Below are 70,418 nucleotides of genomic sequence, written 5' to 3'. Positions count from 1 at the left end.
GCGTTTGTTTTTGTACAGGAGTGGCAGAAACTGGCTTTCTGTTTCTCTCAGTCGCTTAAGCTGCAAGCATGAAGTGCGGGATGCGAAAGACGCACAACACGCGGGCCAGAACGTATCCATTCCTTTTGCATCGGTTTGAACGGAATCGTGGCTTTGGCTCCCAATAAAAGACATCAACCAGGCAACCGACTCGCCGCGCCGCTCAACTAATAAGCAAGCGCAATGGGTGCCTCGCTGGATGGCGCGCATCAAACGTAGCGCAAACCTTCAAGCGTGCCGTCAATAAATTACCAGTTTATTGCGCTCTTCAGAAAGCAGGGCGTTTCGATCCTCCAGTTTCCTGATGACTGCGCTGAGCTCAGCGATTTTCAGATGAAACCTTCGCGTGTCCCGATCCTCCTGAGACTGAAAACGCCCCGCAACACACACACACAACCACTCGTTCAAAGTTCAAAACTGTTTTTGTGCTACCTTCCTCCAGCAACGAACTAAGTCATGCGTACTGCAAGTGTGTGATGAGGTGGCTTACGCTATGAAGAGGATTGCTAGTAGCGCCGTTGACCCCACTTCCAGGGTAGTTTAGGCCCGCCCTTTGGGAATCCCTCAGGGCAGCGATCTGCTGCTCGGCAGCCTGAGTCTGCAGCTGAAGGCGGTGGACGTGGCCGGCCCCAGGGATTTATCCAAAACACTAACCGCTCTGTCTTTCAGCTTGATCTCATCCATCCGGATGTACAAACGGGGAGCGTTCAGGCAGGCGGGCAAACTCATTTGCCAGAATTGTGACAAAAACAAAGAGAGCAACCGGCCAATTTTTATCTTGAATCGACTAGAACACCATTGCTGTGACAAAAGCGAAGCGAGCAACCGGACATTTTCTTCTTGTGAAATAGAATAGAATAGAATGCCTTAGGTGTCATTGCACTGCAGGTATACAACGAAATTGGGAACATAGCCACGCACCGCGCATCTGATCAGTCCTACCAGTCGGCGGATCTCCCTCTCGCAGTCTCTCTTGGTTCGGCTCAGCTCCTCCCGATGCTGGTGATGAGCCGATCGGAGCTCGGCCGCTCGGGACTGCCAGGCCTGCTGGGCCACTGCCAGGGCTTCTTCCGCGCTCCTGGTGGAGGCGACACCGCTCGGTCTCCCGACACCGCCGCGTCTCCTCCACTTCCGCCAGCAAAGCGCCCCCGCTCCTCACCTGAGCAGACATTGCGCCACATCGGGCCGTTGAGACCGCAACGGAGCGCCGCGACGCTTACTGGGGACAAGCTACACAATACGGTAGCGGCCGCATCGGAGCCCGACGTGGCGTGCGGATAGTCAGACACGGATTGAGCGGATCACCTTGTCCATGGAGCCGTCCCTCAGGCTGAGGACCAAGGCATTCACTCGCTGGATCTCTCCATCTTTGATTTTGATCACTCTCATCAGCTCCATTTCATGCTGCCGCAGTAATGTCTCCCTGGTAACGGCTAACTCTTTCTGCTTCTCCTCATGGAGTTTGCTTTTGAGTTCCGTCATGGCGGTGGTGGCACGGTGGTGCTCCGCCCGCAGGTCCTGACTTCTCTCTCTCTCCAGACAGCTGACCTGACATGACTTAGACTTAGACAAACTTTATTGTCATCTTGTCTGCACATGGTGCATACAAAACGAAATTTCGTTGCACACGGCTTACAACAAAGTAGTGATATTGCAGTTGAATAGAAGTAACATATCCTATGAAAATATATATATACATATACTGTATATATATATTACAAATAAGTATAAAGTGCAGCAGTGCTAATTATGCAATAGTGCAAGTAGGCAAAACAGTATTCAAGAGTGTGCAGAGGAATGCTAAACCATGTATTAAACTTCTATTTAAAGGGTTTACACAAGTTCAGTAAAGTTGGTAGTGCGAGATAGTGCAAGATAGAGGTCCGTAGTGTTATAAAGTACAGTTCTGTGAATGTGTGATGCAGAGTTCAGTTTAGAGCTCAACAGTTCTAATGTTCAACAGTCTGATGACAGCAGGGAAAAAGCTGTTGCAGAACCTGGTGGACCTGCAGCGGATTGTGCGAAACCTCTTCCCAGAGGGCAGCAGGGAGAACAGTCCATGGTGGGGGTGTGATGGGTCATTGATGATGTTACGGGCACGGGACATGCAGCGCTGAGATGAAATGTCCTGAATGGAGGGAAGAGGAGCCCCTATGATCCTCTCTGCTGTCCTCACCACTCTCCTCACGTTCTTCCAATCGGAGGCGGTGCAGCCTCCACACCACACAGAGAGTCAGCTTGTCAGAATGCTCTCTATGGTGCTCCTGTAGAACGTCCTCATGATGGGTGGGGGCAGGTGGGCTCTCCTCATCCTCCGCAGGAAGTACAAGCGCTTCTGTGCCCTCTTGATCAGTGCCGTAGTGTTCATAGTCCAGGTGAGGTCTTCTGTGATGTGGACCCCCAGGAATTTGGTGCTGCTGACCACCTCCACAGCTGAGCTGTTGATGATCAGTGGAGCGTGGTGAGGCTGGTTTTTCCTGAAGTCGACGATGATCTCCTTCATCTTCTCCACATTCAGGATCAGGCTGTTGTCTCTGCACCAGCCCACCAGCTGCTCCACCTCCTCTCTGTAGTCCAGGTCGTTGTTGTCTCTGATGAGCCCCACCACCGTTGTGTCGTCTGCGAACTTCACGATGTGATTGGTGGTGAACCTGGGGACGCAGTCGTGTGTCATCAGGGTGAACAGCAGGGGGCTCAGGACGCAGCCCTGAGGGGAGCCTGTGCTGAGGGTGATGACATCAGAGGTGTTCTGTCCGACCCGGACTGACTGAGGTCTGTTGGTGAGGAAGTCTAGCAGCCAGTTGCGAAGGGGGGTGTTGAAGCCCAGGTGTTCCAATTTTCCTACTAGATGCTGTGGGATGATGGTGTTTAACGCTGAGCTGAAGTCCAGGAACAGCATCCGAACATGGGTGTTCTTCTCCTCCAGGTGAGCCAGGCTCAGGTGAAGAACGGAGGAGATGGCGTCCTGAGTGGAGCGGTTTTGCCGGTCGGCAAACTGGAACAGGTCAAATAATGGGGGGAGTCTGGAAACGATGTGATCTTTAAGCAGCCTTTCGAAGCACTTCATCATGACCGGAGTCAGTGCAACAGGCCGGTAATCATTCAATGAGGTGATTTGAGGTTTCTTCGGCACCGGAATGATGGAGGCAGTCTTAAAGCACGCTGGCACTGTGGCTTGGCCCAGCGAGGTGTTAAAAATGTCTGTGATGACCCCAGCCAGCTGACTTGCACATTCCCTGAACACACGCCCAGGAATGTTGTCGGGGCCAGGGGCCTTACGGGGGTTGACTCTCCTCAGGGTCTTCAACACATCGGCGGAGTCAAGGCAGAGTACCTCCTCTTCCTGATGGGGGACAGTTTTAACTGCTGGAGTGCCGTTTAGTGCCTCGAACCTCCCAAAGAAGTTATTTAGACCATTTAGAAAGTCAGCATCAACTTCACCCACCGGGGGGGAGGGTGAGTTGTAGTCTGTAATCGCCCGTATGCCTTGCCACATACTCCTGGTGTTGTTGGCGTCGTGGAAACGATCCTGAATTTTTCGACTGTGGTCTCGCTTCGCTACCCTGATGGCACGGTTCAAGTTGGCTCTCGCTGTCCTCAGTGTCTCCTTGTCGCCAGACTTGAAGGCAGAGTTCCGCGCTCGTAGCGTTTGACGCACCTCCTCAGTCATCCAGGGTCGTTGGTTGCCCCGGGTGATGATATTCTTAGTGGTGCTGATGTCCTCGGTGCATTTGTTGACGTAGGCTGACACAGTCATGGCACACGCATGTCAAATCTACATCGGGGAAACTGGGAGGGAGGGAGGGAGGGAGGGCGGGAGGGAGGGAGGGAGGGAGGGAGGGAGGCAAGCAGGGAGGCAGGCAGGCAGGGAGGCAGGCAGGGAGGCAGGCAGGGAAGCAGGCAGGGAGGAAGGCAGTGTCTGTCTGTTGAGGTTTTCACCTTGTTCTTCTCCTGCTGAAGTTCTAACTGGACGTCCATCAGTTTGGCTCTCAGCTCGTCATTGGCGGCCTGAAAGGCGTCCGTTCGCTCCGCCTTGACCCGCCCTGCCGGAGCTCGTTTGGACATCTCTTACTCGAGTCTCGCCCGGTCGTCAGTCAGAGATCACAACATTTGTACCTGGAGAGCACAAACGCAGCGCTGTTTTCCACTGGCTTCGGACTCAACTTCAATCGGTACCGTAACGTACAACATCATAAACATAGATCTAGCTTGACTTATTCATTGAATAAATGCATTTGGTTCTTCAAAACTGCATCACGCAACATAGCGTGACCGAGACGGCCGTTATCCACCTGCGTGAAGTTATTTGGTGAAATGAATGAGATGTTTAAGACACCATCGTTCTGTCTCTATGTAGATGAAGGGAAATAATCGATTGCTGAAGGTCCAAAGGTGTTGTGATAAACAAATAAACATATTAGTGATTAGTGACATATTTGTGATAAACATATTAGGTGGGATAATCACATATGTTAACTTGACTGCCCACACTGTATTTATTCATGGTTATTTGTTAAATCGAGTACTGTTAGACATGAAATAGGAAGTGTTTAACATAAATGGACGACGAAAGGGGTACTCACCATTGTAGCTCCTGCTGGTCAATGATACGAGCCTCTTCTTGCAGTGGAAAACATAGAGCCAACAAACACCGTGGAACCTAAAGGAAGGAAATTAAACATTAACATTTAGCCTCAACCAACATTCACAGATACAACGCAACGCAAACTACACAAACGTAAATCTTTTTAAACACAATGAGTTGTACTTACCGTGTACGCTCTAGACGGTCCACTTGCAAGCAGAAAATAAAGATATTTCTGTTGATAATCGTCGTGTTTGTATCCGTTGTCTCGCTCAAGGCCATTGCGCCCACAGATTTGAATTTTGGCGAGAGTTCAGCCGATTGACGTCATTTCCGCGGTGTAATACCCGCATATCTGAAACGGCAAAGTTAAGAGTAGAGTTAAATAAAGTTTTTAATCAACGCACTAATTTACAAACGTTGACCAGTCGAAATAATCGTCGAAATTTGGCGTCTGTGGCTGGAAGCAGACGCCGAGTTCGACGTTCCTCCCAAATGCCACACTCCCTCGCTTTTCAGGGCTACAAAAAAACATATTTTTCAAAACAATGAGTTGTAATTACCTTGTACGCTCTAGACGGTCAAGTTGCAAGCTGAAAACAAAAATATTTGTCTTGTTAGTCGTCGTGTTACTAACCGCTGTGTCTTGTTTGCCAGCATTGCCGCTTTCCTACTTTCTGTTGCAAGCCACGCCCACGGATTATAATTTTGCCGTGAGTTCCGCCTATTGACGTCATGTCCGCGTCGCATGACTGCGACGTAATATTATCTAAAACTGTTTGTGCGGCATGGTGTTGTTCTGTGCGGTATTGTGTTATTCTGTGCGGCATCGTGTTGTTCAGTGCGGCGTAGTGTTGTTCAGTGCGGCATGGTGTTGTTCAGTGCGGCATGTTGTTGTTCAGTGCGGCATGTTGTTGTTCAGTGCGGCATGTTGTTGTTCAGTGCGGCATGGTGTTGTTCAGTGCGGCATGGTGTTGTTCAGTGCGGCATAATGTTGTTCAGTGCGGCATGGTGTTGTTCAGTGCAGGATGGTGTTGTTCAGTGCGGCATGGTGTTGTTCAGTGCGGCATGGTGTTGTTCAGTGCGGCATGGTGTTGTTCAGTGCGACATTGTGTTGTTCAGTGCGGCATTGTGTTGTTCAGTGCGGCATGGTGTTGTTCAGTGCGGCATGGTGTTGTTCAGTGCGGCATGGTGTTGTTCAGTGCGGCATGGTGTTGTTCAGTGCGGCATAATGTTGTTCAGTGCGGCATAATGTTGTTCAGTGCGGCATGGTGTTGTTTAGTGCGGGATGGTGTTCAGTGCGGCATGGTGTTGTTCAGTGCGGCATGGTGTTGTTCAGTGCGGCATGGTGTTGTTCAGTGCGGCATGGTGTTGTTCAGTGCGGCATGGTGTTGTTCATTGCGGCATGGTGTTGTTCAGTGCGGCATGGTGTTGTTCAGTGCGGGATGGTGTTGTTCAGTGCGGCATAATGTTGTTCAGTGCGGTAAATTGTTGTTCAGTGGGGCATAATGTTGTTCAGTGCGGCATGGTGTTGTTCAGTGCAGGATGGTGTTGTTCAGTGCGACATGGTGTTGTTCAGTGCGGCATGGTGTTGTTCAGTGCGGCATGGTGTTGTTCAGTGCGGCATTGTGTTGTTCAGTGCGGCATTGTGTTGTTCAGTGCGGCATGGTGTTGTTCAGTGCGGCATGGTGTAGTTCAGTGCGGCATGGTGTAGTTAAGTGCGGCATGGTGTTGTTCAGTGCGGCATGGTGTTGTTCAGTGCGGGATGGTGTTGTTCAGTGCGGGATGGTGTTGTTCAGTGCGGGATGGTGTTGTTCAGTTTGGCATGGTGTTGTTCAGTGCGGCATGGTGTTGTTCAGTGCGGCATGGTGTTGTTCAGTGCGGGATGGTGTTCAGTGCGGGATGGTGTTCAGTGCGGGATGGTGTTGTTCAGTGCGGGATGGTGTTGTTCAGTGCGGCATGGTGTTGTTCAGTGCGGCATGGTGTTGTTCAGTGCGGCATAATGTTGTTCAGTGCGGCATAGTGTTGTTCAGTGCGGCATGGTGTTGTTCAGTGCGGTATATTGTTGTTCATCCATCCATCCATCCATCTTCTTCCGCTTATCCGGGGTCGGGTCGCGGGGGCAACAGCTTCAGGAGGGACTCCCAGACTTCCCTCTCCCCAGCCACTTCATCCAGCTCATCCCGGGGGATCCCAAGGCGTTCCCAGGCCAGCTGAGAGACATAGTCTCTCCAGCGCGTCCTGGGTCGTCCCCGGGGTCTCCTACCGGTGGGACATGCCCGGAACACCTCCCCAGGGAGGCGTCCAGGAGGCATCCTGATAAGATGCCCGAGCCACCTCATCTGGCTCCTCTCAACGTGGAGGAGTAGCGACTCTACTCCGAGTCTCTCCCGGATGACCGAGCTTCTCACCCTATCTCTAAGGGAGAGCCCGGACATCCTGCGGAGAAAACTCATTTCGGCCGCTTGTATCCGAGATCTCGTTCTTTCGGTCACGACCCATAGCTCGTGACCATAGGTGAGGGTAGGAGCGTAAATCGACCGGTAAATTGAGAGCTTTGCCTTTTGGCTCAGCTCTCTCTTCACCACAACGGACCGGTACAGGGTCCGCATTACTGCCGACGCTGCACCGATCCGCCTGTCGATCTCACGCTCCATCCTCCCCTCACTCGTGAACAAGACTCCAAGATACTTGAACTCCTCCACTTGGGGCAGGATCTCATCCCCGATCCGGAGAGGGCATTCCACCCTTTTCCGATCGAGGACCATGGACTCGGATTTGGAGGTGCTGACCCTCATCCCGACCGCTTCACACTCGGCTGCGAACCGTTCCAGCGAGAGCTGGAGATCACGGCCTGAAGAAGCCAACAGCACCACGTCATCTGCAAAAAGCAGAGACGCGATGCTGAGGTCCCCAAACCGGACCCCCTCAACGCCTCGGCTGCGCCTAGAAATTCTGTCCATAAAAATTATGAACAGAATCGGTGACAAAGGGCAGCCTTGGCGGAGTCCAACCCTCACTGGGAACGAATCCGACTTACTGCCGGAAATGCGGACCAGACTCTGGCATCGGTGATACAGGGACCGAACCGCCCTTATCAGTTGGCTCGGCACCCCGTACTCCCGAAGCACCCTCCACAGAACCTCCCGAGGGACACGGTCGAACGCCTTCTCCAAGTCCACAAAACACATGTGGACTGGTTGGGCAAACTCCCATGCACCCTCGAGGATCCTGCCGAGGGTGTAGAGCTGGTCCACTGTTCCACGGCCAGGACGAAAGCCAGACTGCTCCTCCTGAATCCGAGGTTCGACCTCCCGACGGACCCTCCTCTCCAGCACCCCTGAATAGACCTTACCAGGGAGGCTGAGGAGTGTGATTCCCCTGTAATTGGAACACACCCTCCGGTCCCCCTTCTTAAAGAGGGGAACCACCACCCCAGTCTGCCAATCCAGAGGCACTGTCCCCGATGTCCACGCAACGTTGTAGAGGCGTGTCAGCCATGACAGCCCCACAACATCCAGAGCCTTTAAGAACTCTGGGCGGATCTCATCCACCCCCGGGGCCTTGCCACCGAGGAGTTTTTTAACTACCTCAGTGACTTCGACCCCAGAGATTGGAGAATCCGCCTCAGAGTCTCTAGGCCCTGCTTCCTCAATGGAAGGCGTGTAGGTGGAATTGAGGAGGTCTTCGAAGTATTCTCCCCACCGACTCACGACGTCCCGAGTCGAGGTCAGCAGCACGCCATCCCCACTGTAAACAGTGTTGACGTTGCACTGCTTCCCCCTCCTGAGACGCCGGATGGTGGACCAGAATTTCCTCGAAGCCGTCCGAAAGTCATTCTCCATGGCCTCACCGAACTCCTCCCACGCCCGGGTTTTTGCCTCAGCAACCGCCGAAGCCGCGTTCCGCTTGGCCATCCGGTACCCGTCAGCTGCCTCCGGAGTCCCGCAGGCCAAAACGGCCCGATAGGACTCCTTCTTCAGCTTGACGGCATCCCTTACCGCCGGTGTCCACCAGCGGGTTCGGGGGTTGCCGCCACGACAGGCACCAACGACCTTACGGCCACAGCTCCGGTCGGCCGCCTCAACAATGGAGGCGCGGAACATGGTCTACTCAGACTCAATGTCCCCCGCCTCCCCCGGGACGTGGGAAAAGCTCTGCCGGAGGTGGGAGTTGAAGCTCTTCCTGACAGGAGATTCTGCCAGACGTTCCCAGCAGACCCTCACAGAGCGTTTGGGTCTGCCAGGTCGGACCGGCATCTTCCCCCACCATCGGAGCCAACCCACCACCAGGTGGTGATCAGTTGACAGCTCCGCCCCTCTCTTCACCCGAGTGTCCAAAACATGCGGCCGCAAATCCGATGACACGACTACAAAGTCGATCATCGAACTGCGGCCTAGGGTGTCCTGGTGCCAAGTGCACACATGGACACCCTTATGTTTGAACATGGTGTTCATTATTGAAAATCCGTGTCGAGCACAGAAGTCCAACAATAGAACACCGCTCGGGTTCAGATCAGGGGGGCCGTTCCTCCCAATCACGCCCTTCCAGGTCTCACTGTCATTGCCCACGTGAGCATTGAAGTCACCCAGTAGAACGATAGAGTCCCCAGAAGGAGCGCTCTCCAGCACTTCCTCCAGGGACCCCAAGAAGGGTGGGTACTCTGAGCTGCTGTTTGGTGCATAGACACAAACAACAGTCAGGACCCGTCCCCCCACCCGAAGGCGGAGGGAGGCTACCCTCTCGTTCACCGGGGTGAACCCCAATGTGCAGGCGCCCAGCCGGGGGGCAATAAGTATACCCACACCTGCTCGACGCCTCTCACCGTGGGCAACTCCAGAGTGGAAGAGAGTCCAGCCCCTCTCGAGAGGGCTTGTACCGGAACCCAAACTGTGTGTGGAGGCTAGTCCGACTATATCTAGTCGGAATCTTTCTGCCTCGCACACCAGCTCGGGCTCCTTTCCAGCCAGAGAGGTGACATTCCATGTCCCAAGAGCCAGCTTCTGCAGCCGGGGATCAGACCGCCAAGGTCCCCGCCTTTGGCTGCCGCCCAGCTCACATTGCACCCGACCCCTTCGGCCCCTCCCACAGGTGGTGAGCCCATGGGAAGGGGGACCCACGTTTCCATTTCGGGCTATGCCCGGCCGGGCCCCATATTGTTGTTCAGTGGGGCATAATGTTGTTCAGTGCGGCATGGTGTAGTTCAGTGCGGCATGGTGTAGTTCAGTGCGGCATGGTGTAGTTCAGTGCGGCATGGTGTTGTTCAGTGCGGAATGGTGTTGTTCAGTGCGGGATGGTGTTGTTCAGTGCGGGATGGTGTTGTTCAGTGCGGGATGGTGTTGTTCAGTGCGGGATGGTGTTGTTCAGTTTGGCATGGTGTTGTTCAGTGCGGCATGGTGTTGTTCAGTGCGGCATGGTGTTGTTCAGTGCGGGATGGTGTTGTTCAGTGCGGGATGGTGTTGTTCAGTGCGGGATGGTGTTATTCAGTGCGGGATGGTGTTGTTCAGTGCGGGATGGTGTTGTTCAGTGCGGCATGGTGTTGTTCAGTGCGGCATGGTGTTGTTCGGCATGGTGTTGTTCAGTGCGGCATGGTGTTGTTCAGTGCGGCATGGTGTTGTTCAGTGCGGGATGGTGTTCAGTGCGGGATGGTGTTGTTCAGTGCGGGATGGTGTTGTTCAGTGCGGCATGGTGTTGTTCAGTGCGGCATGGTGTTGTTCAGTGCGGCATAATGTTGTTCAGTGCGGCATAGTGTTGTTCAGTGCGGCATGGTGTTGTTCAGTGCGGCATGGTGTTGTTCAGTGCGGCATGGTGTTGTTCAGTGCGGCATGGTGTTGTTCAGTGCGGCATGGTGTTGTTCAGTGCGGCATGGTGTTGTTCAGTGCGGCATGGTGTTGTTCAGTGCGGCATGGTGTTGTTCAGTGCGGCATGGTGTTGTTCAGTGCGGCGTCGTGTTGTTCAGTGCAGCATGGTGTTGTTCAGTGCGGAATGGTGTTGTTCAGTGCGGCATGGTGTTGTTCAGTGCGGCATGGTGTTGTTCAGTGCGGCATGGTGTTGTTCAGTGCGGCGTAATGTTGTTCAGTGCGGCGTAATGTTGTTCAGTGCGGCATGGTGTTGTTCAGTGCGGCATGGTGTTGTTCAGTGCGGCATGGTGTTGTTCAGTGCGGCATGGTGGTGTTCAGTGCGGCATGGTGCTGTTCAGTGCGGCATGGTGCTGTTCAGTGCGGCATGGTGTTGTTCAGTGCGGCATGGTGTTGATCAGTGCGGCATGGTGTTGTTCAGTGCGGCATGGTGTTGTTCAGTGCGGCATGGTGTTGTTCAGTGCGGCATGGTGTTGTTCAGTGCGGCATGGTGTTGTTCAGTGCGGCATGGTGTTGTTCAGTGCGGCATGGTGTTGTTCAGTGCGGCATGGTGTTGTTCAGTGCGGCATGGTATTGTTCAGTGCGGCATGGTGTTTTTCAGTGCGGCATAATGTTGTTCAGTGCGGCATAATGTTGTTCAGTGCGGCATAATGTTGTTCAGTGCGGCATAATGTTGTTCAGTGCGGCATAATGTTGTTCAGTGCGGGATGGTGTTGTTCAGTGCGGCATGGTGTTGTTCAGTGCGGCATGGTGTTGTTCAGTGCGGCATGGTGTTGTTCAGTGCGGCATGGTGTTGTTCAGTGCGGCATGGTGTTGTTCAGTGCGGGATGGTGTTGTTCAGTGCGGGATGGTGTTGTTCAGTGCGGGATGGTGTTGTTCAGTGCGGGATGGTGTTGTTCAGTGCGGGATGGTGTTGTTCAGTGCGGCATAATGTTGTTCAGTGCGGCATGGTGTTGTTCAGTGCGGCATGGTGTTGTTCAGTGCGGCATAATGTTGTTCAGTGCGGCATAATGTTGTTCAGTGCGGCACCTAGCACCTAGAAGGTAAATAAATAGGAAGGAAGGACTCACCGGTGACGTCGTCGCCCACGTCCAAGCGTTGTACTTTGTATTTTCATCCTTCTGACAGTGGAAAACATATAGCCAACAAACACCGTGGAACCTAAACGAATGAAAGAAAACTATCATTTGGCCACAACCAACATTCACAGATACAACACAATGTGACGTGCGGTGTTGAGGTTAAAGGTTGAGTGAAGGGCCCTCGTTTTAAACTACTTTTTTGAAAAGGAGTGGGAACAAGTAAGACGTATTTAATTTATTTATTGGGAAGTAGTAAGACTTATTAAATTTATTTAATCTACTTTTCTTCCCAGGCAAAATTTGACGTGCTGCAATTCCAAATTTCCAAAGTCAATGAAGGAATGAAATCCTTTAAATTATGATTTTGTATAAATACTAGGCATAAACACAAAATCTACGGCACAAAATGGGCAGACTTTACTTGTTTGAAAAGGACTGGTTACAAGACAGACTTTTTTAATTTATTTAATGGAAAGAAGACTTATTTAGTTTAATTGATCTATTTTTGTTCCCTGGCAAAATTCGATTTGCTGCAATTCCAAATTTCCAAAATGAATGAAGGAATGAAGTCGTTTAAATTATGATTTTGTATAAATACTAGGCATAGACACAAAATCTACGGCACAAAACGGGCAGACTTTACTTGTTTGAAGAGGACTGGTTGCAAGACAGACTTTTCTGATTTATTTAATGGGAAGAAGACTTATTTAGTTTATTTAATCTCTTTTTGTTGCCTGGCAAAATTGGATTTGCTGAAATTGTATTTTGCCAAATCTTGACTTGAGACCTGATAGGAAGTATTAAACGCTCAGTTAAATCGATACAAGTTGGTAATAAGAGCGAGTAATGTTGGTTGAAGCGATGAATGAAGGTTAAAAGCAATTTAAATTATGACTTTGTATAAATACTAGATATTAACAGAACATCTACTGCGCAAAATGGGCAGAGTTTACTTGTTTGAGAAGGAGTGGCTTATTTAAGTCTAAGATTTATTTAATCTGTTTGTTCCCAGGCAAAATTGGATGTGATGCAATTCCAAATTTCACCACATGATGGTGCCAAATTTTGACTTCATAGGACATATTCAACACTTAACTATTATGTTCAAGGTAATCAGATTTGTTTATTATTCTAATGGCCTTTTCAAAACTATTCTGGATTACTACTTTGGATCTATTCTACATTACTTGGCAACAACATACTCTGTAACAGATTAGGCAGTATAATCACATATGTTAACTTGAGAGTGCCCACACTCAATCTACTTATCGTGATGTGTTAAATCAATTACTGTTAGACATTATTATTCTGATAATCTACCAAATCTTTGAATTGAAGAATTTGTGATTTAATTAATAGCTTGTTGTTATGTTCAGGGTAATCAGACTTGTATATAATTCTAATGGCCTTCTTTTGAAAACTATTCTGAATTACAACTTTGGATCTTATATTACTTTGCAACAATATACTCGGTGACAGATTAGGCAGTATAATCACATATGTTAACTTCAGTGCCCACACTGTATTTATTTATGGTTATTTGTTAAATCAAGTACTGTTAGACATGAAATAGGAAGTGTTTAACATAAATGTTATGGCTACTCACCGTTGTAGCTCGCTCCTGGTCAATGATACGAGCCTCTTCTTGCAGTGGAAAACTTGCAGCCAACAAACACCGTGGAACCTAAAGGAATGAAATTAAACATTAACATTTCGCCTGGACCAATATTCACACGTACAACGCAACGCGGCTACACTTCTGCTAGCGCCTCAGCTACACGTTGCTATTACAAACGTAAATCTCTTTAAACACAATGAGTGTTACTTACCGTGTACGCTGTAGACGGTCCAGTTGCAAGCAGAAAATAAAGATATTTCTGTTGATATTCGTCGTTGCTCAGTGGCTCACGGCCATCGCGCCAACAGATTTGAATTTTGGTGGAAGTTCAGCCAATTACGTCATATCCGCGGCACATGACTGCGACGTAATACCCGCTTATCTGAAACGGCAGTTAAAAGTAGAGTTACATCAAGTTTTCTTTTTTAATCAACGCAATCATTTACAACCGTTGACCAGAAAGAATCGTCGAAATTCGACGTTCCCCCCAAACGCCACACTCACTCGCTTTTCAGGGCAACAAAAGTACTTCTTTTTAAAAACGATGAGTTGTACTTACCGTGTACGCTCTGGACGGTCCAGTTGCAAGCAGAAAATAAAAATATTTCTCTCGTTAGTCGTATGTTACCATCCGCTGTGTCTTTGTCAACATCGCCATTTTCCTACTTCCTGTTGCGAGCCACGCCCACGAATTTAAATTCTGGCGGAAGAGCCCGCCCATTGGCGTCGTTTTCGCGTATAGCAAATCCGATTGGTTGGGAAGGGGGCGCGGTTATGCAGCCGAGGGGTCCTGTGATCGGTGGGATGTAAAGTAGGCGTCGACGTCACGTCCGCGTCACGTGACCACGACGTGGCAGACGTCATATAGCAACCGCTGTTTTGTTTAGTAGACTTACAGTTGTTATGCATTGACATAATGGCGCACACTCCAAATAGATTTAAATAAATTAAATAATTCTTCTGCCCACTCCCTTTTAAACAAGTTAACTCTCCCCGCGGATTTGAATTCCGGCGGAAGTTCTTACAGTTGTTATGCGTTGACATAATGGCGCACTGGTTAGCATGTCCACCTCTTAAGCATGATGTTGCGGGTTCGACGCCTGATCAATGTTAGCATGGAGTGAGCTGAAGTGCATGGCGCTGAAGATTTGAATCTTTGAAATGCGCTGAGGTCTGACGTATCAGGCAGAATGGTTTGCCATCACGTTCAACAAAAAATAGAAACTTTCCCACTCTGATAAAAACGTCCTGTGTTCATCTACATATTTTCGTTTTGCTGTGCATCTTTTCCCTGCCATTTCGAGAGCCCAATTGACACTAATAGTTTACTGGAATGTGTTTGCCCATCCTACTTTGTGGAATTTCACCACATGCGCTTTTGACGAAAATACTAAATTGAACTCAAGTGAAGCCAACACGCACAACCCCCCCCCCACACACACACACACACACACACACCTACACACACACACACAAATGTTGATATGAACATAAAAGAGCCGCATGCGGTTCGGGAGTTGCGGCTTGGCCAAACCTGTACTATACAACTTTATTTGTGTAAAATTTTCACAACAGCTGTCACACAAACAAAGCGGGAAAAACCGAAGACGTGCGTGTTCCGCCCACGCTGGATTTATTTGCACCTTTGAAAAGACACCGTATTGCCGCAGATGTGGCAAAGAGTACTTTTGGGCATCTGAGACGGAAGGATGTCCAAAGCATCACGTCACCTGCTCTGGTAGGAATGGTGGTGGGACGTTGAGGTCAACCGCTTTGGGGTTGGCTGAATCTTTGGTCGCAGGATGCCACACACTTGAAGACAGAAGCAGAAAAGCAGAGCTAAATGCAAAATGTACTCACCGGTGACTCCAATTTTTTCCCCCCCTGAAGAAATGGATGGACGGGTGGCCCCGGCTGGCCGGTGGGACTCTTGTTATTCTGACCCTTTTTAGTGCGCGTTTGGGGCAACAACCGTTTTTTGTGGCGCTCTCTTCTGGTTCAAGAGTGCCCTGCATGTGAATTTGCCTTTCCTGCCTTCTGATTGGATGAGCGCCGGTGTGACGCGGTGCCTCTGTCACCGTGGCGGGGGGTATACGTCGGCATCGGAGCGTCTGCCAACGTCTGAGACCGGCTGGCAGTGTATCGGAGGTGTCGAGTGCGGTGCCGCTGGAGCTCACTCACCAGCTGGTGTTAGGGCCACAGAATGAAGGCCAAGGAGAAGACTAGAAAGAGAAACAGAAACTTCTCCTCCAATTGTTTGATTTGTCTCTTGTGAGCTTTGATGAATTCTTTCAGCTCTTTGTTCCTCTAGGACGGACAAATGGAAAGTAGCCTTCAAAAGCCAGTAAGCGTGCAAGTAAGTGCCGGGCTGGCTTTGGGCCCTTACCTGTTGCGCGCTGTGCAGCAGATCCATTCTCTCTTGGAGGATGCAAGCGTCGCGCTCCCTCAACTCCCACATCAGGGCTCGCTTCCATTGGTCCACGGCGCTCCTAAGCTCTTGTCTCTGATCCGCCGTCAGCACGTCATTCACGCCAGCGTGGCTGGCTTTTTCGCCGTCCGTGGCGGGGCAGTCCCGCTGCGGTAGCGCCTCGTACAACATGGCCTCCAGCTCCATGATCCTCTGGGCCGCAATCCTCGTCCATCAGTAGTCCGGCGGGAGATTTGAGGGCGGCTTACCTTATGAGCCTGGTCCATGGAACGCTTCCTGAAGTCCAACTCTTCATCCAGGTAGCCCTTCTGGTTGCAGAACATATCCTAGCACAGCTCAAGGTCAGAATTGTTGGGGCACATTGCCCCGAGTTCCCCTTGGCTGATGTCGCGTGTCTGTCTACCTTCTCACTTTCAATGTCCAACATCTTCTGTTGAAGTGCTGACTTGGTCACTTTGATGTATTCTAACCACTGAGGAAAGGCTGCTGTCACATAAGCAGAATGCGAGAGCGTGCGTGGACGTGCGCGTTACCTTCTCGGCTAGGGTGGGAAGGGTCCTGGCGTGAATCACGACCACCTGCTCCTCGTTGGTGAGATTCTGCAAGAGCCCAAAGGCACAGCGTCAACAAGGTTCTTTCAGCGCAAAGCCTTCCAAAAGTCACATTTGAGCCGCCGAGTCTCGTGGAGTGCGAACATAAGGAGTTCGACATACACTTACGGCGTTATCGCCCAGGATGTCCAGCTTCTTCATCAGATCACTGATGACGATGTCCTGGGGAAAGGCGCAAGGAGCAATGTAAGGTGTTCTGGGACCTCAGGTTAAGGTTAGGGTTGCGAGGGACGCCTTACGTACGCTCACGCCGTCGGCCTCGCAGTAGATCTGCAAAGGGCTGAGGCCGTCTGGGAAACGGACTTGCAGAAACTTCAAGACGGGGGAGCGCCACTCCCTCTCCTGAAAGGCAGAGGCATGCATCCGTCCGTCCGTCCGTCCGTCCGTCACATCTCTGGCCTCAAAACGCTTGTGCGAGTCTTCCCACCTCCAGCTCCAGGATGCGGAACTCAAGCAGTTCGTTTTGGTCTCGGATATCCTGGATGTGCTCATGAAGTGCTTTGAGAGGCTGGTTCTTCAGCACATCAAGGATTATCTTCCCCCACACCTCGACCCCCACCAGTTTGCATACCGGACCAACAGATCCACAGAAGACGCCATCGCCGTAGCCCTCCATTGTGCGGTGAACCACCTGGAGCAGCAGCAGAGCTATGTCCGGATGCTCTTTGTGGATTACAGTTCGGCATTCAACACCATCCTCCCGGACAGACTCACCACAAAGCTGGACACTCTCGGACTCCCCTCTCTCACATGTGCCTGGATTAATGACTTTCTGACCAACCGACTCCAGGCTGTGAGAGTTGGCTCCCGCCTCTCCTCCACCCGTACGCTGAGCATCGGCTCCCCACAGGGCTGTGTGTTGAGCCCCCTCCTCTTCTGCCTCTACACTCATGATTGCAGACCGGCTCACAAACACAACCGGATTGTCAAGTTCGCCGACGATACCACTGTGGTCGGTCTCATCTCCAATGGCGATGAGGTAGCCTACAGAGAGGAGGTCCTGGAGCTGGTCGACTGGTGCTCTGAGAACAATCTCGCTCTGAACACCAAGAAGACCAACGAGCTCATCATAGACTTCAGAAGACACAGCCCTGAGCCAACTCCCCTCTTCATCAACGGCGAGCAGGTGGAGAGGGTCCACAGCACCAAGTACCTGGGCGTCCACATCTCTGACCGGATCTCCTGGTCAGAGAACATCACCACCATCGTCAAGAAGGCTCAGCAGCGGTTACACTTCCTGAGAGTCCTCAGGAGGTACAACCTCAACACCGACCTGTTGCTGACCTTCTACCGATCTTCCATCGAGAGTCTACTGACCTACTGCATCGTAGTATGGTTCGGCAGCTCCACCGCCGCTGACAGGGAGAAGCTGCAGAGAGTGGTGAAGACAGCCCAGAGGATCATCGGCCGCCCTCTCCCCTCCCTTACGGACATCTACACTACCCGCTGCCTCAGCAGGGCTAAGGCCATCTCAGCGGACAGCTCCCACCCTGGCTCCGCCCTGTTTGACCTGTTGCCCTCTGGAAGACGCTACAGGCAAATGAAGACCAGGACAAACAGACTCAGAAACAGTTTCTTTCCCCAAGCCATAGCCGCCCTCAACTCCAGCCGACACTGATGACACTTTCCTCCTGCACTATTACTGCACTTTGTCCGCACTACTGTTTCTGATTATTTCATCTACTTTTCTACTAGTCGATTACTTGACTGTTACTTGTGTCTACCTCATGCACTGGATGGAGGTCTCCAATTTCATTGTACTATGTAGAATGACAATAAAGGTTTTCTGATTCTGATTCTGATTCTGATTCTGATTCAGACGCGCTTCTTCCGCCTCCATCCGCCTGACCTGAAAAGACAGTCAGACCTCATCTGCGGGGCTTCCGGACGGGTGTGACGCCAAGCGACTCCGCCCAGCGCCTTTCTTTCCGTCACCTTTTCGGCCAACTGCTGATTGCTCTGACGCAGCAGCTGCTTCTCCTCCACCCACTTGACATTCTAGAAGAGACAAACGCGTGGACAGCTTTGGAATGTTGTGTCATTTTCATCCACAAATTCTTTGGTTGACTGGAAAATGACATTTGCTTTTCTCCACATTTTCCCAGCCACGTTCAGGGGGGGGGGGGGGGGGTTCTACTGTCTACTGTTTCTACTGTCATGTAACATGGGGGGAAGAGATGGTGCAAATGGTAAAATATGGATTATTCACAGGAATAAATTGGCAGAGCTGAAATTCCAAATTTGTCCAAAAGATGGCGCCAGACCAAAACATGAGACCAAAAAAGGGGCCAAAATAAGCTAAGCAAGTTAAAATAGAAATAAAACAGGAACACGGTGTCGGATTGTGAGTCACGCATGGACGCACAAATGTGATTTTTACTTTTTGATTTCTTTGCTTGGCTAAAAATGTATTCTGTAACAGCTTAAAGCAATATTGTTAGTCAATTCGATCAAGGGACCCGTCACTATGAGAATAGTGGCGTGACATAAATTGTTTGGAGAAGCACAAATGTGATTTTTACTTCTTGATTTCTTTGCTTGGCTAAAAATTGATTCCCTCTTTCATGAACTGTGTTTTGCAATCGAATTGTTCTGGGATTGAATGATTTTATTAACACGGGTATCAGTGGGTGAAATTGTTCGGTTTCTGGAGTGATTAAGATTTGTAATTCTATTTCATGTTTCTTCAATAAATGTGTTGTGTATATTCATCTACTTTGTTGTGCGCTGATTTGTACTGAATGTACAATCGATGGTTCGGGGTTGATTTGACAATTTGATTAATGTGCGGGGGGTTATTATGGTATAACATAGGACCGTAATAAATAAAAGTAACATCAGACAATTTTAGAGAATTGAATAACTTTCGTAGTTATTTGAGACACGAGTGAATTTCAATCCGTTTGAAAGTTTGCTTCGTCTGAATAAATTAACGGAAGTGTTTGAATCGGATTATCGGTTTGGTGTAGAACTGAAAGTAATTTAATTATTTGAAGGGCGCAGGCCCGTTTCCCCTTTTGACGGGCCGCGTAAAAAGTAACTCCGAACATGTTAGAGAATTAAATAACTTTCGTAGATATTTAAGGGAAGAGTGATTATTGAAAGAGGTGCGTTTGACACTACCATCAGCTTTTCTCTGGTCTGAAAGGAGGAGGAGGGAGGCTCCTCCTCCTCCTTTCAGACCAGAGAACACCCGAGGCTGGGTGAGAACGGGGAGGCTGCGACCCGGCCGGGGGTTGCGGGAAGGGGCGCCACCTTGATCTCCTTCTCGGCGTCGTAGTCCCCTCCGCTGGTCTGGGCTAACAGAGCGTAGGCTCGTTGCAGCGCTTGATATTCTTGCGTCAGCTGGCGGTAGCGAAGCTCCGCCTCCTCATGCACACACCAATGCAACACAGCACTAGTACCAGAATCAGTCAGACCGGCGACAAAGCACCCGCGACGCAAAGACGAGTCCGATTCCAGGCTGAAGAGGAATGTTTGGCGCCAATACGCTGGCAGAAATGGCGGGCTACCTCTTCGGGTTCCGTGTCGGGGGTTCTGTCGGTGTGAAAAGACAAGGACGATCCGTCCGAGTCCACCAACACGTCTTCGTCGTAGCCGTAAAATGTTTCGATGACCTGCGGGCGCGGAAGCAAACATCTCTCTGAACAAACTGAAGCGACACCTCACGATGAATCGACGAGAGGAACGATAGCGAGAAAAAGGCCATTTCATCTTGCGCAACACCAAGCAGCCGCAAACAAACAGACTCACCTTGCAGGACCTCACGCTTTGTTCCTCCTCAGAGATTCTCGACGTCGGTATCGTAGCAGCAAATCTCTCTCCTGTCGACACAAATAATCCGCCTTTGAGATTCTTTGGATGCAAAGGGAACGAACGGCTCCGGCGCAGAAACAAACGCGACTCACGATGACATTTCTGACATGAGCTCCTGTCTCCAGAGCCTGAAAAACCCGTCACCGGCGATGATTGGAGGGACGCTCGTCTTTTCCAAAAGTGACAACTACAGGGTGTGTCAGGGTTTTCCAGATTATCTTTATCGTATGATTATGTTGCTTTGACTTTGACTGCAACCTGTAATAAATAATATTATTTATCCCTTATTTATCCCTATCGCTTATCCCTTCCTACACAAAGTCGTAAAACATCCCTTGCTATGTTTTGACTAGAGGTCAAGGGCTTTCTCTATTCAATCCACTCTTACACCCACCCTGTTTCTCTTAATAAAAATGCTCGTGCGGGAGCCGAGAGTCAGACTTCATTCGTACAACGGATGGACTCTCCACCTGCAGGTGTCCAAAAGAACTTACTTGTCTCCCGTGTGGTTCTTGCAAAATAAGTTGGAGCGAGCGCAACTCTAACAGGGTGCATTTTGCCACTAGCTGCCTACGGACAATGACGTCGCGCTCGCGGCTCATGGTTGAGGGGCTGAGCAGCCGGGCGAGTCCGTCGTTTTCAGCGCACAGCGAGTGGCAAAGGCGCTGACAAAACGGGAGCTTTGAGCTGCTGAAAACGGCAAAACAAGTCTAAAGCGTGTTCAAACGCGTGCGCACAATGCTCCTGCTTGAAAGGTCGGAGTTTAAGGGGCCAATTTTTTGGATGGCGGCCGCCGGCCAAGCTTTGGACGGAAAAGGTTTCCTGGCGACAGCGAGCGAGCGCGGCGCTGCCGTACGTGCACCGAGTCACCTGCCTGAAGACCTTGGACAAGTCGTCGATGATGTGCCGCTGCTCCACAACTTGAAGGAACTCCATTTCACCGTCCTGCTGGCCGCAACCGCGCTCCAGGTCATTGAGCGAACTAGGCCTTCTCTGTGGAACACAAATGCAGTGGACTCTGTTGGCACGCCGCCGTTGTCCGCGTCGACTTACCAAGCTTGCCATCTCCTCGTTCTCCTGGGTGACAAAGCGCACTTTGTTTTCAAGGCGACACAGCACCAGTGAGAGTTCTTCATTCTTCCTGCTCAGGCGTTTGTTTTTGTACAGGAGTGGCAGAAACTGGCTTTCTGTTTCTCTCAGTCGCTTAAGCTGCAAGCATGAAGTGCGGGATGCGAAAGACGCACAACACGCGGGCCAGAACGTATCCATTCCTTTTGCATCGGTTTGAACGGAATCGTGGCTTTGGCTCCCAATAAAAGACATCTACCAGGCAACCGACTCGCCGCGCCGCTCAACTAATAAGCAAGCGCAATGGGTGCCTCGCTGGATGGCGCGCATCAAACGTAGCGCAAACCTTCAAGCGTGCCGTCAATAAATTACCAGTTCATTGCGCTCTTCAGAAAGCAGGGCGTTTCGATCCTCCAGTTTCCTGATGACTGCGCTGAGCTCAGCGATTTTCAGATGAAACCTTTGCGTGTCCCGATCCTCCTGAGACTGAAAACGCCCCGCAACACACACACACAACCACTCGTTCAAAGTTCAAAACTGTTTTTGTGCTACCTTCCTCCAGCAACGAACTAAGTCATGCGTACTGCAAGTGTGTGATGAGGTGGCTTACGCTATGAAGAGGATTGCTAGTAGCGCCGTTGACCCCACTTCCAGGGTAGTTTAGGCCCGCCCTTTGGGAATCCCTCAGGGCAGCGATCTGCTGCTCGGCAGCCTGAGTCTGCAGCTGAAGGCGGTGGACGTGGCCGGCCCCAGGGATTTATCCAAAACACTAACCGCTCTGTCTTTCAGCTTGATCTCATCCATCTGGATGTACAAACGGGGAGCGCTCAGGCAGGCGGGCAAACTCATTTGCCAGAATTGTGACAAAAACAAAGAGAGCAACCGGCCAATTTTTATCTTGAATCGACTAGAACACCATTGCTGTGACAAAAGCGAAGCGAGCAACCGGACGTTTTCTTCTTGTGAAATAGAATAGAATAGAATGCCTTAGGTGTCATTGCACTGCAGGTATACAACGAAATTGGGAACATAGCCACGCACCGCGCATCTGATCAGTCCTACCAGTCGGCGGATCTCCCTCTCGCAGTCTCTCTTGGTTCGGCTCAGCTCCTCCCGATGCTGGTGATGAGCCGATCGGAGCTCGGCCGCTCGGGACTGCCAGGCCTGCTGGGCCGCTGCCAGGGCTTCTTCCGCGCTCCTGGTGGAGGCGACACCGCTCGGTCTCCCGACACCGCCGCGTCTCCTCCACTTCCGCCAGCAAAGCGCCCCCGCTCCTCACCTGAGCAGACATTGCGCCACATCGGGCCGTTGAGACCGCAACGGAGCGCCGCGACGCTTACTGAGGACAAGCTACACAATACGGTAGCGGCCGCATCGGAGCCCGACGTGGCGTGCGGATAGTCAGACACGGATTGAGCGGATCACCTTGTCCATGGAGCCGTCCCTCAGGCTGAGGACCAAGGCATTCAGTCGCTGGATCTCTCCATCTTTGATTTTGATCACTCTCATCAGCTCCATTTCATGCTGCCGCAGTAATGTTTCCCTGGTAACGGCTAACTCTTTCTGCTTCTCCTCATGGAGTTTGCTTTTGAGTTCCGTCATGGCGGCGGTGGCACGGTGGTGCTCCGCCCGCAGGTCCTGACTTCTCTCTCTCTCCAGACAGCTGACCTGACATGACTTAGACAAACTTTATTGTCATCTTGTCTGCACATGGTGCATACAAAACGAAATTTCGTTGCACACGGCTTACAACAAAGTAGTGATATTGCAGTTGAATAGAAGTAACATATCCTATGAAAATATATATATACATATACTGTATATATATATATATATATATATTACAAATAAGTATAAAGTGCAGCAGTGCTAATTATGCAATAGTGCAAGTAGGCAAAACAGTATTCAAGAGTGTGCAGAGGAATGCTAAACCATGTATTAAACTTCTATTTAAAGGGTTTACACAAGTTCAGTAAAGTTGGTAGTGCGAGATAGTGCAAGATAGAGGTCCGTAGTGTCATAAAGTACAGTTCTGTGAATGTGTGATGCAGAGTTCAGTTTAGAGCTCAACAGTTCTAATGTTCAACAGTCTGATGACAGCAGGGAAAAAGCTGTTGCAGAACCTGGTGGACCTGCAGCGGATTGTGCGAAACCTCTTCCCAGAGGGCAGCAGGGAGAACAGTCCATGGTGGGGGTGTGATGGGTCATTGATGATGTTACGGGCACGGGACATGCAGCGCTGAGATGAAATGTCCTGAATGGAGGGAAGAGGAGCCCCTATGATCCTCTCTGCTGTCCTCACCACTCTCCTCACGTTCTTCCAATCGGAGGCGGTGCAGCCTCCACACCACACAGAGAGTCAGCTTGTCAGAATGCTCTCTATGGTGCTCCTGTAGAACGTCCTCATGATGGGTGGGGGCAGGTGGGCTCTCCTCATCCTCCGCAGGAAGTACAAGCGCTTCTGTGCCCTCTTGATCAGTGCCGTAGTGTTCATAGTCCAGGTGAGGTCTTCTGTGATGTGGACCCCCAGGAATTTGGTGCTGCTGACCACCTCCACAGCTGAGCTGTTGATGATCAGTGGAGCGTGGTGAGGCTGGTTTTTTCTGAAGTCGACGATGATCTCCTTCATCTTCTCCACATTCAGGATCAGGCTGTTGTCTCTGCACCAGCCCACCAGCTGCTCCACCTCCTCTCTGTAGTCCAGGTCGTTGTTGTCTCTGATGAGCCCCACCGCCGTTGTGTCGTCTGCGAACTTCACGATGTGATTGGTGGTGAACCTGGGGACGCAGTCGTGTGTCATCAGGGTGAACAGCAGGGGGCTCAGGACGCAGCCCTGAGGGGAGCCTGTGCTGAGGGTGATGACATCAGAGGTGTTCTGTCCGACCCGGACTGACTGAGGTCTGTTGGTGAGGAAGTCTAGCAGCCAGTTGCGAAGGGGGGTGTTGAAGCCCAGGTGTTCCAATTTTCCTACTAGATGCTGTGGGATGATGGTGTTAAACGCTGAGCTGAAGTCCAGGAACAGCATCCGAACATGGGTGTTCTTCTCCTCCAGGTGAGCCAGGCTCAGGTGAAGAACGGAGGAGATGGCGTCCTGAGTGGAGCGGTTTTGCCGGTCGGCAAACTGGAACGGGTCAAATAATGGGGGGAGTCTGGAAACGATGTGATCTTTAAGCAGCCGTTCGAAGCACTTCATCATGACCGGAGTCAGTGCAACAGGCCGGTAATCATTAAATGAGGTGATTTGAGGTTTCTTCGGCACCGGAATGATGGAGGCAGTCTTAAAGCACGCTGGCACTGTGGCTTGGCCCAGCGAGGTGTTAAAAATGTCTGTGATGACCCCAGCCAGCTGACTTGCACATTCCCTGAACACACGCCCAGGAATGTTGTCGGGGCCAGGGGCCTTACGGGGGTTGACTCTCCTCAGGGTCTTCAACACATCGGCGGAGTCAAGGCAGAGTACCTCCTCTTCCTGATGGGGGACAGTTTTAACTGCTGGAGTGCCGTTTAGTGCCTCGAACCTCCCAAAGAAGTTATTTAGACCATTTAGAAAGTCAGCATCAACTTCACCCACCGGGGGGGGAGGGTGAGTTGTAGTCTGTAATCGCCCGTATGCCTTGCCACATACTCCTGGTGTTGTTGGCGTCGTGGAAACGATCCTGAATTTTTCGACTGTGGTCTCGCTTCGCTACCCTGATGGCACGGTTCAAGTTGGCTCTCGCTGTCCTCAGTGTCTCCTTGTCGCCAGACTTGAAGGCAGAGTTCCGCGCTCGTAGCGTTTGACGTACCTCCTCAGTCATCCAGGGTCGTTGGTTGCCCCGGGTGATGATATTCTTAGTGGTGCTGACGTCCTCGGTGCATTTGTTGACGTAGGCTGACACAGTCATGGCACACGCATGTCAAATCTACATCGGGGAAACTGGGAGGGAGGGAGGGAGGGAGGGCGGGAGGGAGGCAAGCAGGGAGGCAGGCAGGCAGGGAGGCAGGCAGGGAGGCAGGCAGGGAAGCAGGCAGGGAGGAAGGCAGTGTCTGTCTGTTGAGGTTTTCACCTTGTTCTTCTCCTGCTGAAGTTCTAACTGGACGTCCATCAGTTTGGCTCTCAGCTCGTCATTGGCGGCCTGAAAGGCGTCCGTTCGCTCCGCCTTGACCCGCCCTGCCGGAGCTCGTTTGGAAATCTCTTACTCGAGTCTCGCCCGGTCGTCAGTCAGAGATCACAACATTTGTACCTGGAGAGCACAAACGCAGCGCTGTTTTCCACTGGCTTCGGACTCAACTTCAATCGGTACCGTAACGTACAACATCATAAACATAGATCTACCTTGACTTATTCATTGAATAAATGCATTTGGTTCTTCAAAACTGCATCACGCAACATAGCGTGACCGAGACGGCCGTTATCCACCTGCGTGAAGTTATTTGGTGAAATGAATGAGATGTTTAAGACACCATCGTTCTGTCTCTATGTAGATGAAGGGAAATAATCGATTGCTGAAGGTCCAAAGGTGTTGTGATAAACAAATAAACATATTAGTGACATATTTGTGATAAACATATTAGGCAGGATAATCACATATGTTAACTTGACTGCCCACACTGTATTTATTTATGGTTATTTGTTAAATCGAGTACTGTTAGACATGAAACAGGAAGTGTTTAACATAAATGGACGACGAAAGGGGTACTCACCATTGTAGCTCCTGCTGGTCAATGATACGAGCCTCTTCTTGCAGTGGAAAACATACAGCCAACAAACACCGTGGAACCTAAAGGAAGGAAATTAAACATTAACATTTAGCCTCAACCAACATTCACAGATACAACGCAACGCAAACTACACAAACATAAATCTTTTAAAACACAATGAGTTGTACTTACCGTGTACGCTCTAGACGGTCCACTTGCAAGCAGAAAATAAAGATATTTCTGTTGATAATCGTCGTGTTTGTATCCGTTGTCTCGCTCAAGGCCATTGCGCCCACAGATTTGAATTTTGGCCAGAGTTCAGCCTATTGACGTCATTTCCGCGGTGTAATACCCGCATATCTGAAACGGCAAAGTTAAGAGTAGAGTTAAATAAAGTTTTTAATCAACGCAATAATTTACAAACGTTGACCAGTCGAAATAATCGTCGAAATTTGGCGTCTGTGGCTGGAAGCAGACGCCGAGTTCGACGTTCCTCCCAAATGCCACACTGCCTCGCTTTTCAGGCCAACAAAAAAACATATTTTTCAAAACAATGAGTTGTAATTACCTTGTACGCTCTAGACGGTCAAGTTGCAAGCTGAAAACAAAAATATTTGTCTTGTTAGTCGTCGTGTTACTAACCGCTGTGTCTTGTTTGCCAGCATTGCCGCTTTCCTACTTCCTGTTGCAAGCCACGCCCACGGATTATAATTTTGCCATGAGTTCCGCCTATTGACGTCATGTCCGCGTCGCATGACTGCGACGTAATATTATCTAAAACTGTTTGTGCGGCATGGTGTTGTTCTGTGCGGTATTGTGTTATTCTGTGCGGCGTCGTGTTGTTCTGTGCGGCGTAGTGTTGTTCAGTGCGGCGTCGTGTTGTTCAGTGCGGCATGTTGTTGTTCAGTGCGGCATGTTGTTGTTCAGTGCGGCATGGTGTTGTTCAGTGCGGCATGGTGTTGTTCAGTGCGGCATGGTGTTGTTCAGTGCGGCATGGTGTTGTTCAGTGCGGCATAATATTGTTCAGTGCGGCGTAATGTTGTTCAGTGGGGCATGGTGTTGTTCAGTGCGGCATGGTGTTGTTCAGTGCGACATGATGTTGTTCAGTGCGGCATAATGTTGTTCAGTGCGGCATAATGTTGTTCAGTGCGGCATAATGTTGTTCAGTGCGGGATGGTGTTGTTCAGTGCGGGATGGTGTTGTTCAGTGCGGCATGGTGTTGTTCAGTGCGGCATGGTGTTGTTCAGTGCGGCATGGTGTTGTTCAGTGCGGCATGGTGTTGTTCAGTGCGGCACGGTGTTGTTCAGTGCGGCATGGTGTTGTTCAGTGCGGGATGGTGTTGTTCAGTGCGGCATGGTGTTGTTCAGTGCGGCATGGTGTTGTTTAGTGCGGGATGGTGTTGTTCAGTGCGGCATGGTGTTGTTCAGTGCGGCATGGTGTTGTTCAGTGCGGCATGGTGTTGTTCAGTGCGGCATGGTGTTGTTCAGTGCGGCATGGTGTTCAGTGCGGCATGGTGTTCAGTGCGGCATAATGTTGTTCAGTGCGGCATAGTGTTGTTCAGTGCGGCATGGTGTTGTTCAGTGCGGCATAATGTTGTTCAGTGCGGTATATTGTTGTTCAGTGCGGTATATTGTTGTTCAGTGGGGCACAATGTTGTTCAGTGCGGCATGGTGTTGTTCAGTGCGGGATGGTGTTGTTCAGTGCGGCATGGTGTTGTTCAGTGCGGCATGGTGTTGTTCAGTGCGGCATGGTGTTGTTCAGTGCGGCATGGTGTTGTTCAGTGCGGCATGGTGTAGTTCAGTGCGGCATGGTGTAGTTCAGTGCGGCATGGTGTAGTTCAGTGCGGCATGGTGTTGTTCAGTGCGGGATGGTGTTGTTCAGTGCGGCATGGTGTTGTTCAGTGCGACATGGTGTTGTTCAGTGCGACATGATGTTGTTCAGTGCGGCATAATGTTGTTCAGTGCGGCATAATGTTGTTCAGTGCGGCATAATGTTGTTCAGTGCGGCATAATGTTGTTCAGTGCGGCATGGTGTTGTTCAGTGCGGGATGGTGTTGTTCAGTGCGGCATGGTGTTGTTCAGTGCGGCATGGTGTTGTTCAGTGCGGCATGGTGTTGTTCAGTGCGGCATGGTGTTGTTCAGTGCGGCATGGTGTTGTTCAGTGCGGCATGGTGTTGTTCAGTGCGGCGTCGTGTTGTTCAGTGCGGTGTCGTGTTGTTCAGTGCGGCGTCGTGTTGTTCAGTGCGGCACGGTGTTGTTCAGTGCGGCACGGTGTTGTTCAGTGCGGCATGGTGTTTTTCAGTGCGGCATAATGTTGTTCAGTGCGGCATAATGTTGTTCAGTGCGGCATAATGTTGTTCAGTGCGGCATAAAGTTGTTCAGTGCGGCATAATGTTGTTCAGTGCGGGATGGTGTTGTTCAGTGCGGCATGGTGTTGTTCAGTGCGGCATGGTGTTGTTCAGTGCGGCATGGTGTTGTTCAGTGCGGCATGGTGTTGTTCAGTGCGGCATGGTGTTGTTCAGTGCGGCATGGTGTTGTTCAGTGCGGGATGGTGTTGTTCAGTGCGGGATGGTGTTGTTCAGAGCGGCATGGTGTTCAGTGCGGCATAATGTTGTTCAGTGCGGCATAATGTTGTTCAGTGCGGCATGGTGTTGTTCAGTGCGGCATAATGTTGTTCAGTGCGGCATAATGTTGTTCAGTGCGGTATAATGTTGTTCAGTGCTGCATGGTGTTGTTCAGTGCTGCATGGTGTTGTTCAGTGCGGGATGGTGTTGTTCAGTGCGGCATGGTGTTGTTCAGTGCGGCATGGTGTTGTTCAGTGCGGCATGGTGTTGTTCAGTGCGGCATGGTGTTGTTCAGTGCGGCATGGTGTTGTTCAGTGCGGCATGGTGTTGTTCAGTGCGGCATGGTGTTGTTCAGTGCGGCATGGTGTTGTTCAGTGCGGCATGGTGTTGTTCAGTGCGGCATGGTGTAGTTCAGTGCGGCATGGTGTAGTTCAGTGCGGCATGGTGTTGTTCAGTGCGGGATGGTGTTGTTCAGTGCGGCATGGTGTTGTTCAGTGCGGCATGGTGTTGTTCAGTGCGGCATGGTGTTGTTCAGTGCGACATGATGTTGTTCAGTGCGGCATAATGTTGTTCAGTGCGGCATAATGTTGTTCAGTGCGGCATAATGTTGTTCAGTGCGGCATGGTGTTGTTTAGTGCGGGATGGTGTTGTTCAGTGCGGCATGGTGTTGTTCAGTGCGGCATGGTGTTGTTCAGTGCGGCATGGTGTTGTTCAGTGCGGCATGGTGTTGTTCAGTGCGGCATGGTGTTGTTCAGTGCGGCATGGTGTTGTTCAGTGCGGCATGGTGTTGTTCAGTGCGGCATGGTGTTGTTCAGTGCGGGATGGTGTTGTTCAGTGCGGGATGGTGTTGTTCAGTGCGGCATAATGTTGTTCAGTGCGGCATAATGTTGTTCAGTGCGGCATGGTGTTGTTCAGTGCGGCATAATGTTGTTCAGTGCGGCATAATGTTGTTCAGTGCGGTATATTGTTGTTCAGTGGGGCATAATGTTGTTCAGTGCGGCATGGTGTAGTTCAGTGCGGCATGGTGTAGTTCAGTGCGGCATGGTGTTGTTCAGTGCGGCATGGTGTTGTTCAGTGCGGGATGGTGTTGTTCAGTGCGGGATGGTGTCGTTCAGTGCGGGATGGTGTTGTTCAGTGCGGGATGGTGTTGTTCAGTGCGGGATGGTGTTGTTCAGTTTGGCATGGTGTTGTTCAGTGTGGCATGGTGTTGTTTAGTGCGGCATGGTGTTGTTCAGTGCGGGATGGTGTTGTTCAGTGCGGGATGGTGTTGTTCAGTGCGGGATGGTGTTGTTCAGTGCGGGATGGTGTTGTTCAGTGCGGCATGGTGTTGTTCAGTGCGGCATGGTGTTGTTCGGCATGGTGTTGTTCAGTGCGGCATGGATTTGTTCAGTGCGGCATGGTGTTGTTCAGTGCGGGATGGTGTTCAGTGCGGGATGGTGTTGTTCAGTGCGGGATGGTGTTGTTCAGTGCGGCATGGTGTTGTTCAGTGCGGCATGGTGTTGTTCAGTGCGGCATAATGTTGTTCAGTGCGGCATAATGTTGTTCAGTGCGGCATAGTGTTGTTCAGTGCGGCATGGTGTTGTTCAGTGCGGCATGGTGTTGTTCAGTGCGGCATGGTGTTGTTCAGTGCGGCATGGTGTTGTTCAGTGCGGCATGGTGTTGTTCAGTGCGGCATGGTGTTGTTCAGTGCGGCATGGTGTTGTTCAGTGCGGCATGGTGTTGTTCAGTGCGGCGTCGTGTTGTTCAGTGCAGCATGGTGTTGTTCAGTGCGGAATGGTGTTGTTCAGTGCGGCATGGTGTTGTTCAGTGCGGCATGGTGTTAAGTGCGGCATGGTGTTGTTCAGTGCGGCGTAATGTTGTTCAGTGCGGCGTAATGTTGTTCAGTGCGGCATGGTGTTGTTCAGTGCGGCATGGTGTTGTTCAGTGCGGCATGGTGTTGTTCAGTGCAGCATGGTGCTGTTCAGTGCGGCATGGTGCTGTTCAGTGCGGCATGGTGCTGTTCAGTGCGGCATGGTGTTGTTCAGTGCGGCATGGTGTTGTTCAGTGCGGCATGGTGTTGTTCAGTGCGGCATGGTGTTGTTCAGTGCGGCATGGTGTTGTTCAGTGCGGCATGGTGTTTTTCAGTGCGGCATAATGTTGTTCAGTGCGGCATAATGTTGTTCAGTGCGGCATAATGTTGTTCAGTGCGGCATAATGTTGTTCAGTGCGGCATAATGTTGTTCAGTGCGGGATGGTGTTGTTCAGTGCGGCATGGTGTTGTTCAGTGCGGCATGGTGTTGTTCAGTGCGGCATGGTGTTGTTCAGTGCAGCATGGTGTTGTTCAGTGCGGCATGGTGTTGTTCAGTGCGGCATGGTGTTGTTCAGTGCGGGATGGTGTTGTTCAGTGCGGGATGGTGTTGTTCAGTGCGGGATGGTGTTGTTCAGTGCGGGATGGTGTTGTTCAGTGCGGCATGGTGTTCAGTGCGGCATAATGTTGTTCAGTGCGGCATGGTGTTGTTCAGTGCGGCATGGTGTTGTTCAGTGCGGCATAATGTTGTTCAGTGCGGCATAATGTTGTTCAGTGCGGCACCTAGCACCTAGAAGGTAAATAAATAGGAAGGAAGGACTCACCGGTGACGTCGTCGCCCACGTCCAAGCGTTGTACTTTGTATTTTCATCCTTCTGACAGTGGAAAACATATAGCCAACAAACACCGTGGAACCTAAACGAATGAAAGAAAACTATCATTTGGCCACAACCAACATTCACAGATACAACACAATGTGACGTGCGGTGTTGAGGTTAAAGGTTGAGTGAAGGGCCCTCGTTTTAAACTACTTTTTTGAAAAGGAGTGGGAACAAGTAAGACGTATTTAATTTATTTATTGGGAAGTAGTAAGACTTATTAAATTTATTTAATCTACTTTTCTTCCCAGGCAAAATTTGACGTGCTGCAATTCCAAATTTCCAAAGTGAATGAAGGAATGAAATCCTTTAAATTATGATTTTGTATAAATACTAGGCATAAACACAAAATCTACGGCACAAAATGGGCAGACTTTACTTGTTTGAAAAGGACTGGTTACAAGACAGACTTTTTTAATTTATTTAATGGGAAGAAGACTTATTTAGTTTAATTGATCTATTTTTGTTCCCTGGCAAAATTCGATTTGCTGCAATTCCAAATTTCCAAAGTGAATGAAGGAATGAAGTCGTTTAAATTATGATTTTGTATAAATACTAGGCATAGACACAAAATCTACGGCACAAAACGGGCAGACTTTACTTGTTTGAAGAGGACTGGTTGCAAGACAGACTTTTCTGATTTATTTAATGGGAAGAAGACTTATTTAGTTTATTTAATCTCTTTTTGTTGCCTGGCAAAATTGGATTTGCTGAAATTGTATTTTGCCAAATCTTGACTTGAGACCTGATAGGAAGTATTAAACGCTCAGTTAAATCGATACAAGTTGGTAATAAGAGCGAGTAATGTTGGTTGAAGCGATGAATGAAGGTTAAAAGCAATTTAAATTATGACTTTGTCTAAATACTAGATATTAACAGACCATCTACTGCGCAAAATGGGCAGAGTTTACTTGTTTGAGAAGGAGTGGCTTATTTAAGTCTAAGATTTATTTAATCTGTTTGTTCCCAGGCAAAATTGGATGTGATGCAATTCCAAATTTCACCACATGATGGTGCCAAATTTTGACTTCATAGGACATATTCAACACTATTATGTTCAAGGTAATCAGATTTGTTTATTATTCTAATGGCCTTTTCAAAACTATTCTGGATTACTACTTTGGATCTATTCTACATTACTTGGCAACAACATACTCTGTAACAGATTAGGCAGTATAATCACATATGTTAACTTGAGAGTGCCCACACTCAATCTACTTATCGTGATGTGTTAAATCAATTACTGTTAGACATTATTATTCTGATAATCTACCAAATCTTTGAATTGAAGAATTTGTGATTTAATTAATAGCTTGTTGTTATGTTCAGGGTAATCAGACTTGTATATAATTCTAATGGCCTTCTTTTGAAAACTATTCTGAATTACAACTTTGGATCTTATATTACTTTGCAACAATATACTCGGTGACAGATTAGGCAGTATAATCACATATGTTAACTTCAGTGCCCACACTGTATTTATTTATGGTTATTTGTTAAATCAAGTACTGTTAGACATGAAATAGGAAGTGTTTAACATAAATGTTATGGCTACTCACCGTTGTAGCTCGCTCCTGGTCAATGATACGAGCCTCTTCTTGCAGTGGAAAACTTGCAGCCAACAAACACCGTGGAACCTAAAGGAATGAAATTAAACATTAACATTTCGCCTGGACCAATATTCACACGTACAACGCAACGCGGCTACACTTCTGCTAGCGCCTCAGCTACACGTTGCTATTACAAACGTAAATCTCTTTAAACACAATGAGTGTTACTTACCGTGTACGCTGTAGACGGTCCAGTTGCAAGCAGAAAATAAAGATATTTCTGTTGATATTCGTCGTTGCTCAGTGGCTCACGGCCATCGCGCCAACAGATTTGAATTTTGGTGGAAGGTCAGCCAATTACGTCATATCCGCGGCACATGACTGCGACGTAATACCCGCTTATCTGAAACGGCAGTTAAAAGTAGAGTTACATCAAGTTTTCTTTTTTAATCAACGCAATCATTTACAACCGTTGACCAGAAAGAATCGTCGAAATTCGACGTTCCCCCCAAACGCCACACTCACTCGCTTTTCAGGGCAACAAAAGTACTTCTTTTTAAAAACGATGAGTTGTACTTACCGTGTACGCTCTGGACGGTCCAGTTGCAAGCAGAAAATAAAAATATTTCTCTCGTTAGTCGTATGTTACCATCCGCTGTGTCTTTGTCAACATCGCCATTTTCCTACTTCCTGTTGCGAGCCACGCCCACGGATTTAAATTCTGGCGGAAGAGCCCGCCCATTGGCGTCGTTTTCGCGTATAGCAAATCCGATTGGTTGGGAAGGGGGCGCGGTTATGCAGCCGAGGGGTCCTGTGATCGGTGGGATGTAAAGTAGGCGTCGACGTCACGTCCGCGTCACGTGACCACGACGTGGCAGACGTCATATAGCAACCGCTGTTTTGTTTAGTAGACTTACAGTTGTTATGCATTGACATAATGGCGCACACTCCAAATAGATTTAAATAAATTAAATAATTCTTCTGCCCACTCCCTTTTAAACAAGTTAACTCTCCCCGCGGATTTGAATTCCGGCGGAAGTTCTTACAGTTGTTATGCGTTGACATAATGGCGCACTGGTTAGCATGTCCACCTCTTAAGCATGATGTTGCGGGTTCGACGCCTGATCAATGTTAGCATGGAGTGAGCTGAAGTGCATGGCGCTGAAGATTTGAATCTTTGAAATGCGCTGAGGTCTGACGTATCAGGCAGAATGGTTTGCCATCACGTTCAACAAAAAATAGAAACTTTCCCACTCTGATAAAAACGTCCTGTGTTCATCTACATATTTTCGTTTTGCTGTGCATCTTTTCCCTGCCATTTCGAGAGCCCAATTGACACTAATAGTTTACTGGAATGTGTTTGCCCATCCTACTTTGTGGAATTTCACCACATGCGCTTTTGACGAAAATACTAAATTGAACTCAAGTGAAGCCAACACGCACAACCCCCCCCCCCCCCCCCCCACACACACACACACACCTACACACACACACACAAATGTTGATATGAACATAAAAGAGCCGCATGCGGTTCGGGAGTTGCGGCTTGGCCAAACCTGTACTATACAACTTTATTTGTGTAAAATTTTCACAACAGCTGTCACACAAACAAAGCGGGAAAAACCGAAGACGTGCGTGTTCCGCCCACGCTGGATTTATTTGCACCTTTGAAAAGACACCGTATTGCCGCAGATGTGGCAAAGAGTACTTTTGGGCATCTGAGACGGAAGGATGTCCAAAGCATCACGTCACCTGCTCTGGTAGGAATGGTGGTGGGACGTTGAGGTCAACCGCTTTGGGGTTGGCTGAATCTTTGGTCGCAGGATGCCACACACTTGAAGACAGAAGCAGAAAAGCAGAGCTAAATGCAAAATGTACTCACCGGTGACTCCAATTTTTTCCCCCCCTGAAGAAATGGATGGACGGGTGGCCCCGGCTGGCCGGTGGGACTCTTGTTATTCTGACCCTTTTTAGTGCGCGTTTGGGGCAACAACCGTTTTTTGTGGCGCTCTCTTCTGGTTCAAGAGTGCCCTGCATGTGAATTTGCCTTTCCTGCCTTCTGATTGGATGAGCGCCGGTGTGACGCGGTGCCTCTGTCACCGTGGCGGGGGGTATACGTCGGCATCGGAGCGTCTGCCAACGTCTGAGACCGGCTGGCAGTGTATCGGAGGTGTCGAGTGCGGTGCCGCTGGAGCTCACTCACCAGCTGGTGTTAGGGCCACAGAATGAAGGCCAAGGAGAAGACTAGAAAGAGAAACAGAAACTTCTCCTCCAATTGTTTGATTTGTCTCTTCTGAGCTTCGATGAATTCTTTCAGCTCTTTGTTCCTCTAGGACGGACAAATGGAAAGTAGCCTTCAAAAGCCAGTAAGCGTGCAAGTAAGTGCCGGGCTGGCTTTGGGCCCTTACCTGTTGCGCGCTGTGCAGCAGATCCATTCTCTCTTGGAGGATGCAAGCGTCGCGCTCCCTCAACTCCCACATCAGGGCTCGCTTCCATTGGTCCACGGCGCTCCTAAGCTCTTGTCTCTGATCCGCCGTCAGCACGTCATTCACGCCAGCGTGGCTGGCTTTTTCGCCGTCCGTGGCGGGGCAGTCCCGCTGCGGTAGCGCCTCGTACAACATGGCCTCCAGCTCCATGATCCTCTGGGCCGCAATCCTCGTCCATCAGTAGTCCGGCGGGAGATTTGAGGGCGGCTTACCTTATGAGCCTGGTCCATGGAACGCTTCCTGAAGTCCAACTCTTCATCCAGGTAGCCCTTCTGGTTGCAGAACATATCCTAGCACAGCTCAAGGTCAGAATTGTTGGGGCACATTGCCCCGAGTTCCCCTTGGCTGATGTCGCGTGTCTGTCTACCTTCTCACTTTCAATGTCCAACATCTTCTGTTGAAGTGCTGACTTGGTCACTTTGATGTATTCTAACCACTGAGGAAAGCCTGCTGTCACATAAGCAGAATGCGAGAGCGTGCGTGGACGTGCGCGTTACCTTCTCGGCTAGGGTGGGAAGGGTCCTGGCGTGAATCACGACCACCTGCTCCTCGTTGGTGAGATTCTGCAAGAGCCCAAAGGCACAGCGTCAACAAGGTTCTTTCAGCGCAAAGCCTTCCAAAAGTCACATTTGAGCCGCCGAGTCTCGTGGAGTGCGAACATAAGGAGTTCGACATACACTTACGGCGTTATCGCCCAGGATGTCCAGCTTCTTCATCAGATCACTGATGACGATGTCCTGGGGAAAGGCGCAAGGAGCAATGTAAGGTGTTCTGGGACCTCAGGTTAAGGTTAGGGTTGCGAGGGACGCCTTACGTACGCTCACGCCGTCGGCCTCGCAGAAGATCTGCAAAGGGCTGAGGCCGTCTGGGAAACGGACTTGCAGAAACTTCAAGACGGGGGAGCGCCACTCCCTCTCCTGAAAGGCAGAGGCATGCATCCGTCCGTCCGTCCGTCCGTCCGTCCGTCCGTCACATCTCTGGCCTCAAAACGCTTGTGCGAGTCTTCCCACCTCCAGCTCCAGGATGCGGAACTCAAGCAGTTCGTTTTGGTCTCGGATATCCTGGATGTGCTCTTTCAGACGCGCTTCTTCCGCCTCCATCCGCCTGACCTGAAAAGACAGTCAGACCTCATCTGCGGGGCTTCCGGACGGGTGTGACGCCAAGCGACTCCGCCCAGCGCCTTTCTTTCCGTCACCTTTTCGGCCAACTGCTGATTGCTCTGACGCAGCAGCTGCTTCTCCTCCACCCACTTGACATTCTAGAAGAGACAAACGCGTGGACAGCTTTGGAATGTTGTGTCATTTTCATCCACAAATTCTTTGGTTGACTGGAAAATGACATTTGCTTTTCTCCACATTTTCCCAGCCACGTTCAGGGGGGGGGTGTTGGTCCAGTAATGCCAGACGAATGAGTGACTGAAGAATGTAGCTATTTTGTCTGAGAAAAAGGTGTGCTCATTGATAAGCTTACCTGTCCTTGTTGCTTCAGCGCTGACTCCAGATCTGCTACTCTGCTTTGATAGTGACCCATTTCTACTGTCATGTAACATGGGGGGAAGAGATGGTGCAAATGGTAAAATATGGATTGTTCACAGGAATAAATTGGCAGAGCTGAAATTCCAAATTTGTCCAAAAGATGGCGCCAGACCAAAACATGAGACCAAAAAAGGGGCCAAAATAAGCTAAGCAAGTTAAAATAGAAATAAAACAGGAACACGGTGTCGGATTGTGAGTCACGCATGGACGCACAAATGTGATTTTTACTTTTTTTTTTTTTTTTCCCAATGATCATCGTCACACACACATCTGGGTGTGGTGAAATTTGTCCTCTGCATTTAACCCATCCCCATGTGATTTTGATCCATCCCCTGGGGGAGAGGGGAGCAGTGAGCAGCAGCGGTGCCGCGCTCGGGAATCATTTGGTGATCTAACCCCCCAATTCCAACCCTTAATGCTGAGTGCCAAGCAGGGAGGCAATGGGTCCCATTTTTATAGTCTTTGGTATGACCCGGCCGGGGTTTGCTTGGCTAAAAATGTATTCTGTAACAGCTTAAAGCAATATTGTTAGTCAATTCGATCAAGGGACCCGTCACTATGAGAATAGTGGCGTGACATAAATTGTTTGGAGAAGCACAAATGTGATTTTTACTTCTTGATTTCTTTGCTTGGCTAAAAATTGATTCCCTCTTTCATGAACTGTGTTTTGCAATCGAATTGTTCTGGGATTGAATGATTTTATTAACACGGGTATCAGTGGGTGAAATTGTTCGGTTTCTGGAGTGATTAAGATTTGTAATTCTATTTCATGTTTCTTCAATAAATGTGTTGTGTATATTCATCTACTTTGTTGTGCGCTGATTTGTACTGAATGTACAATCGATGGTTCGGGGTTGATTTGACAATTTGATTAATGTGCGGGGGGTTATTATGGTATAACATAGGACCGTAATAAATAAAAGTAACATCAGACAATTTTAGAGAATTGAATAACTTTCGTAGTTATTTGAGACACGAGTGAATTTCAATCCGTTTGAAAGTTTGCTTCGTCTGAATAAATTAACGGAAGTGTTTGAATCGGATTATCGGTTTGGTGTAGAACTGAAAGTAATTTAATTATTTGAAGGGCGCAGGCCCGTTTCCCCTTTTGACGGGCCGCGTAAAAAGTAACTCCGAACATGTTAGAGAATTAAATAACTTTCGTAGATATTTAAGGGAAGAGTGATTATTGAAAGAGGTGCGTTTGACACTACCATCAGCTTTTCTCTGGTCTGAAAGGAGGAGGAGGGAGGCTCCTCCTCCTCCTTTCAGACCAGAGAACACCCGAGGCTGGGTGAGAACGGGGAGGCTGCGACCCGGCCGGGGGTTGCGGGAAGGGGCGCCACCTTGATCTCCTTCTCGGCGTCGTAGTCCCCTCCGCTGGTCTGGGCTAGCAGAGCGTAGGCTCGTTGCAGCGCTTGATATTCTTGCGTCAGCTGGCGGTAGCGAAGCTCCGCCTCCTCATGCACACACCAATGCAACACAGCACTAGTACCAGAATCAGTCAGACCGGCGACAAAGCACCCGCGACGCAAAGACGAGTCCGATTCCAGGCTGAAGAGGAATGTTTGGCGCCAATACGCTGGCAGAAATGGCGGGCTACCTCTTCGGGTTCCGTGTCGGGGGTTCTGTCGGTGTGAAAAGACAAGGACGATCCGTCCGAGTCCACCAACACGTCTTCGTCGTAGCCGTAAAATGTTTCGATGACCTGCGGGCGCGGAAGCAAACATCTCTCTGAACAAACTGAAGCGACACCTCACGATGAATCGACGAGAGGAACGATAGCGAGAAAAAGGCCATTTCATCTTGCGCAACACCAAGCAGCCGCAAACAAACAGACTCACCTTGCAGGACCTCACGCTTTGTTCCTCCTCAGAGATTCTCGACGTCGGTATCGTAGCAGCAAATCTCTCTCCTGTCGACACAAATAATCCGCCTTTGAGATTCTTTGGATGCAAAGTGTCAAACGCACCTCTTGGATTAAGGTGCCCCAGGCTTCCCAGTAACGGGTTTATTTTAGCCGGGTTCGGAGATTCGTCCGTAATCTAACCACCCGAGTTAAATTAACTCCTCCGGAATCAATCTAATTTCTGTACGACGCCAATCCCTCTCAAGTCACCCGAAGCGCGTGCCGAGTAACTCAATTCGAGGCAGGACTTCGAAGTGACCGCATCGTATTGATGGCTCCCCGCTAATGTTTGAAGTTCTTATTCGTTACGGATATTTTTTAGATGTCTTTGTTAAGACCTCAGGGATTCGTTTGTATAGCGCACCCAAGCACTAGTTTTGCCGAAGTAAATGTTAATATGGGTCCGTTCCACTTGGTCGCTCATGCAGCGAGCCGACCAACTTTTTTATTCGAAAGAGAATCGAATTAATAAAAGTGTGACAATAATAGCATTTAAGAAGAAAATTAATGCCCTTTATATTATTAATTCTAACTTCGTATACGTAGATCTAGCACTTGACCGTCGGAGTTCTTCACCCCACTTAATTGCTTTGAAAAGAATAGCGACTCTCTTAAACCGAATAAAAATGTCGTGCTGTATTTAGATTTGCCCAATAATTAATTTGGAAGGCAAGTCTATTTTTTGATCGTGTCCTATTTAACTTTTGACGCGGCCCGACAAAAAGGGGAACTGGGCCGCGTCCGACGGACAATCGAAATACTTTTATCCTCCACCAACTTCACTGATTTATTTTAATCATCGTCGTTATGTTATTTAAAGGAAGTAAATTCTCAACCGAATTCACTTTCAACGAACTCAACTCTTCCGTTAAATATTTACGAAAGTTATTTAATTCTCTAACTTGCTCAGAGTTACTTTTTACACGGCCCGTCAAAAAAGGGGAACTGAGCCGCGCCCGACGGACAATTGAAATATTTTTATTCTCCTCCAACTCCACTGTTCCATCTCAGCCGTCGTCGTTAATTTATTTAGAAGAAGTAAATTTCCAACAATTCACTTCTAACGAAATCCACTCCTCCTTTAAATATTTACGAAAGTTATTTAATTCTCTAACTGGCTCAGAGTTACTTTTTACACGGCCCGTCAAAAAAGGGGAACTGAGCCGCGCCCGACGAAAAGGGGAAGCGGGCCTGAGCCTTTCAAATAGTCAAACAACTTTTCGTTCTACACAAAACCAATAATCTGATTTAAACACTTCCTTTAATTTTATTCAGACGAAACAACTTTCGAACAGATCGAAATTCACTCGTGGCTCAAATAACTACGGAAGTTATTTAAGTCTCTAACTTGTTCGGAGTTCCTTTTTACGCGGCCCGTCAAAAAGGGGAAGCGGGCATGAGCCTTCGGTTGCATATTTAGTACAAGTCCGCGCACAACGAAGTAAGTAATATACAAAACACATTTATTAAAGAAACATGGAATAGAATTACAAATCTCAATTACTCCAGAAACTGAACAATTTCACTCACTGATACCCGTGTTAATAAAATCATTCAATCCCAGAACAATTCGATTGCAAAACACAGTTCATAAAAAAGGGAAGAGGTAAATACCAGTTGCGTGCTATTTTTGGTGGAAGCAAAGTCGAGTGATCAGTTCGATCTTGCTTCTAAAATCCAAATTAGAGAAACAGGCTGGCCACGAGGAAGCCGGCGGCCCGATGACTATTCCCCCCTCTCGCTAAAATACATAAAAACGGTCATCCTCACCAATTTCTCGTTTAAAGTTGTCCAGTCCAATTTTTAGGAGTAAATCCAAGTTAATTTCAGTCCAGTGATCCTGCGTCTCACACAAAGATCTTTGGGACTTTGGAAAAAATCTTGAAACTCCTCCGGGCCTCTTCACGTATCAGAGCTCTTTTGGGGGGAAAAGCCCTGAAGCTTCTCCAGCAGGACCTTTTATAGACCTCTCCGTCTCCCCCCTCCCCTTTCTTTTCTCCGGTACTTTCCCTATAGGGTAAGACTGCCCAGTTCCCACGCTTATAGCAGGGACTATTCCCACGCCTATGGACTGGCCAGTTTTTCCCCCGCCCATAGAGGGAACTGGACAGCCCCTCCCACGCTTTGTTTTCTGTGACCTTTAGCAGCTGTTTCCGCCCTGACCACGCAGTACTTTCCACCAAATGCACAGCTAGTGGTAAAACCTTTCACTTCCCCTTTTCACCTTTGACCTACTTTCTGTTACATGAATTGTGTCACGCCACTATTCCCATAGTGACGGGTTTCTTGATCAAATTGACAAATAATATTGCTTAAAGCGGTTACAGAATACATTTTTAGCCAAGCAAAGAAATAAAAATAAAAATCACATTTGTGCTTCTCCAAACAATTTATGTCACGCCACTGAGAAGCCACTATTCTCAGTGACGGGTCTCTTGATCAAATTGACAAATAATATTGCTTAAAGCGGTTACAAAATACATTTTTAGCCAAGCAAAGAAATAAAAATAAAAATCACATTTGTGCTTCCATGCGTGACTCACACTCTGACACCGTGTTCCTTTTTTATATCCATTTTAACCGGTTTAGCTTATTCTGGCCCCTCCTTTGGTCTCATGTTTTGGTCTGGCGCCATCTTTTGGACAAATTTGGAATTTTAGCTCTGTCAATTTATCCCTGTGAACAATCCATATTCTACCATTTGGACCATCTCTACCCCCATGTTACACGACACCCTCCCCTTGGATTGAAAACAGGTATAAATTATCCCTGATCCCCAAGAGTTACACAGCCATGTCGTCGTCCTCGTCTGAGATATTCACAACCTCAGCGGTCGTTGAAGTAGGGCAGGCCGCTGCCATGTCTCCCTGTCGGGCGATCTCTGCGAGGGCGTTGATCAGGCGCGACAACCGACTAGCAGCGTTGTCGTCGTCAGCGTGGTTCTCCACGGCGAGGGCTCTCAGCTCCGGTGTTGAACGCCCCGTGGCCACACTCTCGACATCTGCCTCCTCATTTTCAGCCTCGCTCCCGCGTCCTCCGTCTCGAGCCTCATCGTCGTCCTCAGACTCAGAAGGAGCTGCATCCACTTCCAGCGGGCTTATCAGCCGTACGGGGCTGGTGGGCGAGTCGAGGGGAGGACCATCATTGTAGCCAGGCCCTCCATACGTACGGCTGCCGTCTGGATCCCGACGCCCCATGCAACCCTCGCATGGCTCTCTGCACCGGACGTAAGACCCATCCAGGGTCCAATGTCCAACACACCGTCCTCCTCCCCGACGCGCAGGCCGGACAAGCCCCACAGGGGCCTCGCTGGGCATCCCCATAGGTCGGTGTAATCCATATCCTGCGTCTGGGTGCGTGTAAAAGTCAGCCGGGACAAAGCGATGAGGAGCGCTCACTGTCAGACAGCGCCCACATTGCCAATGTGAAGTGACGCATCGGGTGCCGTTCTGTTGACGCCAGGTCATGTGAATCAAAGGCCAGATAGTGCCGTGGGTTACTCCTGCTCCATGCATGAGAACCGTACGTGCCACCAGGGGCCCTGTAGTTGTCTCGAGCAGAGTCGCGGTGGTCATCAAATCCGCACATCCTTCCCATCCGAGATGGTCCAAGCTGGACTGCTCTCCCTCTTTTACATACAGACCGTCAGGGACCAGCCAAGCCAGACTAAAGCCGGCCTGATAACAACAGTTTCCCACATAAGATCTCCCGATCACCCAGGCCAATTTCATGTGGCTCATCCCGCATAGGATGCATTTAGGTGCATCCGTTATACGGTGTACAGTCTGTAACACATGGAAGCACAAATTTTAACATTTTTCATGTTACACATTAAACAATCACCCCTCTGCCAGCCCCTCGGTATACAATAGAGGGGCTTCTCGGCTGCTGCCCTCCCGCCTCTCGGGGCGGGAGGGGAAAAAAAACAGAGTACGTAAAAAACCAGGTTATCATTGCCAACTGGTCCACCACTTCGGTCCAAAGTAACACAGACAATGACCCCCATACTATGCACCAGAGTACGAGTTTGGCCGTACGCCATCTCCACGCGACAGAGGTGCGTGCATGCTGGTCAAGTCCGGCTACCATCTTTATAACATACATGGCCATTCCTATTACCAATATCGCTTCCAATATGACAACCCCAAACACGACATAGTAAACAAAAATTGACACCACTTCCAAAACACTCCACAAAATAAGCAATACAATTTCGGCAATACCTCTGGGTGTATCAGGGTCAACATACATTCGGCCATGCATGTAGACTACAAAAAGACCCAAACCCATCGTGTGTCTTGTGTATAAAAATCTCAAAATCAAAACCTTGAATATTGATATGACCAAAATTACGGGGCGAGTGAGTTGTTGCAAATCCCAAGACCCAGAACAGCAGTAGGCTGTCCAGATACTGAATAAAACCCAATATTGAACTTCGTTACTCACTCTCATCGCTCCTGGCCTCCCTCTTGGATTCAAAAACCCGCTTGAGCTGTTTGTTGCCATAATTAGTTCTTCTTCTTTTCTTTTTTCTCTTCTGTCTCTTGAAGTTCCAGTCTCTGAGCTGTCAGGCTCAAATGCCCAACGGCCGCCCGACTTCTCCTTTTAGTAAGACGTTCCGACCACCCCTCTTGTGGGCCGTCATTTGCATAACTAGAGACGCCTTCTCTCTCGCGGGGGTCAAACAAAAGCCTCTTAATACTTCCTTTTATGGCAATGCACAGAGTTGTTGCTATTCCTATCAACGCAAACCCTACTAGCTCCCACGCCCAGATTGGCCCCAGTACCACCTCCAATGCACCGCTGATCACATCACCAAAGGCCTCAACCGCGGCACTTGTTGCTGACTGCAGCGCCGCCCCTATCTTCTCATACCAAGTGCAATCATGAATATTGTCTCCATGACCACATTTTATCCAATGCTCTGACGGGGAGAAACATGTTCCATTAATAATACATTGTCATCATACTTCTATGTACACATGTATACATACACAATTACATGTCTAGTCATTTACATATACACGTATGTACACATTCTTCTCTTTTTTTTTTTTCAGTTGTCTCCCCCCTGGGAATCTGGCCGGCTCCACAGCCTAGTCAATTCTTCTACTGCGGCCCGACCCCTCTTTTTCTTTTGAGGTTCTGTTTTTGTGGACCACACTGCATAATAGGAGGCCGTTCGAGCCAACGTTCCCAGCGGCCCATCGGATGCAGACGGACCTGGTTCCTCGGGCCTGGTGTCTACCGCATCATTCGACATGTTGTTCTCTTGGCTACCGGCTTGTTTCCTGGTTTCGGAGGCTTTGCGCTTCATTTCTGCCAGCACTGGACATGTCTTAAGGGTGCGGTGACGCTCCGGACCCCATCTGGTGTTTCCTTTTCCATCACATCCAGGCGTGGGACACACCTCGAGGCTCCCCACATACACCGGGCAAGCTCTAAATGAGCGGTGGTGTGTTGCCCCTGGTCGGGCGCTACCGCTCCCGTTGCAGCCAGGAGTAGGGCAATTTGCCGGATACAACTTCGTCCAATCAAAAGGGGTCCAGTCTTGTAAAATCCTCCTGGGTTGGTCACTTACGCCACCGCCCTCCGCTTTTGGACATGATAAGTTTCCCTCCTGGACTTTTGCTTCTGGCAGGAGTGAAGTGGGTTGACTTTCCACTCGGACTTCTGGTTCTGGCGGGAGAAAAGTTGTTTGAATTTCCACTTGGGCTCCTGCTTCTGGCGGGAGAGAAGTGGTTGAATTTTCCTCCGTCACCACCGATTGGAACATGCTTCCTCCAGCTGGACATCCCTGTGCCAACTCCTGGCTGGGACCTTTATCCCATTCTCTTGCTTCCGACCGGTCAAGGTCATCTGCCTCCTTGGCCTTTTCTTGAGGTTCTATCTCCGCTACTGTGCCGTGCTCCTTTCTCGTTTGTATTTGTTCCCTAAAAATATCCCGTATCTGGGACCCGGTGTTTCTTATGGCTACAAATTGGCTAAGCCTTTTGGCCTCCAATTTGATTCCCAGTGAATATATTCCTTCGTAAGGAATGATGGCCATTTTCACTGTAATCCCTACCAGTGCTGCTTCACCCTTATTCACTATAAGGACTGATCCGACTTTATTCCCAGGGGCAAAACAGTACATTCCCTTTTTGGTCACATACTGAAAGTCTTTTTTACTTGTGTCCAAAACACTTCGATAGCAGTACATGTTGCTCACGGTCGGGCTTGTTTCCGCAGGGGCTGCCTCCACTTTGACCAATGGTGCGTCCTTGCACGCCAACAACTGGGCTATAGACCGAGCCCAGGTCATGGGCCTCCAAGGTCCCTCAAGCAGGTCCCCAAGGACTGCGGTTCCTCCTGCGGAAAGAACCGACTCACGAGCAAACAAGGCTATTTCGTCGGCCTTTTCTGTATAACTGTCGGGGGCAGGCCGGCCGACTGGCCTTGGCCAAGGCCAACAATGGCCCAAGGCCAGATAAAGGTTCTTCATGGCCTGATTATTATCATATGCCGGCCAAGACGCTCCTCCCAACACTGGATAGAGGGTCGCCAGGGGGGTCATTGCCCTGGTGATTTGCCATCCCTCTGCTTCTCCGACTTTCAATAATTTTCCTCTTGCCATGCGATCTAAACACATGAGGCAATATTTCAGCTCATCGCCGTCCCAAACACACGTGCACGAGCTAATTTGTCGAGCCCGTACATCCGTAGTTGGTCCGATCTCCCACTGTGAAAAGAACACCATTCGTGCCAAGATGGTAATTCGACACTGGTGGCATACCATGGCATCTAATACTTTGACTGGAAGCTTGTCCTCATTTCTCTGGGCAAATTCCAGCTCTCTTACTTCGGTGGTCAGTACAGGTGGCATCATGAAGCCTACTCCCGACCACATAGCAGGCAACAGGTTGGGTGTCAAACAAATGACACAAGCTTCGTTGACCCATGTCCAGTGAAAATGTTCTGGTCCACCGGGTGTGCAACCCCGCTTGGCCAATCTCACCAGATTTAGGGCCCTTCCGGTCTGGATCCCATTTGGTGTTCTTCTTACGATGACCGCACCTTTGTGTGCGGCCATGCGCACGAAGGCTGGGATTGTTCCGTGGTCCGTTGCCATATGTTATTTAAATTACTTCTTGGCTTGACTCGGGTCAGCCGATAACGGCTTCAGCTGTTCAACTCCTTGGATACCTTTCTTCTTTAGTCGTACTGTGTTTCTATCCAAAACTTCACTAACTATGTCCGAGCAGTCGTACTGGGCCTTCACTGCCGTGTTGCTGTTCAGGTCCCTCGACTTGATCCACCCCTTCTGTCCAACGCTGATCCGACACTTCTCTTTATTCTGGGACAGCCGTCTTGGGTTCTGCCCACTTCTTGTGACACAAAGAGTCGTTGGTTCAGTTCTTCGGGCGGGGAGGGCCGGCTGCTTCTGCTCCTCCCGTTTAGGTCTGCAACCAAATCAAGCAATTTAGTACTCCACTCTTTTGGGATTCCTAGCCACATGCACCCATCTTCTAGTGTCTTGATCACACTGTTTGCATTGGCTTTTCTCACTGCTTTCAGCCCGACGTGTCCTGACATCGAGTCAACCAGCACAACAAGGTATTTCTCACCCTTTGCGCCACTTATTCCCATGGGGCCAGCTACGTCCATACAAACCGAGCCCCACGGCACAGTACTCCTAATCTTCACTCCATCCGTGCGTCGTCCTCTTCGCCCTGCGTTGTTTTTGTTGCACGGATTACAATCCCGCAGGACCGCACGAATCGTCCGGTCAGGGACCCAGAGTTCCAGCATCTCTAACTTTTTTCGCGTAGGCAGTGGACCCGCGTGGCCTAGTGCTTCATGCACTGCCGACACGACTTGCCTCACGCTCTCATCTGGGACCACTTTTCCGCGAGGGGTCTTGTCCCATTTTTCTGCTCCTACAACTTTTATTCTTCTTTTCTGGACGTATCAATCAACTTCGTTATTACCTCTCCAATAAGCTCCTTCTTTCACATGAGATTTCTGGTGAACCACATCCAGACTCAAATTTAGCCGTAACTCGGCTATCTTTTTCCACACTTCATAGTGGGCCACTAGTTTTCCTTTCGCGCCCTCGAAGCCATTCTCTTCCCAAATGGCTAGATCGAATTTGAGAGCTTGCTCACAATAATGACTATCAGTTATAAGTCTTACGCGTCCAGCGTGATTTTTTTTTTTTTTCTAACAGTCCTTCCAACACTGCCGTGGCCTCTCCTGTTTGCGCGCTGCCGGGTGTCTTTCCTTTGCGGCGGCAACGCTCCACTCCATTTTGCTTCAGAACAAAACCCCAGTGGGCATTCTGCTCTCCTTCCTTTTTTGACCCATCGGTGTAAAGAGTCCATTCATAGGGCTTCTCTTCATCCATAGTCGATCTTCTCCTGGTTGCTCGGCAAAAAATCTTCCATCCCTTTCGATGGCTTCTTTCATCCGCGTCGAGAGGCATCCCGCCTCTATTGACGGGTTTGATCCCACTATGTACTCAGTCCATTTCTGAGGCCACTTCTCTAAGCCTCCTCCATACAATATTACACATGCTGGTTCTTCATGTCGTCTTGGAGAGTCTGGATTAGACCCCTCCTTTCCGGTTCCTTTCATAGGATTTCCAGGTTCGGGATCCAATCTCCTTCCACCGCTAGCCATCCTTTCAATGAGTAGCAGTTTCTCTAGTTGTAGGGTCGAGCTGTCTCCTTTCGAAGCCTTTCCGTGCGCATTCGGAACAGGGTCGATTCAGCTCTTAGTTACTCAGCGGCGCCCTTTGCGTCGCCTCTACTCAGAACACCAATATGAGAACTTTTGCCTCGCTTATTGATGCTCTCAACGGTGGGATGCACTTCTTTTTCTTTTTCTTTTTTCCCCACCAGCTTTTCTACTGACAGGAAATTCTAACAAGGGTACATTCAATTGCAAATTCTAATTCAAACGTTATTGTAGCGAACAGGAAATGACGACTAATCATCAGCCCGAAGCCACTCAGCCTTTCAATTCTTGGGAACCTGTAAGTCACAGAAGGTCTCCAACAGTTAAGAATCATGTACCATACAAGCCTTAGAAGAATTATCTTGGCTGTTTTTCTTCTGCCTGGAGAGTAAGTATAGTTACTACTCCTGGTCAGCCTTTACTGTAGTCTTCAACAGCAGGAAAAAAAAAAAAAAAAAGAGAAAAGGGCGGAAAGAAGAAAAATCCTTTTGTGAGTTCAGCGGACAAAAATCTGTAATCCTCTGATGCGTCCGGGAACAAAAATCCTTGTAATCCACACAGGTGTCCAAAAACAAAAAAATTTGTAATCGACACAAGTGTCCGGGAACAAAAATGTTGTAATCCACACAGGTGTCCGGGAACAAGAAAATTTGTAATCCACACAGGTGTCCGGGAACAAAAAAATTTGTGGTCCACACAGGTGTCCGGGAACAAAAAAAAAATTTGGAATCCACACAGGTGTCCAGGAACAACAAAAAAAAAAAAATTGTAATCCACATAGGTGTCCGGAAACAAAAAAATTTGTAATCGACACAAGTGTCCGGGAACAAAAATGTTTGGAATCCACACAAGTGTCCGGGAACAAAAAAAAAAAAAAATTGTAATCCACACAGGTGTCCAGGAACAAAAAAAAAAAATTTTGTAAGGGAGAAATGAAGGTTTATTATAAAGTTAAATTGAAAAAGAAAAAGGAAAAGGAAGAGGGGAGACAAGTCTTCTCTTTTTATCTTTCAAAATAAAAAGGCCTCTCTTCAGATGGTCTCCTAATTGGTTGCCTTCTCTTTGGCCTTGGCTTTGGCATGAAATCTAAAACATTTGCAGGCTCCTCATCGACTGGTTCATCTTCTGTATTTATACCCAATATCCGTGCCCATGTACCGGCCCCTCTTTCTCTTGCAAGTTCTGCCGCATACTCTGCGTACACTACAAACATTACTTTCAGCACCCCATACAAGTACAAGCTGTGAAGGATCTCCTCCTTACTCATGCTTAAAGTAATGTGCTGAGGGGTGACGGTCACCGTTTACCATGACACAATACAGTTCTAATCCTCCCGTGCTATCAAGGTTCTTTTCTAGGAAACTCTATTCCTTAAAGAGACTGTACTTATGTCACTCAAGGCCGTTCTGACATTTATTTGTATCAGTGAGCGGAATTAAGACAGTTTCTGGGAAGAAAAAACTGAAAAACTCCACACAGGTTCGTTTTGGAGCTGTGATCAAAACAAAAAAATAAATGTTCTTCTATTGTCTTATCTTTATTTTTTTTCCTAAACTTTTAATCACAACCCCCCTCCTACTCGTTGGGCGCCAAAATGTCAAACGCACCTCTTGGATTAAGGTGCCCCAGGCTTCCCAGTAACGGGTTTATTTTAGCCGGGTTCGGAGATTCGTCCGTAATCTAACCACCCGAGTTAAATTAACTCCTCCGGAATCAATCTAATTTCTGTACGACGCCAATCCCTCTCAAGTCACCCGAAGCGCGTGCCGAGTAACTCAATTCGAGGCAGGACTTCGAAGTGACCGCATCGTATTGATGGCTCCCCGCTAATGTTTGAAGTTCTTATTCGTTACGGATATTTTTTAGATGTCTTTGTTAAGACCTCAGGGATTCGTTTGTATAGCGCACCCAAGCACTAGTTTTGCCGAAGTAAATGTTAATATGGGTCCGTTCCACTTGGTCGCTCATGCAGCGAGCCGACCAACTTTTTTATTCGAAAGAGAATCGAATTAATAAAAGTGTGACAATAATAGCATTTAAGAAGAAAATTAATGCCCTTTATATTATTAATTCTAACTTCGTATACGTAGATCTAGCACTTGACCGTCGGAGTTCTTCACCCCACTTAATTGCTTTGAAAAGAATAGCGACTCTCTTAAACCGAATAAAAATGTCGTGCTGTATTTAGATTTGCCCAATAATTAATTTGGAAGGCAAGTCTATTTTTTGATCGTGTCCTATTTAACTTTTGACGCGGCCCGACAAAAAGGGGAACTGGGCCGCGTCCGACGGACAATCGAAATACTTTTATCCTCCACCAACTTCACTGATTTATTTTAATCATCGTCGTTATGTTATTTAAAGGAAGTAAATTCTCAACCGAATTCACTTTCAACGAACTCAACTCTTCCGTTAAATATTTACGAAAGTTATTTAATTCTCTAACTTGCTCAGAGTTACTTTTTACACGGCCCGTCAAAAAAGGGGAACTGAGCCGCGCCCGACGGACAATTGAAATATTTTTATTCTCCTCCAACTCCACTGTTCCATCTCAGCCGTCGTCGTTAATTTATTTAGAAGAAGTAAATTTCCAACAATTCACTTCTAACGAAATCCACTCCTCCTTTAAATATTTACGAAAGTTATTTAATTCTCTAACTGGCTCAGAGTTACTTTTTACACGGCCCGTCAAAAAAGGGGAACTGAGCCGCGCCCGACGAAAAGGGGAAGCGGGCCTGAGCCTTTCAAATAGTCAAACAACTTTTCGTTCTACACAAAACCAATAATCTGATTTAAACACTTCCTTTAATTTTATTCAGACGAAACAACTTTCGAACAGATCGAAATTCACTCGTGGCTCAAATAACTACGGAAGTTATTTAAGTCTCTAACTTGTTCGGAGTTCCTTTTTACGCGGCCCGTCAAAAAGGGGAAGCGGGCATGAGCCTTCGGTTGCATATTTAGTACAAATCCGCGCACAACGAAGTAAGTAATATACAAAACACATTTATTAAAGAAACATGGAATAGAATTACAAATCTCAATTACTCCAGAAACTGAACAATTTCACTCACTGATACCCGTGTTAATAAAATCATTCAATCCCAGAACAATTCGATTGCAAAACACAGTTCATAAAAAAGGGAAGAGGTAAATACCAGTTGCGTGCTATTTTTGGTGGAAGCAAAGTCGAGTGATCAGTTCGATCTTGCTTCTAAAATCCAAATTAGAGAAACAGGCTGGCCACGAGGAAGCCGGCGGCCCGATGACTATTCCCCCCTCTCGCTAAAATACATAAAAACGGTCACCCTCACCAATTTCTCGTTTAAAGTTGTCCAGTCCAATTTTTAGGAGTAAATCCAAGTTAATTTCAGTCCAGTGATCCTGCGTCTCACACAAAGATCTTTGGGACTTTGGAAAAAATCTTGAAACTCCTCCGGGCCTCTTCACGTATCAGAGCTCTTTTGGGGGGAAAAGCCCTGAAGCTTCTCCAGCAGGACCTTTTATAGACCTCTCCGTCTCCCCCCTCCCCTTTCTTTTCTCCGGTACTTTCCCTATAGGGTAAGACTGCCCAGTTCCCACGCTTATAGCAGGGACTATTCCCACGCCTATGGACTGGCCAGTTTTTCCCCCGCCCATAGAGGGAACTGGACAGCCCCTCCCACGCTTTGTTTTCTGTGACCTTTAGCAGCTGTTTCCGCCCTGACCACGCAGTACTTTCCACCAAATGCACAGCTAGTGGTAAAACCTTTCACTTCCCCTTTTCACCTTTGACCTACTTTCTGTTACATGAATTGTGTCACGCCACTATTCCCATAGTGACGGGTTTCTTGATCAAATTGACAAATAATATTGCTTAAAGCGGTTACAGAATACATTTTTAGCCAAGCAAAGAAATAAAAATAAAAATCACATTTGTGCTTCTCCAAACAATTTATGTCACGCCACTGAGAAGCCACTATTCTCAGTGACGGGTCTCTTGATCAAATTGACAAATAATATTGCTTAAAGCGGTTACAAAATACATTTTTAGCCAAGCAAAGAAATAAAAATAAAAATCACATTTGTGCTTCCATGCGTGACTCACACTCTGACACCGTGTTCCTTTTTTATATCCATTTTAACCGGTTTAGCTTATTCTGGCCCCTCCTTTGGTCTCATGTTTTGGTCTGGCGCCATCTTTTGGACAAATTTGGAATTTTAGCTCTGTCAATTTATCCCTGTGAACAATCCATATTCTACCATTTGGACCATCTCTACCCCCATGTTACACGACAAAAGGGAACGAACGGCTCCGGCGCAGAAACAAACGCGACTCACGATGACATTTCTGACATGAGCTCCTGTCTCCAGAGCCTGAAAAACCCGTCACCGGCGATGATTGGAGGGACGCTCGTCTTTTCCAAAAGTGACAACTACAGGGTGTGTCAGGGTTTTCCAGATTATCTTTATCGTATGATTATGTTGCTTTGACTTTGACTGCAACCTGTAATAAATAATATTATTTATCCCTTATTTATCCCTATCGCTTATCCCTTCCTACACAAAGTCGTAAAACATCCCTTGCTATGTTTTGACTAGAGGTCAAGGGCTTTCTCTATTCAATCCACTCTTACACCCACCCTGTTTCTCTTAATAAAAATGCTCGTGCGGGAGCCGAGAGTCAGACTTCATTCGTACAACGGATGGACTCTCCACCTGCAGGTGTCCAAAAGAACTTACTTGTCTCCCGTGTGGTTCTTGCAAAATAAGTTGGAGCGAGCGCAACTCTAACAGGGTGCATTTTGCCACTAGCTGCCTACGGACAATGACGTCGCGCTCGCGGCTCATGGTTGACGGGCTGAGCAGCCGGGCGAGTCCGTCGTTTTCAGCGCACAGCGAGTGGCAAAGGCGCTGACAAAACGGGAGCTTTGAGCTGCTGAAAACGGCAAAACAAGTCTAAAGCGTGTTCAAACGCGTGCGCACAATGCTCCTGCTTGAAAGGTCGGAGTTTAAGGGGCCAATTTTTTGGATGGCGGCCGCCGGCCAAGCTTTGGACGGAAAAGGTTTCCTGGCGACAGCGAGCGAGCGCGGCGCTGCCGTACGTGCACCGAGTCACCTGCCTGAAGACCTTGGACAAGTCGTCGATGATGTGCCGCTGCTCCACAACTTGAAGGAACTCCATTTCACCGTCCTGCTGGCCGCAACCGCGCTCCAGGTCATTGAGCGAACTAGGCCTTCTCTGTGGAACACAAATGCAGTGGACTCTGTTGGCACGCCGCCGTTGTCCGCGTCGACTTACCAAGCTTGCCATCTCCTCGTTCTCCTGGGTGACAAAGCGCACTTTGTTTTCAAGGCGACACAGCACCAGTGAGAGTTCTTCATTCTTCCTGCTCAGGCGTTTGTTTTTGTACAGGAGTGGCAGAAACTGGCTTTCTGTTTCTCTCAGTCGCTTAAGCTGCAAGCATGAAGTGCGGGATGCGAAAGACGCACAACACGCGGGCCAGAACGTATCCATTCCTTTTGCATCGGTTTGAACGGAATCGTGGCTTTGGCTCCCAATAAAAGACATCTACCAGGCAACCGACTCGCCGCGCCGCTCAACTAATAAGCAAGCGCAATGGGTGCCTCGCTGGATGGCGCGCATCAAACGTAGCGCAAACCTTCAAGCGTGCCGTCAATAAATTACCAGTTCATTGCGCTCTTCAGAAAGCAGGGCGTTTCGATCCTCCAGTTTCCTGATGACTGCGCTGAGCTCAGCGATTTTCAGATGAAACCTTCGCGTGTCCCGATCCTCCTGAGACTGAAAACGCCCCGCAACACACACACACAACCACTCGTTCAAAGTTCAAAACTGTTTTTGTGCTACCTTCCTCCAGCAACGAACTAAGTCATGCGTACTGCAAGTGTGTGATGAGGTGGCTTACGCTATGAAGAGGATTGCTAGTAGCGCCGTTGACCCCACTTCCAGGGTAGTTTAGGCCCGCCCTTTGGGAATCCCTCAGGGCAGCGATCTGCTGCTCGGCAGCCTGAGTCTGCAGCTGAAGGCGGTGGACGTGGCCGGCCCCAGGGATTTATCCAAAACACTAACCGCTCTGTCTTTCAGCTTGATCTCATCCATCTGGATGTACAAACGGGGAGCGCTCAGGCAGGCGGGCAAACTCATTTGCCAGAATTGTGACAAAAACAAAGAGAGCAACCGGCCAATTTTTATCTTGAATCGACTAGAACACCATTGCTGTGACAAAAGCGAAGCGAGCAACCGGACGTTTTCTTCTTGTGAAATAGAATAGAATAGAATGCCTTAGGTGTCATTGCACTGCAGGTATACAACGAAATTGGGAACATAGCCACGCACCGCGCATCTGATCAGTCCTACCAGTCGGCGGATCTCCCTCTCGCAGTCTCTCTTGGTTCGGCTCAGCTCCTCCCGATGCTGGTGATGAGCCGATCGGAGCTCGGCCGCTCGGGACTGCCAGGCCTGCTGGGCCGCTGCCAGGGCTTCTTCCGCGCTCCTGGTGGAGGCGACACCGCTCGGTCTCCCGACACCGCCGCGTCTCCTCCACTTCCGCCAGCAAAGCGCCCCCGCTCCTCACCTGAGCAGACATTGCGCCACATCGGGCCGTTGAGACCGCAACGGAGCGCCGCGACGCTTACTGAGGACAAGCTACACAATACGGTAGCGGCCGCATCGGAGCCCGACGTGGCGTGCGGATAGTCAGACACGGATTGAGCGGATCACCTTGTCCATGGAGCCGTCCCTCAGGCTGAGGACCAAGGCATTCAGTCGCTGGATCTCTCCATCTTTGATTTTGATCACTCTCATCAGCTCCATTTCATGCTGCCGCAGTAATGTCTCCCTGGTAACGGCTAACTCTTTCTGCTTCTCATCATGGAGTTTGCTTTTGAGTTCCGTCATGGCGGCGGTGGCACGGTGGTGCTCCGCCCGCAGGTCCTGACTTCTCTCTCTCTCCAGACAGCTGACCTGACATGACTTAGACAAACTTTATTGTCATCTTGTCTGCACATGGTGCATACAAAACGAAATTTCGTTGCACACGGCTTACAACAAAGTAGTGATATTGCAGTTGAATAGAAGTAACATATCCTATGAAAATATATATATACATATACTGTATATATATATATATATTACAAATAAGTATAAAGTGCAGCAGTGCTAATTATGCAATAGTGCAAGTAGGCAAAACAGTATTCAAGAGTGTGCAGAGGAATGCTAAACCATGTATTAAACTTCTATTTAAAGGGTTTACACAAGTTCAGTAAAGTTGGTAGTGCGAGATAGTGCAAGATAGAGGTCCGTAGTGTCATAAAGTACAGTTCTGTGAATGTGTGATGCAGAGTTCAGTTTAGAGCTCAACAGTTCTAATGTTCAACAGTCTGATGACAGCAGGGAAAAAGCTGTTGCAGAACCTGGTGGACCTGCAGCGGATTGTGCGAAACCTCTTCGCAGAGGGCAGCAGGGAGAACAGTCCATGGTGGGGGTGTGATGGGTCATTGATGATGTTACGGGCACGGGACATGCAGCGCTGAGATGAAATGTCCTGAATGGAGGGAAGAGGAGCCCCTATGATCCTCTCTGCTGTCCTCACCACTCTCCTCACGTTCTTCCAATCGGAGGCGGTGCAGCCTCCACACCACACAGAGAGTCAGCTTGTCAGAATGCTCTCTATGGTGCTCCTGTAGAACGTCCTCATGATGGGTGGGGGCAGGTGGGCTCTCCTCATCCTCCGCAGGAAGTACAAGCGCTTCTGTGCCCTCTTGATCAGTGCCGTAGTGTTCATAGTCCAGGTGAGGTCTTCTGTGATGTGGACCCCCAGGAATTTGGTGCTGCTGACCACCTCCACAGCTGAGCTGTTGATGATCAGTGGAGCGTGGTGAGGCTGGTTTTTTCTGAAGTCGACGATGATCTCCTTCATCTTCTCCACATTCAGGATCAGGCTGTTGTCTCTGCACCAGCCCACCAGCTGCTCCACCTCCTCTCTGTAGTCCAGGTCGTTGTTGTCTCTGATGAGCCCCACCGCCGTTGTGTCGTCTGCGAACTTCACGATGTGATTGGTGGTGAACCTGGGGACGCAGTCGTGTGTCATCAGGGTGAACAGCAGGGGGCTCAGGACGCAGCCCTGAGGGGAGCCTGTGCTGAGGGTGATGACATCAGAGGTGTTCTGTCCGACCCGGACTGACTGAGGTCTGTTGGTGAGGAAGTCTAGCAGCCAGTTGCGAAGGGGGGTGTTGAAGCCCAGGTGTTCCAATTTTCCTACTAGATGCTGTGGGATGATGGTGTTAAACGCTGAGCTGAAGTCCAGGAACAGCATCCGAACATGGGTGTTCTTCTCCTCCAGGTGAGCCAGGCTCAGGTGAAGAACGGAGGAGATGGCGTCCTGAGTGGAGCGGTTTTGCCGGTCGGCAAACTGGAACGGGTCAAATAATGGGGGGAGTCTGGAAACGATGTGATCTTTAAGCAGCCGTTCGAAGCACTTCATCATGACCGGAGTCAGTGCAACAGGCCGGTAATCATTAAATGAGGTGATTTGAGGTTTCTTCGGCACCGGAATGATGGAGGCAGTCTTAAAGCACGCTGGCACTGTGGCTTGGCCCAGCGAGGTCTTAAAAATGTCTGTGATGACCCCAGCCAGCTGACTTGCACATTCCCTGAACACACGCCCAGGAATGTTGTCGGGGCCAGGGGCCTTACGGGGGTTGACTCTCCTCAGGGTCTTCAACACATCGGCGGAGTCAAGGCAGAGTACCTCCTCTTCCTGATGGGGGACAGTTTTAACTGCTGGAGTGCCGTTTAGTGCCTCGAACCTCCCAAAGAAGTTATTTAGACCATTTAGAAAGTCAGCATCAACTTCACCCACCGGGGGGGGAGGGTGAGTTGTAGTCTGTAATCGCCCGTATGCCTTGCCACATACTCCTGGTGTTGTTGGCGTCGTGGAAACGATCCTGAATTTTTCGACTGTGGTCTCGCTTCGCTACCCTGATGGCACGGTTCAAGTTGGCTCTCGCTGTCCTCAGTGTCTCCTTGTCGCCAGACTTGAAGGCAGAGTTCCGCGCTCGTAGCGTTTGACGTACCTCCTCAGTCATCCAGGGTCGTTGGTTGCCCCGGGTGATGATATTCTTAGTGGTGCTGACGTCCTCGGTGCATTTGTTGACGTAGGCTGACACAGTCATGGCACACGCATGTCAAATCTACATCGGGGAAACTGGGAGGGAGGGAGGGAGGGAGGGCGGGAGGGAGGCAAGCAGGGAGGCAGGCAGGCAGGGAGGCAGGCAGGGAGGCAGGCAGGGAAGCAGGCAGGGAGGAAGGCAGTGTCTGTCTGTTGAGGTTTTCACCTTGTTCTTCTCCTGCTGAAGTTCTAACTGGACGTCCATCAGTTTGGCTCTCAGCTCGTCATTGGCGGCCTGAAAGGCGTCCGTTCGCTCCGCCTTGACCCGCCCTGCCGGAGCTCGTTTGGACATCTATTACTCGAGTCTCGCCCGGTCGTCAGTCAGAGATCACAACATTTGTACCTGGAGAGCACAAACGCAGCGCTGTTTTCCACTGGCTTCGGACTCAACTTCAATCGGTACCGTAACGTACAACATCATAAACATAGATCTAGCTTGACTTATTCATTGAATAAATGCATTTGGTTCTTCAAAACTGCATCACGCAACATAGCGTGACCGAGACGGCCGTTATCCACCTGCGTGAAGTTATTTGGTGAAATGAATGAGATGTTTAAGACACCATCGTTCTGTCTCTATGTAGATGAAGGGAAATAATCGATTGCTGAAGGTCCAAAGGTGTTGTGATAAACAAATAAACATATTAGTGACATATTTGTGATAAACATATTAGGCAGGATAATCACATATGTTAACTTGACTGCCCACACTGTATTTATTTATGGTTATTTGTTAAATCGAGTACTGTTAGACATGAAACAGGAAGTGTTTAACATAAATGGACGACGAAAGGGGTACTCACCATTGTAGCTCCTGCTGGTCAATGATACGAGCCTCTTCTTGCAGTGGAAAACATACAGCCAACAAACACCGTGGAACCTAAAGGAAGGAAATTAAACATTAACATTTAGCCTCAACCAACATTCACAGATACAACGCAACGCAAACTACACAAACATAAATCTTTTAAAACACAATGAGTTGTACTTACCGTGTACGCTCTAGACGGTCCACTTGCAAGCAGAAAATAAAGATATTTCTGTTGATAATCGTCGTGTTTGTATCCGTTGTCTCGCTCAAGGCCATTGCGCCCACAGATTTGAATTTTGGCCAGAGTTCAGCCTATTGACGTCATTTCCGCGGTGTAATACCCGCATATCTGAAACGGCAAAGTTAAGAGTAGAGTTAAATAAAGTTTTTAATCAACGCAATAATTTACAAACGTTGACCAGTCGAAATAATCGTCGAAATTTGGCGTCTGTGGCTGGAAGCAGACGCCGAGTTCGACGTTCCTCCCAAATGCCACACTGCCTCGCTTTTCAGGCCAACAAAAAAACATATTTTTCAAAACAATGAGTTGTAATTACCTTGTACGCTCTAGACGGTCAAGTTGCAAGCTGAAAACAAAAATATTTGTCTTGTTAGTCGTCGTGTTACTAACCGCTGTGTCTTGTTTGCCAGCATTGCCGCTTTCCTACTTCCTGTTGCAAGCCACGCCCACGGATTATAATTTTGCCATGAGTTCCGCCTATTGACGTCATGTCCGCGTCGCATGACTGCGACGTAATATTATCTAAAACTGTTTGTGCGGCATGGTGTTGTTCTGTGCGGTATTGTGTTATTCTGTGCGGCGTCGTGTTGTTCTGTGCGGCGTAGTGTTGTTCAGTGCGGCGTCGTGTTGTTCAGTGCGGCATGTTGTTGTTCAGTGCGGCATGTTGTTGTTCAGTGCGGCATGGTGTTGTTCAGTGCGGCATGGTGTTGTTCAGTGCGGCATGGTGTTGTTCAGTGCGGCATGGTGTTGTTCAGTGCGGCATGGTGTTGTTCAGTGCGGCATGGTGTTGTTCAGTGCGGCATAATATTGTTCAGTGCGGCGTAATGTTGTTCAGTGGGGCATGGTGTTGTTCAGTGCGGCATGGTGTTGTTCAGTGCGACATGATGTTGTTCAGTGCGGCATAATGTTGTTCAGTGCGGCATAATGTTGTTCAGTGCGGCATAATGTTGTTCAGTGCGGGATGGTGTTGTTCAGTGCGGGATGGTGTTGTTCAGTGCGGGATGGTGTTGTTCAGTGCGGCATGGTGTTGTTCAGTGCGGCATGGTGTTGTTCAGTGCGGCATGGTGTTGTTCAGTGCGGCATGGTGTTGTTCAGTGCGGCATGGTGTTGTTCAGTGCGGGATGGTGTTGTTCAGTGCGGCATGGTGTTGTTCAGTGCGGCATGGTGTTGTTCAGTGCGGCATGGTGTTGTTCAGTGCGGGATGGTGTTGTTCAGTGCGGCATGGTGTTGTTCAGTGCGGCATGGTGTTGTTCAGTGCGGCATGGTGTTGTTCAGTGCGGCATGGTGTTGTTCAGTGCGGCATGGTGTTGTTCAGTGCGGCATGGTGTTCAGTGCGGCATAATGTTGTTCAGTGCGGCATAATGTTGTTCAGTGCGGCATGGTGTTGTTCAGTGCGGCATAATGTTGTTCAGTGCGGTATATTGTTGTTCAGTGCGGTATATTGTTGTTCAGTGGGGCATAATGTTGTTCAGTGCGGCATGGTGTTGTTCAGTGCGGGATGGTGTTGTTCAGTGCGGCATGGTGTTGTTCAGTGCGGCATGGTGTTGTTCAGTGCGGCATGGTGTTGTTCAGTGCGGCATGGTGTTGTTCAGTGCGGCATGGTGTTGTTCAGTGCGGCATGGTGTTGTTCAGTGCGGCATGGTGTAGTTCAGTGCGGCATGGTGTAGTTCAGTGCGGCATGGTGTTGTTCAGTGCGGCATGGTGTTGTTCAGTGCGGGATGGTGTTGTTCAGTGCGGCATGGTGTTGTTCAGTGCGACATGGTGTTGTTCAGTGCGACATGATGTTGTTCAGTGCGGCATAATGTTGTTCAGTGCGGCATAATGTTGTTCAGTGCGGCATAATGTTGTTCAGTGCGGCATGGTGTTGTTCAGTGCGGGATGGTGTTGTTCAGTGCGGCATGGTGTTGTTCAGTGCGGCATGGTGTTGTTCAGTGCGGCATGGTGTTGTTCAGTGCGGCATGGTGTTGTTCAGTGCGGCATGGTGTTGTTCAGTGCGGCATGGTGTTGTTCAGTGCGGCATGGTGTTGTTCAGTGCGGTGTCGTGTTGTTCAGTGCAGCATGGTGTTGTTCAGTGCGGCATGGTGTTGTTCAGTGCGGCATGGTGTTGTTCAGTGCGGCATGGTGTTGTTCAGTGCGGCATGGTGTTGTTCAGTGCGGCGTAATGTTGTTCAGTGGGGCATGGTGTTGTTCAGTGCGGCATGGTGTTGTTCAGTGCGGCATGGTGTTGTTCAGTGCGGCATGGTGCTGTTCAGTGCGGCATGGTGCTGTTCAGTGCGGCATGGTGTTGTTCAGTGCGGCATGGTGTTGTTCAGTGCGGCATGGTGTTGTTCAGTGCGGCATGGTGTTGTTCAGTGCGGCATGGTGTTTTTCAGTGCGGCATGGTGTTTTTCAGTGCGGCATAATGTTGTTCAGTGCGGCATAATGTTGTTCAGTGCGGCATAATGTTGTTCAGTGCGGCATAAAGTTGTTCAGTGCGGCATAATGTTGTTCAGTGCGGGATGGTGTTGTTCAGTGCGGCATGGTGTTGTTCAGTGCGGCATGGTGTTGTTCAGTGCGGCATGGTGTTGTTCAGTGCGGCATGGTGTTGTTCAGTGCGGCATGGTGTTGTTCAGTGCGGCATGGTGTTGTTCAGTGCGGCATGGTGTTGTTCAGTGCGGCATGGTGTTGTTCAGTGCGGGATGGTGTTGTTCAGTGCGGCATGGTGTTCAGTGCGGCATAATGTTGTTCAGTGCGGCATAATGTTGTTCAGTGCGGCATGGTGTTGTTCAGTGCGGCATAATGTTGTTCAGTGCGGCATAATGTTGTTCAGTGCGGTATAATGTTGTTCAGTGCTGCATGGTGTTGTTCAGTGCTGCATGGTGTTGTTCAGTGCGGGATGGTGTTGTTCAGTGCGGCATGGTGTTGTTCAGTGCGGCATGGTGTTGTTCAGTGCGGCATGGTGTTGTTCAGTGCGGCATAATGTTGTTCAGTGCGGGATGGTGTTGTTCAGTGCGGGATGGTGTTGTTCAGTGCGGCATGGTGTTGTTCAGTGCGGCATGGTGTTGTTCAGTGCGGCATGGTGTTGTTCAGTGCGGCATGGTGTTGTTCAGTGCGGCATGGTGTTGTTCAGTGCGGCATGGTGTTGTTCAGTGCGGGATGGTGTTGTTCAGTGCGGCATGGTGTTGTTCAGTGCGGCATGGTGTTGTTCAGTGCGGCATGGTGTTGTTCAGTGCGGGATGGTGTTGTTCAGTGCGGCATGGTGTTGTTCAGTGCGGCATGGTGTTGTTCAGTGCGGCATGGTGTTGTTCAGTGCGGCATGGTGTTGTTCAGTGCGGCATGGTGTTGTTCAGTGCGGCATGGTGTTGTTCAGTGCGGCATGGTGTTGTTCAGTGCGGCATGGTGTTGTTCAGTGCGGCATGGTGTTCAGTGCGGCATGGTGTTCAGTGCGGCATAATGTTGTTCAGTGCGGCATAATGTTGTTCAGTGCGGCATGGTGTTGTTCAGTGCGGCATAATGTTGTTCAGTGCGGTATATTGTTGTTCAGTGCGGTATATTGTTGTTCAGTGGGGCATAATGTTGTTCAGTGCGGCATGGTGTTGTTCAGTGCGGGATGGTGTTGTTCAGTGCGGCATGGTGTTGTTCAGTGCGGCATGGTGTTGTTCAGTGCGGCATGGTGTTGTTCAGTGCGGCATGGTGTTGTTCAGTGCGGCATGGTGTTGTTCAGTGCGGCATGGTGTAGTTCAGTGCGGCATGGTGTAGTTCAGTGCGGCATGGTGTAGTTCAGTGCGGCATGGTGTTGTTCAGTGCGGGATGGTGTTGTTCAGTGCGGCATGGTGTTGTTCAGTGCGACATGGTGTTGTTCAGTGCGACATGATGTTGTTCAGTGCGGCATAATGTTGTTCAGTGCGGCATAATGTTGTTCAGTGCGGCATAATGTTGTTCAGTGCGGCATGGTGTTGTTCAGTGCGGGATGGTGTTGTTCAGTGCGGCATGGTGTTGTTCAGTGCGGCATGGTGTTGTTCAGTGCGGCATGGTGTTGTTCAGTGCGGCATGGTGTTGTTCAGTGCGGCATGGTGTTGTTCAGTGCGGCATGGTGTTGTTCAGTGCGGCATGGTGTTGTTCAGTGCGGTGTCGTGTTGTTCAGTGCAGCATGGTGTTGTTCAGTGCGGAATGGTGTTGTTCAGTGCGGCATGGTGTTGTTCAGTGCGGCATGGTGTTGTTCAGTGCGGCATGGTGTTGTTCAGTGCGGCGTAATGTTGTTCAGTGGGGCATGGTGTTGTTCAGTGCGGCATGGTGTTGTTCAGTGCGGCATGGTGTTGTTCAGTGCGGCATGGTGTTGTTCAGTGCGGCATGGTGCTGTTCAGTGCGGCATGGTGCTGTTCAGTGCGGCATGGTGTTGTTCAGTGCGGCATGGTGTTGTTCAGTGCGGCATGGTGTTGTTCAGTGCGGCATGGTGTTGTTCAGTGCGGCATGGTGTTGTTCAGTGCGGCATGGTGTTTTTCAGTGCGGCATAATGTTGTTCAGTGCGGCATAATGTTGTTCAGTGCGGCATAATGTTGTTCAGTGCGGCATAAAGTTGTTCAGTGCGGCATAATGTTGTTCAGTGCGGGATGGTGTTGTTCAGTGCGGCATGGTGTTGTTCAGTGCGGCATGGTGTTGTTCAGTGCGGCATGGTGTTGTTCAGTGCGGCATGGTGTTGTTCAGTGCGGCATGGTGTTGTTCAGTGCGGCATGGTGTTGTTCAGTGCGGCATGGTGTTGTTCAGTGCGGGATGGTGTTGTTCAGTGCGGGATGGTGTTGTTCAGTGCGGCATGGTGTTCAGTGCGGCATAATGTTGTTCAGTGCGGCATAATGTTGTTCAGTGCGGCATGGTGTTGTTCAGTGCGGCATAATGTTGTTCAGTGCGGCATAATGTTGTTCAGTGCGGTATAATGTTGTTCAGTGCTGCATGGTGTTGTTCAGTGCTGCATGGTGTTGTTCAGTGCGGGATGGTGTTGTTCAGTGCGGCATGGTGTTGTTCAGTGCGGCATGGTGTTGTTCAGTGCGGCATGGTGTTGTTCAGTGCGGCATGGTGTTGTTCAGTGCGGCATGGTGTTGTTCAGTGCGGCATGGTGTTGTTCAGTGCGGCATGGTGTTGTTCAGTGCGGCATGGTGTTGTTCAGTGCGGCATGGTGTTGTTCAGTGCGGCATGGTGTTGTTCAGTGCGGCATGGTGTTGTTCAGTGCGGCATGGTGTAGTTCAGTGCGGCATGGTGTTGTTCAGTGCGGGATGGTGTTGTTCAGTGCGGCATGGTGTAGTTCAGTGCGGCATGGTGTTGTTCAGTGCGACATGATGTTGTTCAGTGCGGCATAATGTTGTTCAGTGCGGCATAATGTTGTTCAGTGCGGCATAATGTTGTTCAGTGCGGCATGGTGTTGTTTAGTGCGGGATGGTGTTGTTCAGTGCGGCATGGTGTTGTTCAGTGTGGCATGGTGTTGTTCAGTGCGGCATGGTGTTGTTCAGTGCGGCATGGTGTTGTTCAGTGCGGCATGGTGTTGTTCAGTGCGGGATGGTGTTGTTCAGTGCGGCATGGTGTTCAGTGCGGCATAATGTTGTTCAGTGCGGCATAATGTTGTTCAGTGCGGCATGGTGTTGTTCAGTGCGGCATAATGTTGTTCAGTGCGGCATAATGTTGTTCAGTGCGGCATAATGTTGTTCAGTGCGGTATATTGTTGTTCAGTGGGGCATAATGTTGTTCAGTGCGGCATGGTGTAGTTCAGTGCGGCATGGTGTAGTTCAGTGCGGCATGGTGTTGTTCAGTGCGGAATGGTGTTGTTCAGTGCGGGATGGTGTTGTTCAGTGCGGGATGGTGTTGTTCAGTGCGGGATGGTGTTGTTCAGTGCGGGATGGTGTTGTTCAGTTTGGCATGGTGTTGTTCAGTGCGGCATGGTGTTGTTCAGTGCGGCATGGTGTTGTTCAGTGCGGAATGGTGTTGTTCAGTGCGGGATGGTGTTGTTCAGTGCGGGATGGTGTTGTTCAGTGCGGGATGGTGTTGTTCAGTGCGGCATGGTGTTGTTCAGTGCGGCATGGTGTTGTTCGGCATGGTGTTGTTCAGTGCGGCATGGATTTGTTCAGTGCGGCATGGTGTTGTTCAGTGCGGGATGGTGTTCAGTGCGGGATGGTGTTGTTCAGTGCGGGATGGTGTTGTTCAGTGCGGCATGGTGTTGTTCAGTGCGGCATGGTGTTGTTCAGTGCGGCATAATGTTGTTCAGTGCGGCATAGTGTTGTTCAGTGCGGCATGGTGTTGTTCAGTGCGGCATGGTGTTGTTCAGTGCGGCATGGTGTTGTTCAGTGCGGCATGGTGTTGTTCAGTGCGGCATGGTGTTGTTCAGTGCGGCATGGTGTTGTTCAGTGCGGCATGGTGTTGTTCAGTGCGGCATGGTGTTGTTCAGTGCGGCATGGTGTTGTTCAGTGCGGCGTCGTGTTGTTCAGTGCAGCATGGTGTTGTTCAGTGCGGAATGGTGTTGTTCAGTGCGGCATGGTGTTGTTCAGTGCGGCATGGTGTTAAGTGCGGCATGGTGTTGTTCAGTGCGGCGTAATGTTGTTCAGTGCGGCGTAATGTTGTTCAGTGCGGCATGGTGTTGTTCAGTGCGGCATGGTGTTGTTCAGTGCGGCATGGTGTTGTTCAGTGCAGCATGGTGCTGTTCAGTGCGGCATGGTGCTGTTCAGTGCGGCATGGTGTTGTTCAGTGCGGCATGGTGTTGTTCAGTGCGGCATGGTGTTGTTCAGTGCGGCATGGTGTTGTTCAGTGCGGCATGGTGTTGTTCAGTGCGGCATGGTGTTGTTCAGTGCGGCATGGTGTTTTTCAGTGCGGCATGGTGTTTTTCAGTGCGGCATAATGTTGTTCAGTGCGGCATAATGTTGTGCGGCATAATGTTGTTCAGTGCGGCATAATGTTGTTCAGTGCGGCATAATGTTGTTCAGTGCGGCATAATGTTGTTCAGTGCGGCATAATGTTGTTCAGTGCGGGATGGTGTTGTTCAGTGCGGCATGGTGTTGTTCAGTGCGGCATGGTGTTGTTCAGTGCGGCATGGTGTTGTTCAGTGCGGCATGGTGTTGTTCAGTGCGGCTTGGTGTTGTTCAGTGCGGCATGGTGTTGTTCAGTGCGGGATGGTGTTGTTCAGTGCGGGATGGTGTTGTTCAGTGCGGGATGGTGTTGTTCAGTGCGGCATGGTGTTCAGTGCGGCATAATGTTGTTCAGTGCGGCATGGTGTTGTTCAGTGCGGCATGGTGTTGTTCAGTGCGGCATAATGTTGTTCAGTGCGGCATAATGTTGTTCAGTGCGGCACCTAGCACCTAGAAGGTAAATAAATAGGAAGGAAGGACTCACCGGTGACGTCGTCGCCCACGTCCAAGCGTTGTACTTTGTATTTTCATCCTTCTGACAGTGGAAAACATATAGCCAACAAACACCGTGGAACCTAAACGAATGAAAGAAAACTATCATTTGGCCACAACCAACATTCACAGATACAACACAATGTGACGTGCGGTGTTGAGGTTAAAGGTTGAGCGAAGGGCCCTCGTTTTAAACTACTTTTTTGAAAAGGAGTGGGAACAAGTAAGACGTATTTAATTTATTTATTGGGAAGTAGTAAGACTTATTAAATTTATTTAATCTACTTTTCTTCCCAGGCAAAATTTGACGTGCTGCAATTCCAAATTTCCAAAGTGAATGAAGGAATGAAATCCTTTAAATTATGATTTTGTATAAATACTAGGCATAAACACAAAATCTACGGCACAAAATGGGCAGACTTTACTTGTTTGAAAAGGACTGGTTACAAGACAGACTTTTTTAATTTATTTAATGGGAAGAAGACTTATTTAGTTTAATTGATCTATTTTTGTTCCCTGGCAAAATTCGATTTGCTGCAATTCCAAATTTCCAAAGTGAATGAAGGAATGAAGTCGTTTAAATTATGATTTTGTATAAATACTAGGCATAGACACAAAATCTACGGCACAAAACGGGCAGACTTTACTTGTTTGAAGAGGACTGGTTGCAAGACAGACTTTTCTGATTTATTTAATGGGAAGAAGACTTATTTAGTTTATTTAATCTCTTTTTGTTGCCTGGCAAAATTGGATTTGCTGAAATTGTATTTTGCCAAATCTTGACTTGAGACCTGATAGGAAGTATTAAACGCTCAGTTAAATCGATACAAGTTGGTAATAAGAGCGAGTAATGTTGGTTGAAGCGATGAATGAAGGTTAAAAGCAATTTAAATTATGACTTTGTATAAATACTAGATATTAACAGAACATCTACTGCGCAAAATGGGCAGAGTTTACTTGTTTGAGAAGGAGTGGCTTATTTAAGTCTAAGATTTATTTAATCTGTTTGTTCCCAGGCAAAATTGGATGTGATGCAATTCCAAATTTCACCACATGATGGTGCCAAATTTTGACTTCATAGGACATATTCAACACTTAACTATTATGTTCAAGGTAATCAGATTTGTTTATTATTCTAATGGCCTTTTCAAAACTATTCTGGATTACTACTTTGGATCTATTCTACATTACTTGGCAACAACATACTCTGTAACAGATTAGGCAGTATAATCACATATGTTAACTTGAGAGTGCCCACACTCAATCTACTTATCGTGATGTGTTAAATCAATTACTGTTAGACATTATTATTCTGATAATCTACCAAATCTTTGAATTGAAGAATTTGTGATTTAATTAATAGCTTGTTGTTATGTTCAGGGTAATCAGACTTGTATATAATTCTAATGGCCTTCTTTTGAAAACTATTCTGAATTACAACTTTGGATCTTATATTACTTTGCAACAATATACTCGGTGACAGATTAGGCAGTATAATCACATATGTTAACTTCAGTGCCCACACTGTATTTATTTATGGTTATTTGTTAAATCAAGTACTGTTAGACATGAAATAGGAAGTGTTTAACATAAATGTTATGGCTACTCACCGTTGTAGCTCGCTCCTGGTCAATGATACGAGCCTCTTCTTGCAGTGGAAAACTTGCAGCCAACAAACACCGTGGAACCTAAAGGAATGAAATTAAACATTAACATTTCGCCTGGACCAATATTCACACGTACAACGCAACGCGGCTACACTTCTGCTAGCGCCTCAGCTACACGTTGCTATTACAAACGTAAATCTCTTTAAACACAATGAGTGTTACTTACCGTGTACGCTGTAGACGGTCCAGTTGCAAGCAGAAAATAAAGATATTTCTGTTGATATTCGTCGTTGCTCAGTGGCTCACGGCCATCGCGCCAACAGATTTGAATTTTGGTGGAAGTTCAGCCAATTACGTCATATCCGCGGCACATGACTGCGACGTAATACCCGCTTATCTGAAACGGCAGTTAAAAGTAGAGTTACATCAAGTTTTCTTTTTTAATCAACGCAATCATTTACAACCGTTGACCAGAAAGAATCGTCGAAATTCGACGTTCCCCCCAAACGCCACACTCACTCGCTTTTCAGGGCAACAAAAGTACTTCTTTTTAAAAACGATGAGTTGTACTTACCGTGTACGCTCTGGACGGTCCAGTTGCAAGCAGAAAATAAAAATATTTCTCTCGTTAGTCGTATGTTACCATCCGCTGTGTCTTTGTCAACATCGCCATTTTCCTACTTCCTGTTACGAGCCACGCCCACGGATTTAAATTCTGGCGGAAGAGCCCGCCCATTGGCGTCGTTTTCGCGTATAGCAAATCCGATTGGTTGGGAAGGGGGCGCGGTTATGCAGCCGAGGGGTCCTGTGATCGGTGGGATGTAAAGTAGGCGTCGACGTCACGTCCGCGTCACGTGACCACGACGTGGCAGACGTCATATAGCAACCGCTGTTTTGTTTAGTAGACTTACAGTTGTTATGCATTGACATAATGGCGCACACTCCAAATAGATTTAAATAAATTAAATAATTCTTCTGCCCACTCCCTTTTAAACAAGTTAACTCTCCCCGCGGATTTGAATTCCGGCGGAAGTTCTTACAGTTGTTATGCGTTGACATAATGGCGCACTGGTTAGCATGTCCACCTCTTAAGCATGATGTTGCGGGTTCGACGCCTGATCAATGTTAGCATGGAGTGAGCTGAAGTGCATGGCGCTGAAGATTTGAATCTTTGAAATGCGCTGAGGTCTGACGTATCAGGCAGAATGGTTTGCCATCACGTTCAACAAAAAATAGAAACTTTCCCACTCTGATAAAAACGTCCTGTGTTCATCTACATATTTTCGTTTTGCTGTGCATCTTTTCCCTGCCATTTCGAGAGCCCAATTGACACTAATAGTTTACTGGAATGTGTTTGCCCATCCTACTTTGTGGAATTTCACCACATGCGCTTTTGACGAAAATACTAAATTGAACTCAAGTGAAGCCAACACGCACAACCCCCCCCCCCCCCCCCACACACACACACACACACACACCTACACACACACACACAAATGTTGATATGAACATAAAAGAGCCGCATGCGGTTCGGGAGTTGCGGCTTGGCCAAACCTGTACTATACAACTTTATTTGTGTAAAATTTTCACAACAGCTGTCACACAAACAAAGCGGGAAAAACCGAAGACGTGCGTGTTCCGCCCACGCTGGATTTATTTGCACCTTTGAAAAGACACCGTATTGCCGCAGATGTGGCAAAGAGTACTTTTGGGCATCTGAGACGGAAGGATGTCCAAAGCATCACGTCACCTGCTCTGGTAGGAATGGTGGTGGGACGTTGAGGTCAACCGCTTTGGGGTTGGCTGAATCTTTGGTCGCAGGATGCCACACACTTGAAGACAGAAGCAGAAAAGCAGAGCTAAATGCAAAATGTACTCACCGGTGACTCCAATTTTTTCCCCCCCTGAAGAAATGGATGGACGGGTGGCCCCGGCTGGCCGGTGGGACTCTTGTTATTCTGACCCTTTTTAGTGCGCGTTTGGGGCAACAACCGTTTTTTGTGGCGCTCTCTTCTGGTTCAAGAGTGCCCTGCATGTGAATTTGCCTTTCCTGCCTTCTGATTGGATGAGCGCCGGTGTGACGCGGTGCCTCTGTCACCGTGGCGGGGGGTATACGTCGGCATCGGAGCGTCTGCCAACGTCTGAGACCGGCTGGCAGTGTATCGGAGGTGTCGAGTGCGGTGCCGCTGGAGCTCACTCACCAGCTGGTGTTAGGGCCACAGAATGAAGGCCAAGGAGAAGACTAGAAAGAGAAACAGAAACTTCTCCTCCAATTGTTTGATTTGTCTCTTCTGAGCTTCGATGAATTCTTTCAGCTCTTTGTTCCTCTAGGACGGACAAATGGAAAGTAGCCTTCAAAAGCCAGTAAGCGTGCAAGTAAGTGCCGGGCTGGCTTTGGGCCCTTACCTGTTGCGCGCTGTGCAGCAGATCCATTCTCTCTTGGAGGATGCAAGCGTCGCGCTCCCTCAACTCCCACATCAGGGCTCGCTTCCATTGGTCCACGGCGCTCCTAAGCTCTTGTCTCTGATCCGCCGTCAGCACGTCATTCACGCCAGCGTGGCTGGCTTTTTCGCCGTCCGTGGCGGGGCAGTCCCGCTGCGGTAGCGCCTCGTACAACATGGCCTCCAGCTCCATGATCCTCTGGGCCGCAATCCTCGTCCATCAGTAGTCCGGCGGGAGATTTGAGGGCGGCTTACCTTATGAGCCTGGTCCATGGAACGCTTCCTGAAGTCCAACTCTTCATCCAGGTAGCCCTTCTGGTTGCAGAACATATCCTAGCACAGCTCAAGGTCAGAATTGTTGGGGCACATTGCCCCGAGTTCCCCTTGGCTGATGTCGCGTGTCTGTCTACCTTCTCACTTTCAATGTCCAACATCTTCTGTTGAAGTGCTGACTTGGTCACTTTGATGTATTCTAACCACTGAGGAAAGGCTGCTGTCACATAAGCAGAATGCGAGAGCGTGCGTGGACGTGCGCGTTACCTTCTCGGCTAGGGTGGGAAGGGTCCTGGCGTGAATCACGACCACCTGCTCCTCGTTGGTGAGATTCTGCAAGAGCCCAAAGGCACAGCGTCAACAAGGTTCTTTCAGCGCAAAGCCTTCCAAAAGTCACATTTGAGCCGCCGAGTCTCGTGGAGTGCGAACATAAGGAGTTCGACATACACTTACGGCGTTATCGCCCAGGATGTCCAGCTTCTTCATCAGATCACTGATGACGATGTCCTGGGGAAAGGCGCAAGGAGCAATGTAAGGTGTTCTGGGACCTCAGGTTAAGGTTAGGGTTGCGAGGGACGCCTTACGTACGCTCACGCCGTCGGCCTCGCAGTAGATCTGCAAAGGGCTGAGGCCGTCTGGGAAACGGACTTGCAGAAACTTCAAGACGGGGGAGCGCCACTCCCTCTCCTGAAAGGCAGAGGCATGCATCCGTCCGTCCGTCCGTCCGTCCGTCCGTCACATCTCTGGCCTCAAAACGCTTGTGCGAGTCTTCCCACCTCCAGCTCCAGGATGCGGAACTCAAGCAGTTCGTTTTGGTCTCGGATATCCTGGATGTGCTCTTTCAGACGCGCTTCTTCCGCCTCCATCCGCCTGACCTGAAAAGACAGTCAGACCTCATCTGCGGGGCTTCCGGACGGGTGTGACGCCAAGCGACTCCGCCCAGCGCCTTTCTTTCCGTCACCTTTTCGGCCAACTGCTGATTGCTCTGACGCAGCAGCTGCTTCTCCTCCACCCACTTGACATTCTAGAAGAGACAAACGCGTGGACAGCTTTGGAATGTTGTGTCATTTTCATCCACAAATTCTTTGGTTGACTGGAAAATGACATTTGCTTTTCTCCACATTTTCCCAGCCACGTTCAGGGGGGGGGGTGTTGGTCCAGTAATGCCAGACGAATGAGTGACTGAAGAATGTAGCTATTTTGTCTGAGAAAAAGGTGTGCTCATTGATAAGCTTACCTGTCCTTGTTGCTTCAGCGCTGACTCCAGATCTGCTACTCTGCTTTGATAGTGACCCATTTCTACTGTCATG

At 49.0% G+C, this 70,418-nt stretch overlaps 7 long non-coding RNA genes across 7 annotated transcripts in view; all 7 read right to left on the bottom strand.

The window, feature by feature from the left end:
* Positions 1-11,566: 11,566 nt before the first annotated feature.
* Positions 11,567-13,586, bottom strand: LOC137839760 (uncharacterized). Its single transcript, XR_011085944.1, has 3 exons — positions 13,394-13,586; positions 13,171-13,248; positions 11,567-11,643 (listed from the first exon to the last, which is right to left on the bottom strand). It is a non-coding gene; the product is annotated as an uncharacterized lncRNA (long non-coding RNA).
* Positions 13,587-16,143: 2,557 nt separating this feature from the next.
* Positions 16,144-16,559, bottom strand: LOC125989993 (uncharacterized). The gene is made up of 3 exons (XR_011085948.1): positions 16,465-16,559; positions 16,330-16,383; positions 16,144-16,209 (listed from the first exon to the last, which is right to left on the bottom strand). It is a non-coding gene; the product is annotated as an uncharacterized lncRNA (long non-coding RNA).
* A 14,410-nt stretch (positions 16,560-30,969) lies between these two features.
* Positions 30,970-32,904, bottom strand: LOC137839761 (uncharacterized). The gene is made up of 3 exons (XR_011085945.1): positions 32,795-32,904; positions 32,572-32,649; positions 30,970-31,049 (listed from the first exon to the last, which is right to left on the bottom strand). It is a non-coding gene; the product is annotated as an uncharacterized lncRNA (long non-coding RNA).
* Positions 32,905-35,535: 2,631 nt separating this feature from the next.
* LOC125989977 (uncharacterized) lies at positions 35,536-35,961 on the bottom strand. Its single transcript, XR_011085943.1, has 3 exons — positions 35,867-35,961; positions 35,732-35,785; positions 35,536-35,611 (listed from the first exon to the last, which is right to left on the bottom strand). It is a non-coding gene; the product is annotated as an uncharacterized lncRNA (long non-coding RNA).
* Positions 35,962-36,042: 81 nt separating this feature from the next.
* Positions 36,043-37,472, bottom strand: LOC137839789 (uncharacterized). Its single transcript, XR_011086024.1, has 3 exons — positions 36,519-37,472; positions 36,244-36,306; positions 36,043-36,157 (listed from the first exon to the last, which is right to left on the bottom strand). It is a non-coding gene; the product is annotated as an uncharacterized lncRNA (long non-coding RNA).
* A 27,318-nt stretch (positions 37,473-64,790) lies between these two features.
* Positions 64,791-66,730, bottom strand: LOC137839762 (uncharacterized). The gene is made up of 3 exons (XR_011085946.1): positions 66,621-66,730; positions 66,398-66,475; positions 64,791-64,870 (listed from the first exon to the last, which is right to left on the bottom strand). It is a non-coding gene; the product is annotated as an uncharacterized lncRNA (long non-coding RNA).
* Positions 66,731-69,868: 3,138 nt separating this feature from the next.
* Positions 69,869-70,418, bottom strand: part of LOC125990293 (uncharacterized) — a 1,746-nt gene continuing 1,196 nt past the window's right edge. The window contains exons 1-3 of the long non-coding RNA XR_011086027.1: positions 70,346-70,418; positions 70,070-70,132; positions 69,869-69,983 (exon numbers count right to left, since the gene is read on the bottom strand). The exon at positions 70,346-70,418 is cut by the window's right edge and continues 1,196 nt beyond it. This is a non-coding gene — a long non-coding RNA (uncharacterized lncRNA). The remainder of the gene's footprint in view (positions 69,984-70,069; positions 70,133-70,345) is intronic.

The sequence above is a fragment of the Syngnathus scovelli genome, chromosome 20, assembly GCF_024217435.2.
Source record: "Syngnathus scovelli strain Florida chromosome 20, RoL_Ssco_1.2, whole genome shotgun sequence".
Lineage (NCBI taxonomy): Eukaryota > Metazoa > Chordata > Actinopteri > Syngnathiformes > Syngnathidae > Syngnathus > Syngnathus scovelli.
The sequence above is the reverse complement of the archived record's forward strand: the minus strand, read 5'-3'. Positions and strand labels throughout refer to the sequence as shown.